At 36.0% G+C, this 69896-nt stretch overlaps 8 protein-coding genes across 14 annotated transcripts; 5 read left to right on the top strand and 3 right to left on the bottom strand.

Moving 5' to 3' along the window:
• The first annotated feature begins 10658 nt into the window (after window positions 1-10658).
• On the top strand, window positions 10659-13630 carry LOC110701339 (eukaryotic translation initiation factor 5-like). Of its 2 annotated transcripts, none has more exons than XM_021878985.1 (2): window positions 10659-10785; window positions 11680-13630. In XM_021878985.1, exon 2 carries the CDS (start codon window positions 11976-11978, stop codon window positions 13299-13301), a length of 1326 nt encoding a protein of 441 aa, XP_021734677.1. In that variant the 5' UTR covers window positions 10659-10785; window positions 11680-11975; the 3' UTR covers window positions 13302-13630. The 2 variants fall into 2 exon arrangements, with proteins under 2 accessions (XP_021734677.1, XP_021734678.1); XM_021878986.1 differs by having other exon boundaries at window positions 10664-10785; window positions 11665-13630.
• A 1456-nt stretch (window positions 13631-15086) lies between these two features.
• LOC110701337 (uncharacterized protein At5g08430-like) lies at window positions 15087-24011 on the bottom strand. 5 transcript variants are annotated; one of them, XM_021878984.1, is made up of 9 exons: window positions 23792-24011; window positions 22292-22962; window positions 22057-22169; window positions 21548-21607; window positions 21359-21409; window positions 18726-18796; window positions 18256-18488; window positions 15814-16206; window positions 15087-15735 (listed from the first exon to the last, which is right to left on the bottom strand). In XM_021878984.1, exons 2-9 carry the CDS (start codon window positions 22947-22949, stop codon window positions 15323-15325), a joined length of 1992 nt encoding a protein of 663 aa, XP_021734676.1. In that variant the 5' UTR covers window positions 22950-22962; window positions 23792-24011; the 3' UTR covers window positions 15087-15322. The 5 variants fall into 5 exon arrangements, with proteins under 5 accessions (XP_021734676.1, XP_021734673.1, XP_021734674.1 ...); XM_021878981.1 differs by adding an exon at window positions 23346-23474 and having other exon boundaries at window positions 15087-16206; window positions 23792-24009; XM_021878982.1 differs by having other exon boundaries at window positions 15087-16203; window positions 23792-24010.
• Window positions 24012-25359: 1348 nt separating this feature from the next.
• Window positions 25360-33147, top strand: LOC110701336 (calcium-binding protein 39-like). The gene is made up of 11 exons (XM_021878979.1): window positions 25360-25823; window positions 27492-27656; window positions 27757-27875; window positions 28751-28825; window positions 31030-31123; window positions 31202-31261; window positions 31683-31748; window positions 31831-31929; window positions 32306-32350; window positions 32495-32597; window positions 32691-33147. Exons 1-11 carry the CDS (start codon window positions 25707-25709, stop codon window positions 32780-32782), a joined length of 1035 nt encoding a protein of 344 aa, XP_021734671.1. The 5' UTR covers window positions 25360-25706; the 3' UTR covers window positions 32783-33147.
• Window positions 33148-33350: 203 nt separating this feature from the next.
• On the bottom strand, window positions 33351-36582 carry LOC110701335. Its single transcript, XM_021878978.1, has 2 exons — window positions 36399-36582; window positions 33351-35080 (listed from the first exon to the last, which is right to left on the bottom strand). The coding sequence occupies exon 2, from the start codon at window positions 34779-34781 to the stop codon at window positions 33561-33563; it is 1221 nt and encodes a 406-aa protein (XP_021734670.1). The 5' UTR covers window positions 34782-35080; window positions 36399-36582; the 3' UTR covers window positions 33351-33560.
• A 1595-nt stretch (window positions 36583-38177) lies between these two features.
• LOC110701334 (UDP-N-acetylglucosamine transferase subunit ALG13 homolog) lies at window positions 38178-42906 on the bottom strand. Of its 2 annotated transcripts, none has more exons than XM_021878977.1 (4): window positions 42012-42906; window positions 40580-40791; window positions 39976-40075; window positions 38178-38879 (listed from the first exon to the last, which is right to left on the bottom strand). In XM_021878977.1, the coding sequence occupies exons 2-4, from the start codon at window positions 40757-40759 to the stop codon at window positions 38623-38625; spliced, it is 537 nt and encodes a 178-aa protein (XP_021734669.1). In that variant the 5' UTR covers window positions 40760-40791; window positions 42012-42906; the 3' UTR covers window positions 38178-38622. The 2 variants fall into 2 exon arrangements, with proteins under 2 accessions (XP_021734669.1, XP_021734668.1); XM_021878976.1 differs by having other exon boundaries at window positions 41998-42903.
• A 5495-nt stretch (window positions 42907-48401) lies between these two features.
• On the top strand, window positions 48402-53218 carry LOC110701333 (uncharacterized protein At1g10890-like). The gene is made up of 4 exons (XM_021878975.1): window positions 48402-48876; window positions 50571-50786; window positions 51695-51914; window positions 52803-53218. Exons 1-4 carry the CDS (start codon window positions 48755-48757, stop codon window positions 53061-53063), a joined length of 819 nt encoding a protein of 272 aa, XP_021734667.1. The 5' UTR covers window positions 48402-48754; the 3' UTR covers window positions 53064-53218.
• Window positions 53219-54482: 1264 nt separating this feature from the next.
• Window positions 54483-56550, top strand: LOC110701332 (aspartic proteinase nepenthesin-1-like). The gene has a single exon (XM_021878973.1). The coding sequence runs from the start codon at window positions 54786-54788 to the stop codon at window positions 56151-56153; it is 1368 nt and encodes a 455-aa protein (XP_021734665.1). The 5' UTR covers window positions 54483-54785; the 3' UTR covers window positions 56154-56550.
• A 5391-nt stretch (window positions 56551-61941) lies between these two features.
• LOC110701331 (fructose-bisphosphate aldolase 3, chloroplastic-like) lies at window positions 61942-65812 on the top strand. Its single transcript, XM_021878972.1, has 6 exons — window positions 61942-62208; window positions 63202-63471; window positions 63583-63692; window positions 63790-63880; window positions 64865-65134; window positions 65285-65812. Exons 1-6 carry the CDS (start codon window positions 62041-62043, stop codon window positions 65561-65563), a joined length of 1188 nt encoding a protein of 395 aa, XP_021734664.1. The 5' UTR covers window positions 61942-62040; the 3' UTR covers window positions 65564-65812.
• The last annotated feature ends 4084 nt before the right edge of the window (window positions 65813-69896 follow it).

Below are 69896 nucleotides of genomic sequence, written 5' to 3'. Positions count from 1 at the left end.
GAGGAACTCAGCCGCCTGATAACAGAGAATGAAGCCGACTGCGAGGAGCGCATGAAGCTGGCTTGGGGCCTCATCCATCCGGACTCTGACTTTGACTATTTCCACCTCCGTTACTTGTATGCTTCTGAAGTTTATGAAGCTCGAGTACTCGGCACTCCTGCCCCTCCTCCTTTCGACGAGTGGGCTGAGAAGGAGTTAGGGTCAGAGCCGGATGGGGTGTCAATGGGAAACCAGCCGGAACAGCTGCAGGAGCAGACGGCTGAGACCCAGGTTGGGCAAGCTCAAGGGTTGGAGCAGCCTCAGCAACAAGAGGAACAGCAAGATTGATATTTTCTTCTTTTTTTACCGGCCTGCGTGCCGTGTATTTTCGATGTATCTTTCCCGGACAAGGGTCCGGCTAACATTTTAATTAATCTATTAACCGACACAGTCGGGTTTTCTATCTATTATTTACAATTTTTTTTATATATGCATTTTTTTATATACGCATTTTTACAAGTATTTCAGACGGATGAAGAAGAGATACCACAATATGCCCCTGAAATGGCTACCTGTTTACCCCAGCAGTATACAGGCAGTCATTTCATGGAAGCCGGATGGGGGGTCAGTGACTGACCTAACCTTGCCCCGTCTGGTACAATTATATATTGGATGGGATGTAAAACCGTTTAGGTGATTACAGTGGCCCATTAGGAATTTCATTTTTCCGGATGGACCTCTTTTGGGTCCTTGCCGGATGAATCCCAGATGCAAAGGATCATTTCTAACGGCTGCAAATCGTTTTAGACAAACGTCGTTTGAGTTGTGGGATCGCTAGAACAATGTTCCACCCAGAAGGGAGCTGTTCTCTTCAGTGATTCACCCGGATGGGTGTCACCGGATGACTGCTCTTTTTGGAGCAGTGGTTTTAACAAGTGTTCTTCCGTCTGTGTTCTTGCACTAGACAGGTGCAAATACAATTGTATGAATGGAAATTATATGCTTTCACATTTCAATCCTTAGAAGTAGTACTTTTTCAAGTTATCTACATTCCAGGTACGAGGCAGCCGCATTCCGTCTGGGGTTTCCAGACGGTATGTGCCGTTTCTAACTTCTTCAAAAATCCGGTAGGGTCCCTCCCAGTTTGGGGTCAGTTTCCCTTGTTCGTATGCCCTACCAGTTGCTTCAAGCTTTCGTAATACAAAATCTCCAACTTTGAGGGGGCGTTTAAGCACCTTTTTGTTGTAGGCCCTCGTCATTCGAAGGCGGTAGATTTCATGACGCAAGGCGGCGTTGCCCCTTCTTTCTGGAAGAGTATCCAGAGACAGGCGCATGGCTTCCCAATTTGCCTCTTCATCATACAACATGATTCGAAGTGTTGGCTCATATAATTCAATGGGAAGAACCGCCTCTGTGCCATATGCCATAAGGAATGGAGTTTCACCGGTTGACCCCTTCTCAGTGGTTCTGATGGACCAAAGAACGTGAGTTAACTCTTCTGCCCAAAGCCCGCCTGCCTTCTCGATCTTTTTCTTTATGCCGCTTGAGATGAGCTTGTTGAAAGCTTCAACTTGACCGTTTGCTTGCGGACGGCCAACGGATGCAAAGTAGTGGGAAATCCCTTGATCTTGCAACCAAGTCTTCAGGACAGGCGTTTCGAACTGGGGGCCATTGTCAAAGACCATTGACATTGGTACACCGAACCGGGTGATGACATTCCTCCAAATGAAGGAGATGACATCCTTTGTTTTGATGCCCTTTACTGCCTCGGCCTCAACCCACTTGGTGAAGTAATCAACAGCCACCAAAATGTATCTTCTGCCGCCTGGGGCAGGAGTGTATGGCCCCAAAATATCCATGCCCCATTTTGCAAAGGGAATTGGGCTGTGAATAGCTGTCATATCAGTTGCCGGCTGCCTTATCATCCGGCCGAACCTCTGGCACTTGTCGCATCTTTTCACCAGATCTAATGCATCCGCCTCAAGTGTAGGCCAAAAGTATCCTTGGCGCCGGGTTCTTTTGGCGAGGGTCCTCCCGCCAATGTGAGATCCACAGAAGCCGGCGTGAAGATCTTCCAGTATTTCCTTGCCCCGTTCTGGGGTAACACACTTGAATAGCGGCTGCAAGTAGCCCTTCCGAAACAGTTCACCGTTGTGCATTGCGAAGCTTAATGCTCGTCTTTTAAGAGCAGCTGCTTCGGATGAGGTTTCCGGTAGAGTGCCGTCTACCAAGTAATTCCGGATGGGGTCCATCCATGTGGAGCTTCGATCTAGAAGTCCAATGGGGTCATGTTCAATGCTTCTCTTTTCCATGACTTCCCAGAAGACTGATCTAGGCGTATCACATGTGGCGGAGGATGCAAGTTTGGATAGTGCATCCGCCTGATTATTCTCGGATCTGGGTACTTGACTCAGGTTGAATTCATCAAATGCCCCAGCCTCCTCTTTGACCGCCTGCAAATACATAATCATCACCGGATGGGTGGCCTCGTAGTCACCGTTGTACTGGCTAACGATGAGTTGGGAATCTGAGCAGGCATCAACTTTCCTTGCCCCGACCGCCTTACACATGCGGATACCGGCTAGCAGGGCCTCGTATTCAGCCTCATTATTCGAAGCTTGAAACTTGAATCGTAGAGCGTACTCGTATTTGTCCCCCTCCGGAGAGTGAATAATTACACCCGCTCCGCAGCCATTCAGCGTAGAGCTCCCGTCTACATAAACCCTCCAAACTTCATCGGTTTTATCCGGCTGTATTGGCCTTGTCATTTCAACAATGAAGTCGGCAAACGCCTGACCCTTAACTGCTCGCCTGGGTTCGAAAGTGATTTCTAAGCCTTGGATTTCCACGGCCCATTTAATCATTCTTCCGGATGACTCTAAAGTGGTCATAGGCCTTTTGAGCGGCTGATCAGTGTAAACGGTCACCGGATGTGCTAAAAAATACGGTTTCAGCCGCTTGACTGCTTTGAACAAAGCCAGACCGAATTTTTCGATCATGGGATAACGAAGTTCAGCATTCCGGAGGACATGGCTTATAAAGTATACCGGGAGCTGATTACCGTCTCTCTCAGCAAGGAGGACGGCGCTTAAGGAGTGATCCGAGACGGCCAAGTACATGTAGAGAGCCTCCTGGGGTAGGGGACTCACCAATCCTGGCAAAGAATGCAGGTGTTGCTTCAGCCGTTGAAATGCCGCCTCAGCCTCTTCACCCCATTCAAACCTTGACCTCTTTTTGATTGCTTGAAAGAAATACAGGCACTTGTCACCTGACCGGCTGAGGAATCTTCCCAGTGCCGCCAGGCAACCGGTAAGCTTTTGAGCCTCCCTGACGGTACGTGGCGACTGCATGTTGATCACCGCCTGTACTTTGTCCGGATTGGCTTCTATGCCTCTCTGATCAATCAAAAATCCAAGAAACTTCCCGGACTCAACTCCAAAGACGCATTTTTTAGGATTTAACATGACTTTATGCCGTCTGAGGGTGGTGAGAGTTTCTCGGAGGTCGGCTAGATGATTCGCCTGCAGCTTTGATTTGACAATCATGTCATCAATGTACGCCTCCACGTTCCTTCCAATCTGATCATAAAAGACTGAGTTCATCATTCGCTGGAAAGTAGCAGGCGCATTCTTCAACCCAAACGGCATCACCTTGTAGCAATATAGCCCTTGATCTGTGACGAAAGCCGTCTTCTCTTGGTCTTTCTTCCACAAGGGTATCTGATGGAAGCCGGAATAGGCGTCCATGAAACTCATCAGGGCATGGCCGGCTGTAGAGTCTACCAAATGATCTATCTATGGAAGCGGGTAGCTATCCTTTGGACAAGCCCTGTTGAGGTCCGTGTAATCTACACACATCCGCCAGGTTCCATTCGGCTTTTTCACAAGGACGACATTGGCTACCCAATCCGGGTAGTAACATTGCCGGATGAATCCAGCATCCAAGAGTTTCTTGACCTCGGTTGCTGCCGCCTGGGACCTTTCCTCGCCATGGTTCCGTTTCTTTTGCCTGACCGGCTTCTTCTTAGGATCCACAGCGAGTCTATGTACAGCAAGATCCGGACTTACACCCGGCATCTCTTCTACTTCAAAGGCAAACACATCTTTGAACTCTTTCAACAAAAGGAGCAAACCTGATCCCAAACTTTCAAACGCAGCCGTTCCAACCTTGACGGTTCTGTCTGGCCGACTGTCTTCAAGAACAACATCAATTATTTCTCCTGCCGGCTGAGGGCGAAGAACGTTTGTCTTCTCGGACAGTGATTGCTATTGTTTCTCCTTCACAGGCGCCAGTTGGTCCGCCTTCCTCTTTTTACCGGCTGGCTTTGTAGCCGGTAAGCTTTGATCACAGTCGTCAAGTTCAACAATTTCTTTCTCTTGACCGCCTGTGTCAAGCGTTGGTTTGATGTCCGAGAGGTAACACTCTCTCGCCATCTTTTGGTTCCCACTCAAGGAACCGACTGTGCCATCATCCCTTTCAAACTTTATCAACATTAGAGATGGGATGATGACTGCCTTTGAGAGGTTAAGGGTTGGACGGCCAATAATCAGATTGTAGGCAGTCAGCTCTTCTACAACAAGAAACTTGACAACCATATGCCGGCCCTTACCCTTCTCTCCGAACCGGATGGGTAGATCAATCATGCCCACCGGATGTACTACTCCTCCCCCAAAACCTACAAGAGGGTATGAGGCCGGAAGCATGCTGCTGGGCTTATACTTGAGTTTCTCCAAGCACCGGTAGCTGATGAGGTCGGATGAGCTCCCGGTATCAATCAAGATCCGGCCAACTCTTTGATTGGCGATTTTGCACTCGATGACTATGGGGTCATCATGAGGCCGCCTGACCTCACCCCTATCTCTCTCGGAGATGTTAACTTCCGGAAATGAATATTCAGACGACTGGCCCTCATCCACCGAGTTGACCAGTTTCCGAATGTTGTCTTTTGTACCCCGGATGGTAGGCCCACCTCCCGCAAAGCCACCGGCTATGGTCAGAATGGTTTCCTCATCCGTATCCGATTGAGTAGCCGGCTTCTTTGGGGGTGGTCCTCTTGCTTGTTTAGGTGTACCCCTTGACTTGGAAAGATAAGATTTGAGAGCCCCCTCATCAGCGAGCCGGTCGAAGAGCCGCCTGAGGCTAAAACAACCCTCAGTGTCGTGGCCAATTTCCTCGTGAAAAAGACAATATTTGCTCTTATCTCGGGCGCTTAGAGGACTCTTCATAGGAGACGGTTTTTCAAGATTCAACCGGTCCTTTACTTCGTTGAGAATGGAGGCACAGTCCTTGTTGAACTCGTACTTTGGCACATACGGATCCGACCTCCTCCTTTTCTGTAAAGGTTGTCCGGATGAGTCTGCCGCCCATACCCCCTTTCTCTTGTCTTCCTTTTTGGCCGACTGGGTAGGCCGATTCTCTTTTTTATCGGATCTTTTGTAATCCGTTGGAAGTTTAACAGCACACAATTCCACTGCCTGAATGTAGGCCTCCGCCTTCATGAGTGCTTCGTGAAGAGTGGAGACCCTCTTCCTAACCAAGTCAAACTTAAAAGTTGATCCATCTTTTAAGCCTTTGAAGAAATCAGTATAGGCAACGTCATCAGACAATCCATTGATTTGGATCCTCATCAGGTTAAACCGCCTGACATATGACCGGAGCCCCTCTTTGTCTCCCTGTTGTATTGCCCCTAGATCAAGGCTTGTTTTCTTGGCAGGGATGTTCATAGAAAAGTTGGACGTAAACCAGTAGGCCAAGGTCCTGAAATTATTGATGCATCCGGCTGGGAGGTTACCAAACCAACGTTGAGCAATCCCTTTCAACGTTGCCGGGAAGCACCGGCACCATGCGGCATCATCCAAACCCTGCAAATACATCAGGTTGGTGTATGCCATAAGGTGATCTTCCGGGTTGGTGGTACCGTCGTAGGCGCCTACCAACACGTTTTTGATTTTAGACGGCTGGGTCGTCTCGGTAATTTCTCTGGAGAACGCCGTTGGCTGTTCCCCAAGGTTGAGCAGCCGGAGCTGCCAGTCCATAGGCTGGACGGGCGACTGATGCTGCCCCCCGAAAATACCTGCCTGTGCATAGGGGGATCCAAAGGGCGTATACGGTGTTCCATGCACTGCCGGTTGGATCATATGAGGGCCGGATCGAGCGGAAACCTCGCTCGTCCGGCTGTCATTGTTTGTTCTCGAGTGCCTTTCTGAGGTGACATTGAAGCTGTCTCGAAAGGTCGATGTTGATGCCGACTCGGATCGCTGAGTCTTTTTATCTTGGATGAGCGTCCGGGCATCAGAATAGACTTTCTTGGTTCCATCCGGCTGAATGTGCCGGACGGGCTTTCTGACTCCATCTATAGGAGTGTGCATCTTTGAGAAATCAAAGAGCCTAGCTGGCATGTCTGACTTCGGATGTGGGGTAGATGCTCTACCCTTGACTGTCTTGGCCGTCTTTTTACCGTGACTCCTTTCTTCCGCCTGACCCTTACGGGGGCCGGCTGTGGAATCCAGAAGGCCTTTGATCTCTCCTTTGAAGCTCATCATCATATTCATGAGCTCATCTCTGGAGACTGGGGAGTCTCCAGCGGTAGAGGTTAACCCAAGCGGCCCCCTAGTTGGCTTGCTAGGAGCCGCCTGGTTCCCTTCCCGTTCTCTCTTATCCTTGGAACGGGTGTTCTTGGTCCTCAAAGAACCATCTGCAGCAGTGTAGGCTTCCAAGTCATAGTTATCGGCTGTATCTTGGTCCGAATGGACCTCAACCTCCCCAGTAGGCATATTGCTTTTACCAGGTAGTATAGGCTCAGATGTCATCTAGAAAGTACTCTCCCCACAGACGGCGCCAGATGTTTGGGGGTTTTCTGTGTCCTTCGGGAGAGTTACAATTTCCTAGCAGACTTCCTTCTTACGCCTGTACCTGCACCTAGCCGACTTCCTTCTTGCACCTGTACCTGCACAAGTAACGGAGACTCCGGATGGGGGGTGGGAGTTCCGCCTCCGAAGATTAAGTTAGTATCTTTTCGAAGTGGAATAAGAACTGTAAAAGCTTCTCGGTTCGAGAGCGTTTCAGTAGGTTTAGGCTTTGTTTGGTTTGTTGTGGTTGCAATTAATGTCCGTCCCTCATAAATGAGGTCTACCCTTACTATTTATAGTAAGGGAGAACTGTACCTCAATAAGGGTATAAGAGACACGTGTCTGCAAAGGAAATGGGCCTTTGCAGACTGCTGAAAGATTGACACGTGTCAAGCATTTATTGGGCCACGTGTCTTAGGTATTTTCACCCTAAACATCCCCTATTTTATTTTGCCTTTTTTTAATTCACAAATATTATTTTTTTTATTCAGGTATTGGACAGGGGGGTCCATACCGGGTAACGGGCTATAGTTTCTCTGTTAAGATTGATTTTCCTTTGTCACTTTGTACGCTTTTACTCATGTCAATGAGAGACATATGAATGAAACTTAATTTGTTGGTCTAGTCTTATTTCTTTGAATGCCCTTTAAAATCCTATTTGATAGATTTTTATTTTTTTTTAACAACAAAGGAATAAACTTACCGGTATATTACATCTATCTATATAACTGAAAGCACTTGGGAATCTAGGATAAATGGATACCTCATACATTCTCCAATAAGTGTATGCAACATGTAGATCAAAATTTCTTATCAAAAAAAAAAAACAAAAAAACCATGTAGAACAAAATTGATTAACATAGACACAAGTTTGTTACAAAAAAATATGCGGTTTTAAAAAATATGTTTTATCCTTATTAAAGTTGTTTTTTACTTGATAAGCCTTTAGAATAATATAAATAACTCTTATGTTTTATACTTCTATTCTTGAAATATTCTCCTTTATCTCTAGGTTTCCACAATAAACTAGTTAGTATCATATTGTGTACAACGACACAATATAGAATTTCCCTGTTTACCAATGACATGTCAATTGATTCTCACAGAGGTTTCCACAATAAATCTAAACTTCATCACCACCTAGAAACTCATATGTTATAATACTGGTTCAATAGTCAAGGCCTATTCTCTTCAGCTTATTTTTCAGTTCAGTTTATTTTATCTCAATTTAAATCGGTTCAATTCCTAATTTCATTCTCTCATAAAACATTCAGTTCAGCTCAATTCAATAAATCAGAACAGGCCCACACTACCATCTATAATCCACATAAAATTTTTTAAGGGATGAAAAATATATCAATCAAGTTACATGAAATCCAAATTCAATCGTATTAGTTGGTAAAGAGAGCTATATTATTTTGCAAAAAAAAACGTTGATTAGTTGGGAAAAGAAATGACGATCAAGTCGACCCAAGCCGAGTTTATTCGAGTGATAGTCAAGTTATGTCTTGATGTGTCTATTTTATACTGTATTTTACCCCCGTCCCTCGGTCATAATTAGTAGTGTTTTTGGCTCTTTAGAGCCACTTTTATTACTAATTGGTGTTTTCTAGTGTTTTCGTAGATTTGGTTTACTTTTGCAGGGATTTACACTTTTGAAGTATTTTCTCGAGATATTTTGGAGCAATCACGAGCATTGGAGAAGCACGACCAGATTTTATAGCCCAGGGCCGGTTATAGCCATCGAACCGGTGATTAAGGGCTTGGTATGTGTGATATCGGGGCATTTGGACCGAGTATTCAAGACCCAAAGAGGAAACCCAGATTGGCCCGAAGAATTGGAGCCCAATCGTAGTCCAAATAGTGGCCCAAGAGAGTCTCCCGGCCAAAAAGGTTGGCGCCCGGCCGGGCGGGAGAAGCAAAGGTCGGCGCCCGGCCAAAGAGGCTGGCGCCCGGAGGCGCGCCCGGCTGGGCGAGGGAAGCAAAGGCTGGCGCCCGAAGGCGCGCCCGATCGGGCGTGTGTATTTATTAGTGGACGCTTAACGTCGTTTTAATTTGTTTTAGTTTAGGATTTTTGTACGGAGTATAAATACTCCTCCGTAATACGATTTTAGAATCATCTTCTTCTCTTTACTCTTTCTTTACTCTCTTAATTGTTCTCTTAGATTTCCTTTCTCTAAAACCTTTGTTCTTAATCCACTCTTAATTCCAAATTATTTTGATTGGTAACGATTTCTCTTCCCTTAATCTTAGTTGTTTATTTTATTCCTTTCATCATGATTAATTTTATTGCTTTGATTAGTTTAGTTCTTAATATGTGCGAATAGTTTTGTTTCTAGGGTTATGGGGATCCATAAATAATATGAAGGGGTAATTTATTGTTGTTGATTATCAATGCTAGATTAATTTCCTATTGATTGATTTAATGCTCTGTGACTAGATTTACGCAGATCTTTTATGCATGAGTTTAACAATATTGATTCGAGATTCGACAGATGAGAATTGATGTTTAGGTCTAGTTTTAATAGGCAGATTAATTTATAAATGGTTAAGTCGAGATTCGAGAGATGAGATTTAATACCGGTAGATTAATTCTGTGATTGTAATACGTAGAGAAAGCCCTTTGCAATCTGGTTAATTGATGCATTGATGATTGACTATTATTGATTATTGGTATTGCATGATAATTTCTTATTAAATTGTTTTAATGTTTTACAATTGCGGCTTGTAAAAGTATAGCAATATTGAATTGATGAATCGAGCAGATATTAATTTGATATTAAAGGCTATTTTCAATAAGAATTTAGATCTAGTAAATTGCGAGAGCCTGTTAGATCTATGTTGATTAATAAATTGCGAGAGCCTGTTAATCGTGTTATTTATGCAATGTCAATGATTGATTACTATGTTTTACCCTGGAGTATTATTTATTGGTGACCCTATACCCTAGATCCTTTTATATATTATTTTCTCCCTATTCTCAATCTTAGTAGTTTAGTTTCATATTTAAATATAAATATTGGTTACTTCCTAATCTAGATTATAATAGTTAATTAGGAATAGAAAGACTTGTTTCCCTGTGGAGATCGACCCTACTTCCCTATCTGTTTTAGTTAGAAGACTTAGGTAATTACTTTTGATTAGGGGATACGACTTTACCCTGTCATGTCTATACAGGATGATCAAAAAAACAAATTAAGCTGTGTAGTGGATTGCAAGACACACTAGAAGGAAAAAAGCATCAGGCACTAATTTTAGGAATGTTTAGTTCAAGGTTCGCATGGATTCACTTTTGGACTAAGAGAAGTTGTTATATACATCCGAGTGTACCGTACATCCACGAGTATTTGTTCTCATTGTGATGATTGGTTTTCATTTTATCATCAAATGAAAAGCAAAAACTAATTTTAAGTTAGTTGGGTGTACAGTACACCCAGGTGTACATAACAAATTTTATTGGACTAAAAGCCCGCATTCTATAAGGTTTGATCTTAAGATTTTCAAAAAAAAGTTTAAGGCGGTTCCTTAGTTATGACATATTTGACTTAATTTTAGGGCAAATGTTCGAATTACAACCTACCCACTCAAAAGTCGAGCTATAATATAAGCCCACTATAAACCCATCACCAATTTTCTAATTATTTATAACAATTTTAAAAGAAGTGGATGGGATAAAACTTTACAAAACTCTACAAAGGTCTAAGATAAAGCCAACTAGGGTTAGAATTCTAAAAATCACAATATTTTTCCTTTGTCTACTTCCTAAAATTAACAATAATAATCAGAATATTAGTAGGATTAAAATTGTGTGATTTGTGGATATAAATATGACCAAACATGTTGCCCTTCTAATGTACCGCCGCTACGTTACTGCCGACTCAATCTCTCTCTTCATTTTCTCTCTCCTCTCTTGCCTGCTCCTTTCTCTCTCTCTCCTCACCTTTTCCTCGATTACCAGGTATTCTTCATCCTCTCTCTCAATCATACAGTAATTTCTTCAATTATTATTGCAATTTATCTGCTTATTCAATGAATTTTATCTTAGATCTGTTTATATGTTTGATTTTCGTCGATTTCTTGCTTTTTATTATTGGTTTTGTTGTTTGATTTTCGATTAATTGATTCCGATGAAATATTCTTTGACCTAAATTTGTTGACGCATTGATTTATGATGTTTTTGTTGGATTAATTGATGATTTTTTTGATGTATGTGTTCGTCGTGTTTGGATTTGTTGATAGGAGTATGAATTAGGGTTGACCTTTTTGTTATGTTTACGGAGGAATATTGTTTTTGTTATTGGTTGTGTTGATTAATTTATAACGTTAGATTTTTTGAGGTTTTCATGAAAATTGATGTTAAGTTATTTTTGGTGTTTTGAGCATCTATTGATTTTTTCTAAGATCTGCAATGAAATTTGGTTGCGGCTGAATGATTATTTCACCTTTTTAAGATTCTTTTTGCTAAGTTGATGTTGTTCCATAATAGGTGGTTGTCAATAGTTTTTTTAGCTTTACTTTTTGCCCTAATGTGTTCGATAACAATATAAAAATGGAAACAAACTATTTGTTTGCTATTTTGGATGTTCCTTGTTGAATGATTTGCTGGTTTCGTGTGAACGAGTTGCCGAACCTACTGCGTTTGATTAGGGTTTATGAACAACTTTTATTGTTTAAGGAATTAATTTGTTATTTTTCTATGGCCAACATTGATTCTGCTGTCAATGTGCCTTAACTCCTATCGTATCATATTTGAGCTGTAGGGTTTCGTGTTTACTTGTTTACATGTTGTTTTTGCTATGACTGAGTTCCTTTTTTGTTCATGACTTATTTATTTTAGTGTTCTTGGCTGTAGGATTGGCAATAGCCGTGCTGTAGCCGCAGTTCGTAAAAGTGGAGTTCGAAGCTTTTTTTATGTCTGAACGAGCCTCTCTCTTTTTGTCATCAATCGGCTTGCTTGGAGAATATTGCCCTACGTCTAGAAAAAAGGATAGTCATACCTCCGGAAAATTGAGTTGTATGCATATTGGGAATATTGACGGTTATTCTCTTAATCATCAGGGTTGCACTTATATGCAGCCTTCTTTCCTTCAGATATCAGCGCTTCCTCTCATTGCCTCCTAACAAACTCCAATTTCTTCATAAGGCAATATGGCACTTCAGAACATTGGTGCTGGAAACCGTGATGATGCCTTCTACAGGTATAAGATGCCTAGGATGGTCACAAAGATTGAAGGTCGTGGTAATGGCATCAAAACCAACATTGTCAACATGGTTGACATAGCGAAAGCCTTGGCTCGGCCTGCTGCCTACACGACGAAGTACTTTGGTTGTGAGCTTGGAGCTCAATCCAAATTTGACGAAAAGACAGGGGTTTCCCTTGTTAATGGAGCTCATGATACAGCAAAACTTGCTGGACTTCTGGAGAATTTTATCAAGAAATATGTTCAGTGCTATGGGTGTGGCAACCCTGAGACTGAGATTCTGATAACCAAGACTCAGATGTTGCAGCTTAAATGTGCTGCTTGTGGGTTTGTGTCTGATGTGGATATGAGAGACAAGCTCACTACCTTTATTCTTAAGAACCCTCCTGAAGTGAAGAAATCATCTAAGGACAAGAAGGCCTTGAGGAGGGCTGAGAAGGAACGCCTCAAGAATGGTGAAGCTGCCGATAAGGCAGCGAAGCAGAAGAAGTCCTCAAAAGAAGGTGCATCTAAGTCAACCAAGAAGAAGACCCAGGGTTCTGATGAAGACCATTCTCCTACTGGAAGCCAGGCTGGTGATAATGAACCTTTTGTTGATGTTGATGATGAAGATGATGACGATGGGGACGATGTTCAATGGCTAACCGACACATCTATGGAGGCTGCTAAGAAGAGGATAACAGAGCAGCTTAGTGCTGTGACAGCTGACATGGTGATGCTCTCAACTGAAGAGAAATCTCCTCCTCGGAAGAAGTCCCCACCTCGCAAACCAGAACCTGAGGTTAAAGAACAAAATGGCACTCTCTCTGCTGACCCACAAGAGACTCTTATCAGAGGCTTGAAGGAATATCTGAAGCAAGGTCCAACTGCAAATCAGTTGAAAACCCACTTAACCTCGTGCTCAGGTACCCCCCAAGAGGTTGTGGATGCTGTGTTTGAGGCTCTCTTTGACGGCTTGCAGAAGGGATTTGCAAAGGAGGTCAATAAGAAAAAGAACTACATTGTTGCTGCCCTAGCTTATGCTGAAGGTTCACAGCCAATCCTGTTGCATGCCATTGAGTCCTTCTGTGGAAAAGCTAGCCCCGATGCTGTCAAGGATGTAGCAGTGGCTCTGAAGTTTCTTTATGATGCCGATTTGCTGGAGGAAGAAACCATTGTCGAGTGGTACGAGAAGGGATCAACTGGCAACAACAAGAGTTCATCTATTTGGAAGTTTGTCAAACCTTTTGTGGAGTGGCTCCAGAGTGCTGAGTCCGAGTCGGAAGAAGAGTGATATCTAATATCCAGTTTAATTCAATATCATACTAAGTACTCGTATTAAGATGCAAGGTTTATTTCAGTTGCTAGTATTTTCTATATTCCGGAATAAGTGATTGGCTGGAAGCGAGTCAGCAACCAGCTGGATCATCGTGGTGGTTGGTTTTTCATTTTTGTTTTTCGTGTGTCAAACTGTGTCAATTGTAATGTCGTTATGGTATTCCTTATTTTTATGAACAATCTGTTGCATTATATTTCTAATTATATATTTAATGTCATATTGGTATTATTGTTATGAACACAATCTGTCACATAATCATTCTTATTACATCTTTTAAAGTTGAAGTAATCTGTTGTAATGTTGGCGGTATTCGTTGCTTGAGGCCGAATTAAGTTGGCCAATTATAATTCCAAGTACAATAATATGTTTTGTAGAATTTTCTTGTCAAATCTCCTTTTCGTGAGGGAAACCTCTTGTGATATTCCAACAGTATAGTTAAAGTCATAATGAAGATGTCATCCCTAAAATTCAAATGTTTTGAATTGAAGGGTCTTATTCAAAAGAGGTAATCAAGAATGATTAGTAGTAGCTTTTTATTTACGCGGCTAACAGGACTTCTATTGAATGATTTTTGATTCAAATTCTTGAATTTGAAAAGCAAAATGAGCATGGATTACAAGGGGAAGCTTTATCCAGTTAGCCCCTCCACAACATTCCGTTTCTATAGTACTCCATCCGTTTTTATGTTATGACGTTTTAATTTGATGATACTTCTTTTTTTTTTTTTTTTTTTTTTTCCTTAAATTTTTTTTTTTTCTTTCATTTTGTACAACTTAATACAAATGAGTATTTATTTGATACTCGTATTTTTTTGTTCTTCAAATTCAGTTTCTTTCATTTTCTCCGTAGTTAATACAATGAGAATATTTATTACTCCATATGAGCTTAGGATTACAAGCAGTGATGGAGTTGGGAACAAAGGGTATATGTCCCCCCAATTCCAAATAAAGCTGTAATAAAATTTAGTAATGCTTAGTATATGAATTAGAAAAATTTGCCAATTGCATCTATTTAAAATATATATTTTGGCAGTTACAACCATTTTTAAAAAATTGCAAATTACAGCCCTAAAGTAAATAACTTGTTTTTTTTTATTTTTTTTAACGCAAGTACTATTAACTTGTTAATTGCCACCGAATCTTTTTTTTTTCCTCGATTTGCATCCCAAAAAGTCCCGTTAAGATTTTAGGGGGGTTATTTTAGTCCCTAAAGTTTCAAATCGAACTCGAAATTAGCAAAAAAAAATAAATAAAATATATATATATATATATATATATATATATATATATATATATATATATATATATATATATATATATATATATATATTTGATAAGCTTTGATGTTTTAGAACAAAATGAAAGGTTAAAATTTGACGTTTTAGAACAAAATTATACAATACAACCAAATAGCAAGTATAAATAACCTTTGTTTTAGGTTTGTAAGCTGATATATCAGCCTTGGGCTGAAATTTCATTAAAAGGAATATGATATACACACATATAATACCCATTTGTTGCAATTAATAGTTAATGGAGGAAGTATAACATATGAGCATAAAATATCTGATAGTAGTACAAGGCATTGTTATTAAACTTTGTAACTATAAAACCTCAATTCACCAACTTATTTGGCTACAAAGTACCTCTTTCAAGTATCGCCCTATTTCGATTCACCAGTTCATTGGAGGATTCACAAATTATGTAACACTGGAACAAGGTAAGCTGTGAGCCTGTGACCTGTGAGAGAAAAAAGAACCAACCATTTATTTCATATCAAGAGTTGATAGTCTGGTACTATGAGATGTAACATGAACTGAATAAGACACATCAGCCCAAAAATTGTTCATCTCAAAAAACTATAACTGAGGTTCGTTCATACAGAAAGGCCTAGACCTAAAAACTTGTGCAATCTTTACATAAAGTTACAGTTGGAAAAAATTGCTCTGGACAGCATTGTATGTACACAATCCTTAATCAATTTGGGAAAATATGCCGAAGAACAAGGGTCAATGGAACTGCTTGCTGAGGGCCCTGTCCATTTGCCCAAACTTTAAAATCAGGTCGGAAATAGTTTGCATCACTCCACCGCTTTAAGGATATTAAGGAGAATGGTCCCTGGACTCTTCCTAGAGGATCCAAGTAATGCCACAATGACTGCTCCGCATGAGGTTTTGGAATTTCGGTCCCAACACCAGGGTTTTCTTGAGGTCTTGGAATTTGGGTACCGATACCAGGATTTTCTTGTGGCCTTAGAATTCGGGCACCAACACCAGGATTTTCTTGTGGTCTAGGAATTCGGGCACCAACACCAGGATTTTCTTGTGGTCTTGGAATTCGGGTACCACCACCAGGATTTTCTTGTGGTCTTGGAATTCGGGCACCAACACCAGGATTTTCTCGTTGTCTTGGAATTTGGGTACCACCACCAGGATTTTCTTGTGGTCTTGGAATTCGGGCACCAACACCAGGATTTTCTCGTTGTCTTGGAATTTGGGTCCCAACACTAGGATTTTCTTGCTCTTCGTCACTATCACTCAAATCAATTACCACTGGTTGAATCGTTTTCAATTCTTTTGAGTTCGGGAGCTGTATATGACCATTGCTTTCTTGCTTTGTCCCATTGGGGATGCCTAGGTGATTTAAGTTTGAGAACTCTATGTAACCATTGCCATTGCCATTGCCTTTGACATTAACTGCTTCTACTTTAGGAGCTTCTCTTTCCTTCGGTTCTAAGGATTGAGCAGATAAGTTTATTACTGATGCCAAAGAGCCAGTTCCAAGCTGGCATCTTTCTTCAGGGCTATAAGTATGTGCATCACCATTGCTTCTTGTGCTGACTTCAGCTGCCACAGCCGCTGCTGCAAAAAGTTGTGGAACTTCGTTAACAACCATAAAGAAATAACTGGTAATAAAGGAAACATGCTACCTGTACTGATGATTGCTTCAAAAGCAATTAAGTAAAGTAGTTTTAATGAACAAGGAGTAACTAGGAAAGATTTCATCACTGCATAACATGACATACAGGATTCAAATAATAAAGCAGGGACCCGGTATATTTAACAAATGCTTCAACATTGGAATTTACAAGCATAACTCATAATAGATGGAAAACAAAAAAATGATAGAAAGCAAAGTGTTAATTATATACACTTGGACCTATTTCAGAACAATCTAACTACGCAGTTAATGAGACGAGGGATACATAATAGTGTTGATTGGTGTACTGGATAATTTCATCAAGATCGTGTCTCAAGCTGAGTTGACTACCTCAAGGAAAATGTAGGTCTTGATATAGTTAAGTGTAATTGACAAATATGTTTTGAAATATTCAAAACAAATGAAAAAAATAAATTAAATTGGCAATTAATATATTGAATGAAACTTGGCCCTCCTAATAAAGGAGATTGACTAGAATAAAGGGTCAATTTTCCATGTATTGCTAGGGCATGCTAGCCAATGATGGCTGCACTGAATATTATACATTATATTGGTCATCATGGTGTGCGTGAAGTTCAGCCATTGAGCTTGAGGGAGAAAAACTATAATGAAGAGGAGTAGAAAACACGAGCTAACCTAGTCAATTTTTTAACTTCATCAAATTGAAAGAAATAATTTGAAGCTCAATGGGAAATACTGTCACAAATCAGTTTAGTTGTTACTAAAAAGGGAGGAGGAAATAGCATAGACAATAGCGAGATAGGTGTAGCACTGAAGTACTCTGTATCTATTAACAATTATAAAAACGAAATGGAATAGGGAACATGTTCCAGTATAGAGTTAACACCAAGTATTTGAACAGTTGAAATGGCAAGCTTCAAAACCAAGGAATCACAAAGAAATTGCCCTGCCTTTACAGACTAGCTTCAACAAGTAATCCAGGGACTAAACTATAGCATAGAGTCAATTGATTTATAATGGTCCCACATAAAAGCACACCCAATCCTTTTTTTTTTTCTTCTCTAATACCAGTGCTTATAAATATGATGCAAGACATCACCATATGAATTACCAAGTAATGAACATATTAATCACCTTAATAATTATTTTCCTCGATCATACACCAAAAATATACAGAGTACTCTGTATTTGACATGCTGATTAAATTTGCAAAATTTACCCACGACAAGAATTGAGTGTGCTAAATTAAGAACATAACACCCTCTAGGCTCTAGCCCACCTAGAGTAGGCAACAACTCAAATTACAGTACCAGGATGCTGCTTTATGTGTTATTTCGTGACTATTCCAATTTTCTCCTGTCAGTCTTTAGTCTTATAATCTTTGAGTACATTGAATCAACTTCAAAACCGTAAGGGTAGTCTGACAGAATTTGATGCAAGAAATATATATATAACAATAATTAAACTACAATAATCAATGGCCACTATTTACCAATATATACCGTGTATAGTAAGAAATGACCAAAACCCTCAAAGCACACTTGCCACTGCAATTAATGCACAGTAATAAACCCCAACAGTAAGAACAAAGATATACATGGAAAGATCATGTAAGAAGGTTTTAAAACTTCAATTTCTACACTTTAGATGATATCAAGCTATCAATTTTTCACCACTACCCAAAAAAAGTTAATACAAGATTCAACTAACAATTTAATTTCAGATATCCTTTTATTAACAGCCCCAAAAACCAGATTACGAATTCTTGGGGCTAGCAATAAGCAGGGTAGAAAATTTAAAACCCATGTAACCAAAATTCAAAATTGTATTGACTATTTATTACTAAAGCTTTAAAAGTTTCAGAATGATCATTGCAGAAGCCATACCAAGTTAATGAGTTATTAATGATCTCAAATGCACAGCAAGTGCAGGTAAGGGTGCTCCAAATGAGAGAACCCGAGACATACCCTATTCTGAACAGACACAAAAGTTAAAGTAAAAGTGCAGACCTGGACCATTCTGATTAATTAAGACTTCTGGCTTTGTCACATCTTTTTTAGTTGATGAGAAATTAAAAGGTTCCCAGTCCCAGTCAGCAGCTTTTGGCGAATCATCAGGAGCAGGTTCAGAAACTAATTCTGGTTTAACTTCTTCTGCCATCACCTTTGGAATCTCATTGAGCAGGCGTGATTGTTCATCAGGTGACTGAAGCAGCTTCCTTCTGTCCAAGTACTCTCTCACTGTAAAACTAGTAAAGGATAAGCAGGAGCATCATATAATTATTCAAATGTGAGCACATTAGACAACAGAGGAGCACATATTTGTTATGCCATGCACCGAATTTAATCCTGCTTGTGGAAAACCAATAGAAATGGTATCCCAAGACAAAGATTCAAAACCAATACATCAGGTCTAGCATCCTCGTTACTTTTAAATAATAACCAATAGTGAAAGTTAGCGAAATAGTAGTAAAGGATATCTGTGACGCCATCCCTTCTCATTTGCACGATCTATAAGATTCTTGAGAAGTACAAGTTCTTTTGCAAGCCACTGTGATCAAGAAAAGACTCAAATATATCATGTTAAATACTTTATTGCCAAATTTTTACATATCACAATAAGATTTAGAAAGAAATTAACCAACCACATTGTCCCTACTATTTAAATCTTAAAAAAAGGAAAGTAAAAAAAGAAACTTTATATTCCTAACAGGTTCACACTCGAGTACTCGACATGATAAGAAAAAGGCACCTCACAAACACTACAGAACCTTCTGAGACAATGATACAAAAACTTCAAGTTCTTACTCTCCATTTGACTACTATAGTATTCGTTCAGCATGTTAAGTATCAAACTCATGACAAGTCACCACATACTAACCTAAGGATATGGATGCTGAAACTGTGATTTTAGGGAGCAATTTAAAGTTATAAACAATACGTAGAATAGCTAGATAGGAATTTACAGTGCTTGACTTATCAAATATGAAGAAATCAACAAACAAAGCTTTGCAATATCATGGCAGATCCAAATTTTCCCAGAGCTCAAATTATAATGAGTTAGAAAAAAAAACTTCAGATCAAGGTGTGTGTGATTCAATCAAGTTAACAGCATAATAACTAGGAAAAGCACTTCAAGAGAGTAGATAGCAGCAACTAAGTAATGACTATGTTACATGAAGGAGCAAAAATTAATATAACTACATTTACCAAATTCTCTTATCTCTTTACATCAAATAGAATGTCATCACTTTTAAGTCGCAAGAATGTCATAAATTTGACTAGTAAGAATACACGTATCTAGAAAATAATGTCCCTATCTCCTACTTGGAGAATGTCATAAATCTAAAAAGTTGGAGTCTGAGAATACACTTAAAATTTCTCTCACGCCCTAAACTCATTTCCAATCCATTCAAATTATAATTATCATTCAAAAAAAGAGGAAAAAAAAAAAGGCATTTTCGGTGAATCTTCTTAAAATCCAAAGACAAATTGTTTGAAGTAACAAAACATAAAGGATTCTCAAATAAGAACATTGGCAAGAAAGATTATTGGTAAACTGGGTTCTCTTCAGGGCATAAAGCCTTACACATTCTTCTATAATATCCTGCTGAAACTATGCATTTTGGGCTCTCACAAAATAATTTAGAGGAACATATATATGAAATTTGTAACTATCCTGATGGTAGTACACATTTTGATAAATATTAATATAAGAGAGTTTGGATGGGAGGAAACATTATCCAGGAAAGTTATTTTACCATTTTTCCTTAACTTGGTCTGTAATGGAATAGAAAAAAAAAATTCCCAAAGAGTGAAGAAAAAACTACCAAGTGCAGAAAACAATTACCTATGTTGAGGAAGGGAAGCTTGACTTCCCTCTCTATTCCTTACCCCCCTTTTTATCTCCACCCATCTCTCCTCTCCCTTCCATTTCCATTTTTCTCTAAATTTTCTTGTAAGGAACAAATCAAAAAAGAGCCAATTTTACAATTGTATATTGCTCTGAAAAAATGATTTCCGTAAAAACCTTTCCTATTGAAAATGTTTTCTGTCAAACCAAACAGAGTCTGCATCATTTAGTTTTAACTAGACCTCTCAAATGTGTCAGCAAGTTATGAAACTATCAAGCAGCTGTGTCATCAAACGATTGACTTAAATACGTGCAAGCTTTGAATGGAATAATATCAGATTAGGACTAACAGGTTAAAACAAGTTAAATAATAATATATAAAAAAAAGAACGAAATAAAAAGAAAAAGGAATATTGAGAGCAGATAAGGGGGGCTAAAAGAGAGAGAGAGAGAGAGAGAGGAGTAACTTAGTAATACCTTATATCTACTCTGAATATTACTGTATAATTAATAATCGGGAAAAAGACAAGATTCTAAAAATTCAGTACATACCAAAATTGGTGTTTGGAATTAGGTCTCATTATCATATCCCACACCAGTTTCTTTACATATATATTACTGTATAATTAATAATTCTCGTTCATATTAGTCGTGAATAACTAACAAATAATTATCGCTCTAAGCACGTCTGGTGTTTTTTGGAAAACAGGAAGGTCGCCAATCATTCATATTAGTCATGAATATCTGCAGTTTTAACATGTTAAAACAAATTTTATCAAAAGGTTAAAGCTGAAAGTCTTAACAAGTACGAGCTAAAAAAAACTCCAGTAAACTTTAACCAGCGACAGGCAGTCTGTGCCTTTGATGCATTTCTCTCTCCTCTGTTTCTGGGACATGTCTATCTTAATCAAGGAAAGTTTTCAAATTCAAAAGCACCACCAGATAAGTGATAGACTCCTTGCATGATTATGTCCCATCTTGGGATGAGATCAAAAGAAGTTAGAAGATATGAAAAATTAAAAATGGCATCAGACAAGTAAAATAACTAAGATTGAGAAGACATAAAGTAGCTTGCGAATATATGCACAATTACTTCTTGGAAAAAAAAAATGCAAACGGACCAACAGACAGCTTGCCAACAAAATTTTAAATTACATGAGTACAAGCCTACATAGTCAACATAGACAATACATCCCAGCTAACAGTCAAGCAGCTAAGTTATAGATAATATCAAATGCAATGAGAGAACAGTATACATACATGTTTAGTTATGTCCTCGTGCAGAACAACTACTTTTTGTTCAAGTTCACCCTGTTCATGTTCAAAAAATCATGAAAGTAAAGATGAATGAAAATCCTACTACAGCAAAGCCATGAAAAGTTGGAAACTTATAAGAAGACAATGGGAAATGAAATACAATCAAGAACAAACAAAATCTCAACAACTTACAATGGTAGGCTGCTTCAGTAAACCGTCTTTAACTCTACTACGCAATTCCTCAATTTCTTCCTACAGTACAGAAAGTATCAGCTGAGTAGACAATACAGGGGTTTTATATCAGCTTTGTTCCAGGTAGCGAACATCTAAAGCTGCCTGTATAAGAATTAATCTAAGACACGAGATCGTTACACAAAAGGAAACATGCAAGCAGTAACAAGATAGGTTAAGACAATTTCCAACATTACACTCAATAATTTAGAGAATTCTTTCGCAGTGACAATCAATGATACTTAGAGTTTCTTGTCACCTGATACTCACCTCACGTGTGCAGAATCAATTAAAATGCATTAATCCTTAACACCAGACTAGTGATTTGCACAGGGCAGGACAAGTAAAAGTGGAAAAAGTATTTCAAGTGCATAAACTTACAATATACAGCGTAAATTACCAACTGGCAAAAAATATATATATAAATGGATAAAGTCCTAATCAGTTTATATACTGAAGAACAAATTTACCTCTGAAAAAATGTCATCTGAAAGTTCAGATATGCTTATGACATCTGTCATGCCTAAAATTTGCAGAAGCATAGAGGGCTTTGTTTCACCAGCTGGAGTATCTTCCTTGACACCTTAAAATTAATAAGTGAATCTTTCTAATATAGTAAAATTAGGCAGGAGTTATAACAATCAGCAAAACAGAGGTGCAAATTGTATGAATCTTAATACTAAATGCATGTTCAAAGACCGATACCTGTGACAAGTTGAAGCTGATGAGAGTTTTTTTGGAAAATATCATGTGGGTCAGATTTTACCCGAACAAAACTCCCAACTACTTTAGTTTCAAATGTTTCTGGGTTGTTGAGCAGCTCTTGAACCAAACTCTTTCTCAGATACAAGAGCTTGATATTATCAGAATTGATAGCTGCTAAGCAGCTTTTCGAGACTTCTGGAGCCTTTTTCTTAGACTGAGTTGTCAAAATTTTCAGCTTTTTAGGGACAGAATAACCATTTTCATCAATTTCATCAGAGCTGCCAAGATTATCGTCATCTGAATCTTCTTGATTCTCGGCGAAGTGTGACTCCAATAAATCATGTATCTTATTCCGGAAGATGGTCTTCTTTTCAAAGAGAGGAAACAGCTTTTCATCACACACAACTCTCCTTTTATTTTCTGGGTGAACAAGCTTTTTATCATTAATATAAAGATTAATTATATTGGTGACATCATATTGGGAAAGCGCTTTGGCGCAATCCTTGCCCATTGATTCAAGAAATGCAATCAACTCCCTTGAACCCCAACCCACGTATTCCTTCTTCCTTTTTACCTTCTTTCTTGGTCTTGGAGTAGAAGCTTGCCCCTTACTTTCTTCAACCCAGAAAAATGACGTTGGTTCACAGTAGGCGTCCATTTCTCCCTAGCGTCTTTACAATTTAACAAATTGGTCCGTCAGAAAGCTTACTTATACGACAAACCATTACTTTGAATACAATTACAGGGACTTTAATGTTTCATACAGCTAACCAAACACCCCAAAAATTCTCCCACTGATATTCCTACTACATATAATCATAAACGAAATTAACAGTTAAATATATCCTTTCAATGTGCCAAAAATTGAATACAAACAGTAAAATAACATTTAGTATAAATAAATCAAAATTTAACAACTACATAACACCAATAACACTAGTAAGAAAAACAGCCAAGTGTGAGAGGATGCGGAGAAGTACATGCTTAACACTCCGGCCTAGCAAGAACGAGCAACAAAGAAATTAAAATTAAAATTAAGACTTTCCAACCCGACCATTTAAGGAATTAGATAGACAGAACTCATTGAAGCTCTTGCATGGGTTCAGTCAGGCCCGACCCTGAGCCAATGGCGACAAGGTCCAAGTTTATAGTTCCATGACTTCCATCCTAACATTAAAAGGTTCTGCAACACATTATCAACCAAATTCGATTCAATAATCAAATTTGGCTCAAAAAATCACATAATTTCATGGAAAAATGCTCCAATTTCACAGTTCAACCTAACATTAAACGCAAATTTGATTCAATTATCAAATTAGACACAAAAAATCACATGATATTCATCTCTAGCAGCCAAATGATCTTCCATAACATTAGTAATTATAACCAAAAATTCAATAATCGAGTTTAGAATAACCACTATACTGAGAATTATGTCAACGGTAAACCCTAGATTGTGAAATTGATATTCGATAATTACGAAGAGAAACAACAAATTACCTCGAAAAATGCTTCAATGGAGGAAAGAAATGCCAGGAGTCGCTTCAATGGAGAACGTGGAGTGCGCGCTTCAATGGTAGACTGAGAGAGTGGGAGAGAGAAAGAGAGAGAGGGAAGATGCTTTCTGATTATTCCGTATAATTATGTTGTATTTTTCCGTTTCTAAATAATTGCAATACTTGTCCTATTCATCGATTTTTTATTCTTTGAATTATTCCTTGGCATACATAATGCACGTATCTATTTACTTTTTATTAATGAATTGATTTATTTCAAAAAAAAAATAAAAAAAAAATTAATTGATACGGTCAAATTTGAAACATTTGTTAATGTTTTGATTTGATTCCTAATATAAAATTATACTACCTTCGATTACCTTTATACGCAACATTAGAGCATTATTTATGAGATATAAAATATTCCAAAGTTGCATATGAATGTAATTGGAGGTAGGATGTTAATAAAAGTTACTCAATATGAAATTAATTGATTTATAAAAAAATTTATTTTATTACCTATCTAACAATATTTTACTCATTTTTGTCAAAGAAACAAAAAAATATTTTACTTGATACAGAATAACATTTACTTTTCGGTATATGAGCAATAGAAAATCAAAATGTCTATAAAAAAGAGTGTGTCATTTATCATAGAACGGAGGAAGGAGTTTGCAACTTTGAATTTGTCGTAATTCGTACCAACATATTATTGTTACATGCGTTCATTCGTTGAGGGTTTGATTAATTTCTTATTCCATTTGTTCTTTTAAGTTCGACTTTTATAGCCAAATTTTAATCTTTAAATGATCATCCAATTTGTATTAAAATACTCTATAATATTTGTGCAAAATTATATTCTCCATATAAATTTTCCTTTCCTATGTAATTCTCTTTCTACTTTTTTTTTTGCAAACAAATGTGATTTTCGCTTTTCAATATATTTTTACTATTTCTTCTTTCACTTTCTTTAATCACCGTGAAAATTGCTCAAAATGGTCGAATTTAAAGGGGCGGATGGTGTATAATAGAATGAATAAATATCAAAAGACACATTAGCTATAACATGTGTTAACAACTACGTAGTATTATTCAATAATGGCTGAGCAAAACTACCTGAAAATCGAAAACCCGCTCCGAAAATTAGGGTACTCATCCAATAACCATAACGGTACTCGCTCCGGCAATTTGTTATCGGGTATGGTTATTGAGTATAATTTTAAAATCAACGGTTATCCGATCCGATAAACAATTTTTTGCTTTTTCTCCTACTTAAATCTATTTTTCCAAAATCTAAAATCTTACTTTACATAATAATTACTTTATAATATCAATGATTAGTAATATTGTTAATAATTTGGTCAAGATCATTTGACATTATTATTAATTAGTGTTAAATGATATCATAATAACTATATTATACCTCCGTTACAAGTTATGTGCAACGATTTGACATAAAGCTGAGGGGAAAATGTTTAATCGTTGCACATAACCTGTAAGTCTGTAACGAAGGTAGTATTAAGTTTAATCATTATTACTAGTATTTGATATCTTATTGGGTACTCGATAACCGATCTGAAATTTCGAGTACCCAAAGTCCGGTACGAGTACCCGACTCATGCTTACCCCTAATTAGTATAACATATAAAAGCTTATTACAAATTCCGATTTCCTAATGATTATTTTTCTTACTTTATTTAAACAAAAAAATTATAAATAAAAAAAAACAAAAAAAAAACATGTAATCATTACTTAGCAAATCACTAAGAAACGCAACAAAAGATAAATTTGATTTGTCACGTCTCTCCTAGTCCCACATTTGACAATTCCCCTGAATAAAAATAACTGTTGAACTCTCACCGCCGGCGATTCACACAGAGGAGAGAGAAAACTGTCACATTTTAACAACAACAAAAAAAATGTCGTTTTTCTTCAAACCTCGCTCTAAAACACCGCAAGAGGTTCTCAGGTCTACCAAAGACAGCCTCTTGGCCCTTGACACTCCCACCGTTGTCGAAGTTAAAGCTCTTGAAAAGGTTATTTTTTTACTATTTTGATCCTTTATCTCTTATGGGTTAATCTTAATTTTTCAAAATATATGATTTTGTTGCTCCAATTTTGGTTTTTATTTAGTTTGATGTTTGTTTTGGATGTTTATTGTGATTTATTTACATGTGGGTATGTTGATTTTGATGCATTGTTGGAATATTTCTTGTTGGATTTTGAGATTTAATTGATTTCATGGTGTTTTAATTTTGTGGGTTGAATTAATTTCAATTTGTTATTAGTGTATGGAATGTAATGTGGGTAAGATAGTTGATGTTGGGAATTTATCTTAATTCATGATTATTTGCAAGGTGGGAGTCTTAATTTTTAGATCTCTGGTTGAATGCTCAATGTAGTGGCTTCTGTTTTAAGTCAATTTTTAGTTGCAGCTGAGATTGTTTACGGGTTTGATAATATACTTCGTATTCGTTTACCTAGAGCTGTCAATAAGTGACCCGACCTGAGAGCACACGAGTCTCATGACATGAAAAATTAGCTAATTCACTCAACATGACTCAAAATCACTCAAACCCATCCCATATTGAACACCTGATTTGACAACTTTATGTAGCTTAATGCAAGTGGGGAAAGCAACTTTCTGCTTGCCTATGACGATTATATCATGATTTGTGTAAATATTGTAGGCAATTGTATCTGGGGTTAGGGATGGTTTTATTGCCCGCTTGTAGCTTGACTGGACTTTGGTTGTTATTTCATCTTAATACAAGACAATGTGGGACTTATTTGTTTGCTCCTCTTGCCTGGATTTTTCCACATCAACGCTGTCGTGTTGGGACTGTAGTTGAGCATTCTGTGCAACCTTTCATTCATTTGAAGAAGACTTTGGAATGTGAGGAAATTCTAGATGTGTGATTAAGAGATTCTAGAAGACATAGAAAAGAACTAAGAAATCCAAGTAGAGTTCTTTAATTGTTGGTTGACAATTGCCATAATCTTTTAGGAGCATGTTTAATGTATTAGGAGTTTAGGACACATGATACTTTTTTTTTGTTCTTCTTTTTTTTTTTTTTTTTTTTTTTTTGTGTTTTGTTTTGTGGGGGGGGGGGGAGGAGGTGGGTTGTGGAACCCTAGCTGTCTGATCGTTCAAAATATTCTTTGGCCCTCCATTCGTTTTGCTTTTCAATATTGTGTACAATCTCACATTTTTGGGTTCAGCAATGTTTAAAAGTGAATCAGGCCCTTTAAGCGGAGGGAATATTGTAGAGAGGGTTGAAGCCCATGCTTGGAGTACATTTTAAATATAATCTCAGAATAGCATTGACATGTGAGCCTTCATCATCAATGTTAAGTCTGGTGTGCACTATATATATGAGATCATTATAGGATGGTGCAACTAGACTAGTAAGTGTCACACTTGTTTAGTTTTTACTCTATCACTTTGTGATTCACATGCCTTGATCTTACTTACGATTTCCTTTGCTCATGCTTACTTTTCTCAAGTACATACTTGTGTTCTCTACAATCGTCATATGGAATTTTGAGAAAGATATTTTTTTTTTTGGTGACAATGCATACCCCTCCACTTCTTCTCTCTCTCTCTCTCTCTCTCTCTCTCTCTCTCTCTCTCTCTCTCTCTCTCTCTCTCTTCTTGCTTTCTTTCACCACTCTTACCAAAGTTTATATTTATTATAATACAGGCTTTAGAAGAAGTAGGAAGAAACTTGTCAACGATGAGGCTGATGCTTTGTGGAGATAGCGAATCTGAGCCAAACACAGATCAGATTCTGCAGCTTACTGTTGAAATATGTAACGAAGATGTTATCCCTCTTCTAGTTCACAAGTTACATGTGTTTGGTTGGCAAGTAAGTCATAGATAACTTTTTATTTTTTTTTTATTTTTTATTTTTTTTATCAACGTACATCCTCACTTGGTTTCTCATTTACCATTTTAATTGCGGGCAGGCGAGAAAAGATTTAGTCTCATGTTGGTCTGTACTGTTAAAGCAACAAGTGGACGACACATATTGCTGTATCGAATACATTGAAAATCATTTAGAGTTGCTTGACTTCCTTGTTGTCTGGTAAGCTTAGTTGGGGCTTCATTTATTTTACTTATATCCCCTTATGTGCTAAATTGAGTTTTTCTGCTTCCATTTTTCTCTTACTTTAAAAAAAGTTTCTTGTTTATATCCCCCATTGTATATGCTTGATTAGTTAGGCGCCTAGGCTTCTTTTTTGACTTATTGCTCACATTTGCACTCTTTACCTTAGTCATTTATGAGGAAAAACAGAATCATTCTTCAGTAGTTCTAATAGATTTATCCATAGATTGTTATGATATTCTGAACACTTAAAAGCTAGAAAGCTGCCCGTGACAAACTTGGCTGTAATCCTCTTTGTTCTGTTTTTCTGTATGATCATAGTTTTTACGGGGTACGATTTAAAGTCCAGTCCTTTAAGATAAGATTTTTTGTATGTGCTTGCTTTTACCTTTTGTGGCCGAAAAGAGGATCAATTATTTTTTTTGAGTTTATATACGAAGTATATTTTTTTAAAGTGCATCGATAGTGTGCATTTTTTTTTGTTTGCTTCTTTCCATTTTTTTTGGTTTAATTTTTTTTATTATTCCTTATTGTTTTTATTTGAGACTGCTGGGATGTCTTGCTACTATCCTCTCCCCGTCTCTGGTTGATGAATAATTAGGTTTGATACAAGTGGAAATCTTGCATATGTTTTGGCTTACTTGAAAGTGAAAGATCAATTTGGCAAACCAATGCATTAACAATCTATGTGTTTTTTGACTAGTGCTTATCTGCCATGGGTTTGATGTGGATTGCATGTGGTACATTCAATATTTTAACACCTTTGTGGTTATTTCTAAAGTGTTTTATTTTTATTATTTATTTTAACATTCTTTGTCTTATATAGATGAATTTGTGCATCCTTTCTTGAGCAGCTATGATAACAAAGATGCTGCCTTGACTTGTGGGACTATGTTGAGGGAATGCATCAAATTTCAAACACTTGCAAAGTAAGACGTTCATGTTGTTTGGCTTTTAAATAGCTCATTGATTAGTTTGCATATCTTACTTAAAGCTTTTCCAGAGTTTTTGTTGAGTGCACCATTTTATTTTATTTTTGGTCTTTTACATGTAATCTTCTGAATTGATGGAGCTAATTTTGGTCAAAGCAACCTCTCTACTATTTCCCTCTCAAGATCTCAGTAGCTAGTGCTTATAAGGCTTAGAAGGATTTGGGATTGGTGTGTTGTTGGAATGCAGAGGTAGGAAATATGAATTGGGATTCAAGAGGTTATGGTGCTTTCCTGATGAATCTTAGTCTCTGGCTTCATTTTGTTGAGAACAAATATGGGTTATGTGAAGAGGTGGTTAGCATTTTGTGTTCATTTCCCATGATGATTCCGAATCTATGAGACAGTATCATGCAATTTCAATTCTCAAGAAATGTTTCTCTCTATTAGGTTAGGGGATGTTCATTCTTCATTGATTTTGGAGGCAATCAAGTTAAAAGGCCCTTGTGAAGAAAGAATAGCAGTATGCAGTAGAATTCCAGAGACTCACGGAACTATACATAAACTCTAGTTGAATTAAGTTAAGGTTTTAAGGTTAGTAATTGATTTTATGAGACTATATCATGTTGGCTGCTGTACATATGTGGACTAACATTAATAAGAATTCCATTTGGCCTTAAGTAAAATAAAATTGAGAAGGGCATGACTCAAGAGAGGCTTGCATTTAGTATCTATAGAGTAGCAAAGCGGGCGACATTTAGGAGGAAGGACTGTCAGCTTTTGCTGATGCCTTAAACAATAGTGGCCAGTGGTCATGAGTGACTGCCGGAATAGGCAACAGTGTGTATTTGTGTAATTCTTTATTCCCAAGAAAGTAAAGCCTTGAAAAAAATAGGGATTACAGACTTATTAGCATCACTGTTGCAGGGATAGGCAACATGTGTATGTCTCTCGATTCCCAAGAAAGGCTCTTTCTACTTGTTAAGGGTTGTTCTTTCTTCAATGTTATTGGAGGCCTAGAGAACGTTTGTGGAACATCACATATTCATGAGTAATGTGGTTGATGACAATAGAATAAGGGGATTAGAACAATGTTTTGAATTTTGACTTCAGAAAGTGTATGATGGATTGTGGAATTAAAAGGCCTAATCTAGGTGAACGAAGTGGATTAAGGGTTGCATATCATTGGTTGATTAATCAATGTATTGTCTTGGAGGTGGTTTGGGATTTTTGGAGGTGTTTGAGATATGGAGATACCCTTTCTCCTTTACTTTTTAATCCATTTCTTGGTCCTTTGAGACATAAGCAATTTCTTTCTCGAGGAAGGCTTAGGACCTTGGATTGTGTTGAGTCACTAAGAGTTGTTTGGGGAATTCATATGGTTAATTTTTTCATGCTCATATGTATTTTGAAGCGTTGAGCATTTGACATAACATTGGGGTATCATAAAAGTGATGTAACAATGTTTTTGGGAGATAATGTTGTGACATTATCTATATATATTTCTGTGCGTTTCTCTTTATCATTTCTCTGTCTCTTTTGAATTTCCATGGTGCTGCTTTGTGCTTCGGAAGACTTGTGTGTAATATCCTTGTTGGGTGGGGTAAGAAAAGAGGGCCTATTACTAGGGTGGGAGGTTGGGAGTTAGCCTGCAGACCTAACAAAAAGGATTGTTTGGCTCTTAGGTGATTATGGTCTTTAGCAAAATGAATGACCGGATGAGATGTGTTTTTTAGGACTTGCGCTTCTTGTTTGGACCATGAATGTTTGTATTCTAATTTTCTTCTTTATCCTTCCCCATGGTCAGATAATAATGTCAAGATGAGTAAGAGTCAAACCTTGGAAAGATTCTTCTGCTATAAATTATTCTTTTCTATCCCTTCTTCTCATCTACATCATATGTCCGTGAATCATATTGCTCTTATTCAGGTGCTTTAATCAAGTGAGGATACCATTAGTTCTTGGAAATGGAGTTAAATTTTGGCGAACCCTCCAAATTACTGATCATAGTAGAGAACCTTGATAGATAGGTGACTGCAAATGTGAATATGTGATGTGAGTTTCTGAGAGGATGATGTGCAATTTTTTTCTCATGCTACTACTCTTGTTATTCTAGTTTTTTCGCATTTCGAAATTTATTACATGCACTGTATGTTTCAAAGGTTTTTTTTTTCTAAAATATCTTTTTTATAGTATTCTTTCAGATACATATTGGAGTCTACCAGCTTTGAGTTGTTCTTCAAGTATATAGAACTCCCCAACTTTGATGTTGCTTCAGATGCATTTGCCACATTCAAGGTCAGTGTTTCAATGGCATCTGTTTGCATATGTTGTTAGAATGTATATGTTTTTGTAACCCTGCAATTTTTTTTACAGGATCTGCTTACGAAACACAGTAAAGAAGTTGCTGAATATCTGACATCTCATTATAATGAGGTACAATCATGTTCTTATTACTCCCAGGCCTAGATGACATACTTTGACATTTTATTACAAGTGCTAGAATCCAATTCCTTAGTAAGAGTTTGTCTAGCAAAATGCAAAAGCTTGCATGTTTCAAACAAGTTTTGTTGCATTTTTATGTAAAAGATTAGTAAACTATCTTATTACCCTTTTTGGTTTACCATGTGTGTTGTGTCAGGCATTTTTGTTTCTCAAAATTAATTTGGGGCATATTGGATTTGTTAAAGCTTTAGTTTGTAATCTTTTCTCAACGTGTTCAACTCCGTATAAACTTTTTTTTATACAATAGTAGAGCTTTTAAAACAAAACAACCTTTCATCGACCCCTCGCACATACGTGTACAAAGGATTGTTGCCTGGATTATTTTGGTTCTAATCAATGTCTATTGTTTCAGTTCTTTGAAATGTATGAAAAGCTTTTGACATCCACAAACTATGTGACTAGAAGACAATCACTAAAGGTTTGTTGACGTAATTTACTAAACATGTTCATTTTATGCTTTTGATTTACACCACTAATAGTTTGCTGTTGATGGGTAGTAGCTCCTTTCAGATTTTCTTTTAGAGCCGCCAAATTCGCACATAATGAAGCAGTATATTCTAGAAATACGTTACCTGAAAGTTATCATGACTTTATTGAAGGTATCAATTTACTTACGGTGCCTTGTTTGATTTCATCCGTTTTTGCTGGTTTTGAATTTCTCCCTCGGGGATTGTCTTTTATTTCCATCTACTACAGCATTAGTTTAAGGTTCCTTTTTTTTTTCCTTAACATACTTGGACTACTTTTAATGAATCTTGCGATAATAATGATAAAAATATAAATACTGTCTAGAACTATCTTTGAATAATAGAACCTACCTTTGTCAGAAATCTATTTTTTTTTTTGGTAAATTAATGCTTGTAGTGGAGCTGTAGAATGTATACAACTTCTCAAAGTATACTTTATTAAGTTGCTGAATAAAGCTCAAAATCTCTTTTCTGATTCTGCTTTCCTTTTTATGTTGGTTTTGGACAGGATTCGAGCAAAAATATCCAGCTTTCTGCTTTTCACATTTTCAAGGTAACTTTCTTTGAAAATTCTATTTGCTTTCTGTCTTGAGAATTTAGAGCTCTGTTTTTGAGCATTTAGGGAGTTATAATTCACAGATCTAACTGTCTATATGTGAAGATTTAGCCCTTGGTAAACTCATTTATCTATCTGCAGGTATTTGTCGCAAACCCTAACAAGACGCACGATATCAAAATCATCTTGGCGAAAAATTGTGAGAAGTTGTTGGATCTTTTACGCAGTCTTTCTGTTGGAAAAGGTTAGAAGTATTACTGTGTTATAGGCCAAAAACTTTATTGACATGATTTATGGGCTCTTTTTTAAGTACCAACTTTTAATGTCTTTTGTTTAGGTTCAGAGGACGAACAATTTGAAGAGGAAAAGGAGATGATCATGAAGGAAATTGAGAGAGTATCACGTTTCATTAATCGTGAGCGTTGTTAGTTGGTTATGAACTTTGATTGTGTCTTCCCCAAATTCCCATACCTACTCGCCTGAAAGGCTAGTACTTGTTCAGCGTCAATCCAATCCAATCCAATGTGCTGTGCTATGAGAATGCCGAGTGATTAGCTAAAAGAAAATAAGTGATTAATGAAAAGAAAATCTTCATAAGTAGAGGGTATTTAATTTGAAAAGCTGTTCATAGCTGTTGTATTAGAAAAAAAAATTACAGTACATGTAATTTTTGGTGATCTCTAAGTTTTGAGTTATTTACTCTTTATCTGTCAGAAATAAACAAATTTGTACTGGTTAACTGCGTGAAGCAAAGGATTTATGATTATAAATGCTTCTGATTATCTTACTTACATTTTATTTCGTATTATTATTAATTATTAAATTGCGTATTATTAACAATTAAATTGCAATAATGATTGATGATAACTAAACTGCCATGAACGTCCAACCTGTACACTTAAATTAAATTTTGGGGTAAAAAGACTCTTCACACTGATTAACTATTACTGTAAGAAAATAAAATCATCACTTGCTTATCGATGACAAAATTAAAGAATGCTGAAAACAATGCCAAAACTTTACTCAGGACTTTCACGCTGAAGTGGGTAGCATTTCCTTGGTTCTATGAACAGATACAGTCTTATTAATTGTCAGAAATTGCCCTTACAGATGCACCCTCTTTTAAACATCATCATCAAGACAAGAGAACTAAGAAAAAAAAGCTTCTCTTCTGCCTGTCGTTTCCCCCGATGAAGTTTGCCTCAAACTATGTAGATGGAAGTTTCATCTGTAGGGAAGCTGGGGAACCAGGAGATGAAGTTAACGGACGAAAACATGGGGAAAATGAGCTCATTTCTTCCTCATATGCGCCACTTGTAGAAGAAGCTTCATCTTTGATCATAGTCCGGAATGAAATGGAACCCCGTTTAGTTGAGACATCGGAGTTTCTTCCCAGGCTTGTAGCCGTACTCGTTTCAATTTGGCTCTGGTTGGCAGCAACAAGAGAGAGAGAATCAGCATAGTCCTCGGAGGTGTAGCACCGTCCTCCCTCTGTGCCAGGAAACCCCACACCCCTATTAAGGGCTAAAGAATCCGCAACAGGTAAGTACACAAGCATAAAAATACCCACTACAACAAAAGAAAAAAGCACAAGAAAACTAGAAAAGGCAAGAGCTTCAAAGAGAAAATGCTCACGCCTCGCCAAAACTGAAAAACCAAGCAAAATAACCCTCAAAGGGAGGAAACTTGAAACAAGAAATATAAGTATGTAAACTCTCTTCTGCAACCCTTTGTTGATGACCGACACAACCATCCGCCTCCCAAGCAATAACAGGTAAGTGGTTAGGACGGTGGCAAACAGCCCATGGAGTATTGTACACAACAAGGGGTAAGTGCAAGCAATGGCAGGGTTGCCTGATACAGTCAGCTTCCAATATACCGTAATGAATTGTTCTGGCAATTTACTCAGCACTTTAATCTTTCCATGTCGGAATTTGGGGGCAACCATGACAACAAAGAGATCCAAGACGAATACTGGAAGGCAATAAAGCAAAACATAACCAATGATCTTGAAGTTCCATTTCCGGTCTAGTATACCAGACCCCCTCCAATCTAGGGATGCCCTTAGGAGAAAACTCATAGTGAGGAAGAGGCACGGTTCTGTGAACCCTAGATTTGATAGGATGTATAGTTTGCATATGTCTTCCTGCCATCTTAGGCTTAGCGAATGAAAGACTTTACCCTCCTGCCTAAAGAAACTTAATCGGACGACTTCACCAATCCCCCAGCATATTCCAAACAAAATAAAAACGATACGAACTATCCAAGGTCCGTTAAAGTAATCGAGTCGACGTAGCTCTGATCTCTGAATACGAGCACGGAAGTACAATGTGTAGATTATGCACAACACGCCAAAAAGTACCAAAAGAACCACTAGAGAAATTGTCACCACACCGAGTGCATCGACGGCTCGACTGGTCAGGGGCATTACCCGAAGCACAAATTCCACGCATGCTCTCCGCCAGCATGGAGACAGTAAGTGGGCCTATTATAAAGCCAAAGCTCCCTTCTCAATATGAGATTGAGCAACCCTAGCAGCATCAAGTGACATAAACCCTTCAGCACCAGTAACCACAAAAAAATTTGATCAATATCCCTTTAGCAGCTGGGCTTTAAGTGTGTGATGCACTATGAGGTCAAAATAGCCTTATGACAAAAAGTTGCACCCAATCTCTATTATTTTGTTGATATATCAATCAGGCCCTACGACTAATCAAATCAATACACCTGAAAACAAAAGGCAGATTGAGATTTATGAATCCTTTCCTGACACTTGAATGAATAAAAGAGTAAAGTTCACACAAATGTTAGGTAGGAGAGCACCAATAGTGGCAAGTGCATATACACATATATGATATATCATGGTGCATCCTAATAACCCAAACAAGTTTCACTAACAAAGGAAAACAACAATGCAGTTAACATACTTCTAGCTCACATCTTATTTAGAGTCGCACAAATCGACATGTATCCAACTAAGCATGCAGGGCATAAATATGCCACTTCCATCACTTACAATGAAGTCTCAGTCATAGCCATTACTACCTACAATGATTACGAAATACCTCCTTGAACATTACCCAAGTAATACTTCGTACTTCACACGCTGTGACACACGAACATGTTCATGATAAACACACACTGTTAATTGAGAATTGATAACTATCACAACAGATGATTTACTAGTCTTCAGTCACAACATATTCCTATGATATACTACTATCAACCTCGAACAATTTACTTAGTCTTCAGTCACAACAGATTCCTATGATATACTATCAACCTCGAACAATTTACTTAGTCTTCAGTCACAACAGATTCCTATGATATACTATCAACCTCGAACAATTTACTCTGTCTTCAGTCCCCGAAAAACCTCCTCTCTTCTTAGTAACCTAAAAGTCATACACTACAATGCTAAATCCAACATCTTCCGCTGTTTGTATTCCATATAATTATTCAGTCGAAATCGTTCTTCATTCTCGAAACAAATAAGCAAACTAATCATCAAATAAACTTTCATTCCTTTTTAGTTCAAGTTTTATTCTCAACTTCCTTCAATCCTACTTGAATTCCTTCACAACTCAACCACAAATTACTCTCACAATAACCAATACCGCCCTATTATCTTCTTCGCATATACTGTAATTCTTCACCAGTAAACTCAAACGCAACACTCAAGAATTCGCTCACTTATACAACCAAATTCTTCATCAATGTATAAAATAACTGCTCAAAACTCTCACAAATTCACTCACCAATCCACTAAAAACACTTCAAATTTCACAAGATTCGCCTAATTTCAACTTAATCTCGTCTTTTAATTCCAACTATTATTCACTCACACAATCAAATTAAAATTATACATCAATTCCACAAAACACAAACAAACATAAACAACAACACACAAATTACAACAACACAGATCAGAAATTAAACATTACAGAAACCCTAACATCAGACATTGCACAAAAAGAAAACCTAATTTTCCAGAAATTAAAAAAACAAAAACAAAAACATAATCAGATCGAACATCCAAAAATACCTGAGTTTCTTCTCCTCAAACTCGGATCCACCAAACCACGCTCTGTCCTCCTCCTTCCGCCTCCTTTAGAGAGAGAAACACACACAGTAGAGAGAGAAAGTATAGAGAGAGAAAACAGAGAAGTTGGTTGAAGAGAGAGAAAGAGAGTGAGAAAACCCAAAACTGGAGGACGAGAAAAAAGGGGTAGAAGGGAGCAGGGACTTGTTGCTGACAGCCTGTAACTAGCTGTAATCGAATAGGATCCGAACCTATTTGGTTCGGGTTTTATTGGGTCCGATCTTGCTGATTCGGTTTGGTGAGGGTATTTTTGTCATTTTGAAGGGGTTTCTGGGTGCTGAAGCTAATTGTTTTGGTTTGGTGAGGGGTGGTTTCGTAATTTTGAGTGGTTTTAACAGCTTGTGTTACGGTGTCTCGTGACCAATTATGAGTTGACATGTCATTTTGTTGGGCCTTCCCTGTTTCCCTTGCTTCCTTCACAAATCCTCTTATTGGTTGGCTATATTTTTATTTGTTGGATTTTTTTAAATAAAAAAATTTCCTTCTTTTGTTGACATTTACTTCAACAAAAATATTTATGCATTTTTAGGTCTCTTTAAAAAAAGGTTATGTTAAATAATTATAATCAAAATATTACAATATATATATAAAAAATGAACTGGTTGATCAGGTATTAAAATGCGTGAAATACTGAAATGTATTAAAACAATAAAAACATGTGAGTGAAAATATTTAAATATGTAATAGTTATAATATGCAATTGATATTTTAGAAAGTTTACTTTAGATTTTATATAAAATAAAAATTATAATCTAAACGTAATGTTATTTTAATATAATAATGATTTTTTTCAAAAGTAATTTTAGCGGGAATTTTTTCAATAATACATTGTCAAGTGTCCTTTTAGATTCACTTTTCGAAATCGTAACCTCTTACCTAGGTTCTAGTTCTAAAACATGCTTTCATAATAGTTTCTAGTTTCGCCTTACCACACTCTAATATTTTTTCACCCCTAGTTAAATGTGTTAAAATTACTATTATGAAAACACTAACTAACGATTTATTACCAATTTAATAGTAAAAGAAATGGAGGATCATACAGGTTAAGAGAAAAAAAGGGTAAAAATAAAAGGGTAAAAATTACTGACTGGGATTTTTTGTTGATTTATTTATGAAAATGTCATTAGATTTGTTTATCATCGAGATAAACTTGTATTTTCTCAGGAAACACGGAGTACAATTATTCCTATGTTTTAGTTCGTATTTGCTTATCATGTTGATTATCTTGGAAAACTAGCTTGGAAATACACTTCTCGTTGCTTAAATCATTCAAAGTTCATCATGGATTGAGGTTTTAACAAGGCATGACTTTGACCATAAATGAATACATAATTATTTATGTTCCCTTGATTGGATGGTAGCGTGGCGTGTGCTATGGGAATTCAGCATAGGTAAAATTTACTAGCTGATTCAATATACGATAGAAGTAATTTTATTCTCATTGAAAAGGTTTACTTCATACATGGTGACGAGGGTTTTCTGGACTTGGTGAGTACTTACGATTTATTGAAGAGGATCACCCAAACAATAAAGTAAGTTTGAGAGAGGGGATGAAGTTCAAAGAATTGGGGCTAGAGGATGAAGAACACTTTGAAGCACACGTAATAATGTGGTCAGCTCAGGATTGTTGACAAGCTCAATATTTGGCCAGCATATGGTGGAAGACGCCACGAAAAAAAAAAAAAAAAAAAAAAAAAAAAAAAAAAAAAAAAAAAAAACCTCTGAAGGGAAATCATCCCAAAGTTTAATTCTAATACATTTATGGGGCAAGCTTGAAACCTTGAACATATTGAGTACATCCTTAGGGGTAGGGCTGCTTTCTTAACCTTTCCTCTAAGGAAAACGTCTATAGTTGAATTCCATATGGTGCTGACTCTTGTTGCTTCATCTAGTTCTGTTTGAAGTTCTGCATTAGTGTTTCAGAGATGAAGTCAATCAACTTCATGCTGCATTTTTCCATTCACAAAGATATATTCTTCACTTCACTTTTGACAGTCACGACTAAACGGTAATCATCAACCATCTTTGATTGGATTACTCGACAAAAATCAATATCAGAAGTATGAGAAGCAAGCAATACATGTGCTATTAAAAGAATCAAGAGATTTCAGTCTGATTAAGCACTGACACATTTTAAATTGTTGGAGGATCAAGTAATGTGTTTTTGTTAATCTTCTGGGAAACCTAAAAACTTGTTTATAAGCTTTGCAACCGGTTTAGCGTCACCAGCAGGATATGGAAGAAGAGAATCTAAATCCATACTTGTAATAGTCTGATAAAGGGTTTGAGGGTGTGCACAGAACAAGTGTTTCCTCTCTGCTAATTCTTCTGCCAGTTCTTCTTGATGATTATCCATCAAGTCCTCATTCACCACGACAATTAAAGGCTTATGCTGCCGCAATGACTCAAAAATGCTGCCTGATCCTGTAAGACAACCAGTAATATTTGCATTAGCTTGGACAAATTGTGTCCTAGTAGAACATACTATGGTAAACAAAGCATACACCAACTCTCAGTGGCTTTTGTTGATTTGACAGTGATAATAGCTAAGGTGTCTTTCACCTACGGAATTAATCTCATTAAATTTCACTACTTTGTTCCAGCACATATTTTCTCAAAGAAATTCAACAATCAATCTCTTTACAAGTTTAGACCAGCTTGGAGCAATGTGGCATACATCTAAGTTCCCACATCATGCTGAGGCCTAAGACAGAAATATAGTGTGGGTGTTTATCGATAGATACAGTTACTCTAGTAACAAGAGCATCAGCAGACCAAGCAACTAATATTCAAGTGAAGATACCGCGGCCACAGAAAGGTTCAAAGTGAGCAGGGTGAATAATGCAGTAAACATGATTGAGGAGGCACCTTAAGCATAATTCAGTCATCATAAGATGAATAGAAATCAAAGCCAAACCTTAACTTTCTCTCCCCAACACAATTTATCAAATAGTCATTAGGAGAAGTACACACTCAATCATCTAAACTCTGATTCAATCACGTAATTGGCCCATCATAAGGCAGGGATTAGTAAAGAACATTGATCAGATATTGTATAATAGCAAGATTCACAAAATTATGACCAACACCAGATACCTAAAGGCCATCAAAAGGGATACAATAATTGCTGGGAGAACCATGAGACCTTTATTGTCTTTGAAGGCTTAAAGCTATACTTGTCAAAAATGAGATGACCCAAAAACACAATCCTAAATATAGGCTTTTGACAACATTTGTTTCACCAGAAACCCGAAAGGATCTGCTAAAGACTTAAACGAAATGGTGAGCTGAGATTCACTCAACTGGAACCTGAAATTTCCCAAGCTGAAACTAATAACTCATCGGACAAGTCACTGAGAGTCTCCTAAAATATACTTGCAGAAAACCAAAAACCTTTCAAGTTTTGATAGTAATAATGCTCAGGAATTTTATACTCTATTTCTGGCCTAGAATTTAATGACTATCAAAGAAAACAATTTAGCACCCAATTTTCAAAAAAAAAAAAAAAATTTACAGATACCTGCATGACTTATGACAAGAGAAGCTGATGAAAGGCTCTCTGCAATGCTAGACGAAAACGTGAAGTATTCAACGGCTAGGGACCCATTGTCACCAGTTGACTACATGTGAATCAGAGAAAGAAAAAAAAAAGTCAGACCCTACATCAAGTAAAGAGTTCAAGCAGTAGTATGACTGATGCCATTGTAACTTTTATAATTAATTTAGTTACAATTTTGAAATGCACCACTGCAAACCGGACCTAGACCCAAAATAAGATTCTATCCTTATTTTAGTCAACATGAATTCTCAGGTATCTTAAGGTTACATTTACTAGTGTATCCTTATCTACAATAAAAAGCCTAGCATGCAATGACAAAACCCCAGTATGGAATCAAATATGATGTGCAACAGGCAATTACTTCATTTTAACGCCTCACTTGCTATTAATGGAAATCATGTTTGATGATCAACAGGCAGTTTATTAATGCAAGATCAAATGAGAAACCAGCTAAAGCATTATTTTCTCTTTCATTATCACCAATTTTAACGCCATAAAGAATAATGCCATGCTCTAGAACATCACACACAAGTTCAGGAAGCAACAAGGCCAACATTCAAAATACCCTGGCAGGGATGTAAGACCCACGACCGATTTGAATCAGGAGGTGTGTATACCCTTTTGCATATAATTCTTGCTTGACTTCAGGAGTGTCCACTGCTTTGACAAGAGCATCAAATAGGGTAGTTCCAACGGTGACAAAAACTGTTCTCTTAGAAATCTTACTACCATCTGCACTTTCCATTTCCACAGCGTATACACGTCCAAACTTCACAGCTGTTCACATACAGGTTCACTTATCAAACTTAAGAAGAAAAAAACATGAATATGAGGCTATATAGCTGAAGAACGACCAATGAATCCACCAGTCCACATTTATGGCTACAATGCACATCCTTTCACAACACTTAAAACAGATAATTAAGTAAAGTTCACATAGATATTTGGTAGAAGAGCACCAACAATGGCAATTCCATATACAAATATATCACTGTGCATCTTGATAACCCAAACTAATTTCACACTTTCACTAACAAAAGAAACATCAATACAGTTAACAAACTTCTAACTCACATTTTATCCAGAGTCACAAAAATCGGCATGTAACCAACTATGCTTGCAGGCCATAAATATGCCACTTACAATGAAGTCCCAATCTAAGCCATTATTACCTACAATGAGTCAATAATTACAATACACGAAGTACCTTTTTTAACATTACCTAAATAATACTTTGTACTTCACACGTGGCGTCACACAAACATGTTCATGATATAAGTAAATTCAACCCAAACACATTGTTAATTGAGAATTGATAACATCACCCTCATACTAAAATCACAACAGACTCTTATAATATACTGTAGACCTCAGATAATTTACTCTATCTTCAATCCTCAAGAATCCTCTTCTCTTCCTGGTAACCTTAAACTCATACACTAAATGACTACATTGCTAAATCCAACATCTTCCACTGCTTGTATAATTTCCTCAATTTTAAATGTTCTTCATTCTCGAAACAAGTAAACAAACTAATCATCAAATTTTCGTTCCTTTTAAATCAAAAGTTTCATTCTCGACTTCTATCCTACTTAAAATTCCTTCACAACTCAACACCTGCAATTCATCACCATTACACTAAAACGCAACACTCAAAGAAGCCTCACTTGGAAAACAAAATTCTTCATCAATGTGTAATATATCAACTCAAAACTCTCATCAATTCACTCACCAATCCACTAAAAACACTTCAAATTTCACAAAAATTCGCCTAATTTCAAACTGATCTCATTTTTCAATTCACTAAATCAATCAAATTAAAATTCCATCAATTCCACAAAACACAAACAAACATCACCAACAACACACAAATTACAACACCAGAAATTAATCATTACATAAATCCTAACATCAGACATTGACAGAAAATATTTCCAGAAATTAAAAAAAAAAAAAAAAAAAAAATCGAACATCCAAAAATACCTGAGTTTCTTCACCTGATAATTGGATCCACCAAACCTCGGTCCGTCTTCCTCCTTCCGCCTATTCTAGAGAGAGAAACACACACAGTAGAGAGAGAAAGAGCCAAAGCGGTTGAGGAGACGCAGGGTAGGGACTTGTTGCTGACAGCCTGTAAATCTGTAATCAACTGTTTTAATTTCGGATCCGAACATATTTGGTTCGGGTTATATTGGGTCCGAATCTTGCTGATTCGGTTTGGTGAGGGTATTTTCGTCATTTGAGGAGGGGTTTCTGGGTGCTGAAGCTAGTTGTTTTGATTTGGTGAGGGGTGGTTTCGTAATTTTAAGTGATTTAACAGCTTGTGCTATGGTGTCTTGCGTCCAATTATGAGTTGACACGTCATTTTTGTTGGGCCTTCCTGTTTCCCTTGCTTCCTTCACAAATCCTCTCATTGACTGGCAATATTTATTGATTTTCCTTCCTTTTGTTGACATTTACATCAACAAAAATACAGGTTCTTAGAGCACTAGCAATGGTGAGTGTTTTTTTGCTCATGAGAATTTTTTGTGAGTAAAAAAAATGATCATGAGCTACAATGGTGAGCAAATGTAAAAATGGGAAAAAAAGCTCATGAGCATTTCCAAAAAAGCTCAAAACTTGAGCATTTTTTATTGATGAATAGTAATTGGAGTGGGGCCCACAGCTGGCTGGCAAACACAAATAAAACGGTACAATAATGAAGATGGAGATTACACGTGCAGTGAAGAATCAGAAAAAAAAAAAAAAAAAAAAGTTGGGTGGCTGACGCGTGCAGTGAGGCAGCTAGTGAAGACGCGACACGTGGCGGGTGTAGGCAGCCAGCCAATCAGAAAATACTAGCCGTTTGCAACGGTTATTTATTTATAATGCATTTTCAGGAAAATATATTTTGTAAAAAAAAAAAAAAAATTACCAACGGTCATAAAATTAAATTCTCTATAAATAGACATGCATTTTGATATATTTTGATATAAATTCGTAAATACTTTTTTTTGCTCACCATTGGGAGAGAAAATGTGAAAAAAATTTGCCCATGAGCAAAAGTGATTTGTTGAGAGAGAAAGTGGGTAGAGAGAGTAGGGGAGCATTTTTTTTGCTCACCATTGAGAGTGGTCTTATCCCCTCTCAAGAAAAAAAAAATTGTCAAAAACTACGGCACGTGTTTTTTAAAACAACTACCTAAAGGCTTGTTTGACATCAGTTTTGGTTTTCAGTTTTTTTGAAAACCAAAAACAAGAAACAAGAAAAAGGTGTTTCCACTTTTCAGTTGTCAGTTTTTAAAATTATCATGATTTTAATAAGTTTAAATAATTTTTGATTCATTATGGGGCTTATATCATATACTTTTAAAAAACAAAAAACCAAAAAACAGAAAACCACGGTAATGCTAAACGAACCCTAAAGTATTAATTTTTTAAAAAAAGAACTACTATTATTTCATACTCCTTTGGTATGATGAAGGGATTTTGGAGAATTCATTGTCTATAAAAAAGTTTTGTTGTAGAATAGCAATTGTAATTGGAAATGGAATAGACACTCTTATGAGGCCCCTTATTAAGTTATTAGCATAGTGTCCGTGTGATGTACGAATCGTAAACTTAATTACTAATCCGTAGAGAGAAAGTATATATATATATATATATATATATATATATATATATATATATATATATATATATATATAATTCAATTAGTTTTAGCGGGAATTTACTAATAATAAAGGAACGTGATTTGAATAGTATGTTAAGTTACTATATTAGACCTGTGTGATGCACATATTTATTGAAATTAAATAGCTTATTCCTATTATTATTTTCTACATATATATACTTCTAAAGTTGATCATAAAAGCATATCTATCATCATAAGTTACATGAACTGTAACAAAATATAAAAATGAATGTCAATCTGATCTAATCAAACCATATGCATATGAATTTATATACTCATCGAAGAATTTGAAATACAAAATAAAAATACTTGTAATATAACGATCCTTGTTGAAGGACAAACTAAACCAAAAGATTAAGCTTGTTGTTGAGGCATGGGATTCTATTTTTATACTCTATCAATCTTAATTTAAATAAATAGAGGTACCTTTGAAATACAAATTAAACAATGATAACACTAACCGACAATATTAGTTCATTTTTGTATAACAAACATCCATATATATTAGTACATGACTTCATAGCTAGGTACCTAGGTTGCTTGCACAATCCTTAGTAAAAAGGAAAATTTAGAAAATAACACCTAAAAATTGTAACAATTTTGATAATAACACCACAAAAAAAAAAAGTTTTTATTATAACACCACAAAAAAAACCAAAAATTTGCTTTCACCACCACTTAACTTTGCCATCCAAAAAAAACCGTTAAGTGGCCCCACACAATACACGTGTCAATCAACTATTGGATAAAAAATTCAAAAAAAAATTAAAAAAAAAAAAGAAAAACCCTATAATCATAACCCAGCCACCACCACCACCGGCGCCCATGGCCGGCACCCCAACCCAGCCCCTAACTTAACCCTACCATGGTCGGCACCCCAACCCAGCCCCTATCACTGTCTCTCAGACGTCGCCGAACCACCCAGACCCCAAACCAGCCATCCCTCGTCATCGTCTCACCGCCGTCGCCTAACCACCCAGATCCCAACCCAAACCAGCCCAGGCCCCATCATTGTCTCTGATCCCCGCCGTCGCCGAACCACCCAGACCCCAACCCAAACCAGCCCAGGCCCCAGCCGAACCACCCAGACCCCAACCCAAACCAGCCCAGCCCCCATTTTCGTCTCCCCGACCCGAATCCATCGCCAAACCACCCAAATCCAACCCTAACCAGCCCAGCCACCGTACTCCTCTACCAAACCCAACCAAAAGTCGTCGCCAAACTGCCGAAACCCCGACCCACCCATACCCAAACCCACTAACCGCCCTACTCCTCTCACCCTCACCTTGAAATCGGGGTTCGGGTTCTTTCGTGGGTACGTTTGGGCTGATTTCGGCAGTCAAGGGGTGGTCGGCTGGCTGGTTTTGTGGGTCGAGGGTGGTCGGTTGGGATTGGGTGACGGTGGTGGAGGCTGAGTTGGAGAACGGCGGTAGGAATGGCGGCGCCAATGGAGGCTGGGTATTTTAAGGGTTTTCCTTTTTTTTTAATTTCCTTTTTTTTTTGTTTTTTATTTATTTTAATCCAATGCACAATTGACACGTGTACAATGTGGGACCCACTAACGGTTTTTTGGATGAAAAAGTTAAGTGGTGTTGAAATCAGAATTTTTGGTTTTTTTGGTGGTGTTATAATCTAAGTTTTTTTTTTTTTTTTTTTTTTTTTTTTGTGGTGTTATTATCAAAATCGTGACAATTTTTGGGTGTTATTTTCTAATTTTTCCTAGTAAAAAATACACACACACAAATAACATTAAAACCTTTTTTTAAAAAAAAAAGAAAAAAAATGTAGTTACCGGTTCATCAGAGGTAACTAGAGCAGCCATGACACTCAAATAGCTATCAGATGAGTCCCTTCATCATTTGGATGGGATTCAATTTGATGCAAGCTGTGGGGGTGGGGGGTGGGACTCAATGCATCATAAAAAGGGGACTCATGAACAAAATCATCCTACTAGTCAACCAACACACAATCACAACTCCACAAGTCCACCAACAGACCAGTTCATAATCCATAAACAATTACAGAAGCACACAACCAACATCTCAAACCCAAACATAATAGCCAAACATAACAGGGGACTCATCAATTTATATCCAAATCAACAATTCATATCCAAACAACCAACAACTCATACCCTAACATCATATCCTAACATAACAAGGGACTCAACAATTCATTTAAAAAACAACAATTCATACCCAAACAACCAACAACTCATACACAAACAACATATCCAAACATAAAAGGAAACACATCAAATCATACCCAATCAACCAACAATATCAGACTAGGCATAACAAAGAACATGGGACTCATTAATAGAATAATTAACCATAAATTGGAATAGAAGAAGAAGATCAGGGTTTTAGAAATTACGCTGCCCAATTAGTATGGGGGAAGGGACTACTGGGGGTAGTAGATCTGGAGGTAAGCCTCAAGTACGTCATCTGGATCCTGCCCCCCTAGAGGTAAGCCTCTCAAGCGCTTAGTACCAGCGCCAGTTCCAGAAGTACTCCCACCCGTCATAGGATGAGAAGCGAGTGGTTGAAGGACTTCTCCGGCAGTCAGCTCCTGGAACAAAGAAGACCCAATTTCAAAATTGGCGTCTGGTGGTGGTGAAGCAGTTGGAACAGCCATCACAGCAGCAGATCCACCTTATTTGGTGGAAACAACCTTCGGATCTGGGCTATGAGGTGGCGGAACCGACCTTTTGGACCCAGAAACCTTTGTCGGCTTCTCATCCTCGTCGCTTGAGATATATTCAGCAAGCTTCACCCCAACAATCTTCCTTCTTGCAATTACAGAAGCACGACGGAGCGGCTTCATCACCCCAAAACCACGACGAGGTATGTACGTGGTTGCCTCAGGTTTAGGTGGGGATCGAGTGGATCCAGAAGAAAGGGACTCATGGCTTACAAGATCAATTATTTTTTGTTGAGAAAAAGAAATTTCAAGAGTGAAAATGGGGTGAATCGGTGTGAAAAACCCAGAAGATGAAAAGAGAGAAAGGGGAAAGATCCCAGTTTTTTTGAGGAGAAAGAGGAGGCGAAGAGGAGAGAGAATAAGAAAGGACGAGAGAGAGAGATTTAAAGAGGTAGGGTTTGAGATGGGGGTTTGTATTCTAGAAAAAAATTCCAGAATTGAATTCTCCCAACCATTTTCCAGAATTGAATGCAGATTCAATGAAGGTGGTTGGGAGATGAAGGAATTTAAAGGGGAAGGGGGTAAATTTGGTGGGAGTAGTTAATTTAATTAATTAAATCATCAAACTAAGCAAATAAAATTAGGAGTGTTAATAAAATAGATTAGGAAAAAAGTAAGGGCATATATGTAATTTTACAGGCCAAAAGTTACCAAATAAGGAAAAAAAATTTGTTGCAAGTAATATGAACCACCCCAAAATGAAAATTGTTGCAACTAAAATGAACCAGAGATAATATATATATATATATATATTCAAAAGACTGAAATAAAAAAGAATTTTAAAAAAAACAATTCCTAAAAAAAAAAAACCCAAACAATACATGACATCATAAGTGCATCTGCGCGGGAATTTTTTTTTTTTTTATGAAAGAGCGACACATATACATTTTGGGGAGAGGATGAAGTCGGCAATTTTTGTTTTACTCATAGTTAATATATTAGTCCTTGAGATTTTACCAACAAAAGTAATTACACTATATTTGCTATGTTTTATTCACCTGATTTTTAGGTTATCTGAACTAATCAGAATTTATTTTAACACAAGTCCTATTCTCATCAGATTATTTTCAGTTTAATTCAGTTTAGCTCCTAATTTCATTATCTCATAAAATATTTAGTTCAGTTCAGATCAGATCATAACTTCATTTAGCTCATTTATGTTCAGCTCATTTAAGTTAATGAGAACATACTCTTATTAAATTTCATCAGAAATTAGTGATAAATTGACTTTGGATGACCCGTAACCTGTTAGTTGAATTGGCTATCCTTGTCTTAAATTATTGAAAATAAGCTGAGTTAAAACAATACCTTATATGCATATTAAAAAAATTTAAATGGGCCATATTGGTCTATCGTTATTGCTTACAAAAAATAGAATCTAATAGTCATAATTATGCTTCGCATTCAAACAAACATTTTCATTAATTTTTTTAAGCATAATCTTAACTTTGAGAAGATCTTCTGAAAACACTCATTAAGGAGTAATGATTTATCACCAATTCAATAGGTAAAAGATAAAAAGAAGGTGGATCATAAAGGTTAAAAAGGGGGAATAAAAAGGGTAAAATAATAATACTAATAAAAAAAATACAAGTTATTATTTTATATTTGTTTATCATGTTTATTACTCCGTATCTTGTAAAACTAGCTTAAAAATACGCTTTCCATTGCTTAAATCATTCAAAGTTGATATTGGCTTGTAGTTTAGAGATTCTACAAATAAAGATTTAGCATAATTGATTTTTTTTTTTTTTTTTTTTTTTTTTATGTTTAAAACGTTACTATAAATAACAAACGAACAATTTTTTTTTTTTTTTAATTTTTTTTAAGGACAAACAAACTACTCCATATTTCCTATCAATTTATTTAATTTTTTTTCCTATCAATTTGGCGTGATAAGTCAATTAAATACAAATTTTTGTTTCCGTTTATATATCAGATTATTTTTTTCCTAAGATTGTCTGTTTAATCTTATCTAATTTATTGTCACCAGCTCACCACTTCGAATATATTCCCATTACAAGTCCACAAATTAAAACAATCAACATTTCCCAAAAAATTCAACAAATCCATTGTACTTGTACTTGAATTGGTCGTCTTATGCTTTTCCCACTGGGCCGGTTTCTTAGACCCGAGATATGACCCGGGTTTCCGAGATGTGACCCGGGTTTGATAAAAATACCCGATTAGACAAAATCAATCTATTCGGGCCTAAAAACAAAACCCCTAAATTCACCCCTTCATCTTTTTTTCTCTTTGCATTCCAATTTAGGTTTTTTTTTCAGCTAATTTAGTGTCAAATTGATCGATTATAACTTCAATTTGTGTACCCAGAAGTTTAATTCTAGGGTTTATGAATTGAATTATGGCTCGAAGCGTTTCGCGGTCGCCGTCGTCGTCGCATAGGCGGCGTTATTCTCCGTCACCTGTTAGCCACCGTCATAGCCGCCGTAGCAGGAGGGATCGCAGCCGTTCGCCTGTTAATCGGTGATTTTATTATGGCCCTTTAATTATTTATTTATTTTTATTGTTTTATCACCTGTTAATTGTGTATATAATTCTGTTGATTTTGATGGTATCAAGTTTTAGTGATTTTTGTTTTTATTGGTGTGAATTATTACAAATTAGAAATTTTTGGTGCAATTTTGAGTCAATTATTGTGGGTAATTGCTTTATGCAACAATGTGGGAAAAAAGTTTGTTTATTTATATGATCCAAAATTTGGGAAACTACATTACAATTTTCAGGATTATACTGAATTACTTTGGGTCCAATTTGTTGGGTTGAAAGCTTGAACCCTCCATTTTTTTGGCGTCCGAGTGGCTAGCTCTTTGATAAGGGTACTTAGGTACTTGGGTATGATAACTAGCATTACAGGACTTGGCTTTAGCTCATACAAACTGATTAAGTGTGATGTTATGATTTTGTTCTATTGATGCTTACGAGTTCTTGTCATCGTGGATTTTTGACGAGTGAAGTGCATGCTGGTAGGGATGAGTGAATTGGTGTGTATTCTATGCTTAATGGAGATCATGGATAGACTCTAAGGACAAGCTCTGGAGATTCTAGTTGATAATTTATACAAAGTGTTTCAGAGGGTGTTGATGGTTTTAGATTGAGGGATATTGTGATTACTTATTCCAATATTTGAAACTGGAAGTGGATATTGTCCCGATGCAATATGCACTTGGGTTATTGGTAGAGAAGGGGGGTGGGGTGGGGGGAGATCAAAAGTCACCTTTTTTACTGGAGTTTTAGGAGCATTAGTTTTAGTTTATATTTGTACTTGTATGGATGCATAATTATTATGCTCCTTTGATGTTGATTGGATGGTGGCCTGGTGTGTGCTATGGAGATTCGTCATTGATAAAATTTGCTATCTGCTTCAATATATGGTAGTTTCATTTTTTTTTTTAACAGCATTATCTCTAATAGTGGTACTTCAGTTATTTGCTTAAAGGTTGTGTTATAAGATTCATAGTGTTTACACTGTAATAGGCTGTCGAAGTCCATGATGAGTTCTTTCATGGCATTTCCATGTAATAAATTGTGTTATGATGCTAGAAATTTGTCTTATATCTTAGGCTATAAGATATAAGCTAAAAGTAATTTAATTATCATTGAAAAGGTATATGGAGATGAGAGTTTTCTGAACTTGGTGTGTTCATAAGATTTATTGAAGAAGATCCCACCCAAACTACAAAGTTTGAGAGAGGGGAAGAAAATCAAAAGAATTGGGGCTAAAGGATGAAGAGCAATACCAGAATTGAATCACATAAAAACTGTGGTCAGCTTTGGATTGTTGACATATTTGGCCGCAACCTGTGGTCTGGTGGAAGATGCTATATTACCACCAAGCCCAAAAAAAAAAAGATGCTTTCAAGCATTTTTGTAAGGTGCTTCTTTAACCATAAAGTTACATCAGAACGGTGCAAATGACAATTTTTCTTTTTTAAAATGACCTTTTACATTTCCCAGAACAAATGATGGACCAGGCAAAAATTTTGTGGCAAAGACAAGATATGGGCCATGAAAACCTGTACTGATGGGAAATCAATCTCTTTTATTTTCATCCCAAAGTTTAATTTCTTATACATTGGGGCAAGCTTGAAACCTTGCATGTATTGAGTTCATCCTTAAAAGCTCGGGTTGTATATTGAGCTGACTGTTATCTTGTGCAGGCGAAGAAGCCGGTCAAGCTCCCCACGTCGTCGCAGAAGCCGTTCTCCTGTAAGGCGTCGCAAGAGCCGTTCTCCAACGGCACGACATTATAGGAGGAGAAGAAGTAGGAGTTCATCTGCGTCTCCTCCACGCAAGTCCCGTAGTCCAAGTGTGGCATCAGCTGATCGCAAGGAGGCCATAAAGAAACAAAAGAAAGAAGAAGAAGAAAAGAAAAGGTTGTTTCATTGATGTGCCATCTTAAGCTCTGACTAACCTCTCATGATGTCTATTTGCTTTTCTATGTTTAAATCTGGACTAAGCTCAACTAGCTAGGGTAGAGCTGCTTCCTTCTTACTTACCTTTCCTCTAATTAAAACGTTAATAGTGGGACTCCAATATTCCATGTGGTGTTGACTCTTGTTGCTTCATCTAGTTCTGTTTGATGTTCTGCATTAGTGTTTCATAGATGAAGTCAATCAACTTTGTGCTGCATTTTTTGTAATAATTCTCTAAAATTCCATCCATTTGATTGGACATCCCTGCATGTTAGCTTTTCTCCTTCATTAGTTGTGAAGTATCAACCTTGTTTCTCTTTTGCCTTGTGCCTTTGTCTGCTTTTTTGGCCGACCTGGACCTTTCCTTGCAGCTACCTCTGATACGTAGTCTCTTTCATATCTTTTAAAGCTGATTCTGACGCGTGCTTCTGTTGGATTTATAATTAGATCTAAATATGCTACAGGTTGCCTGAACTTCTTTACCGGGTTTTCTGAAGGAAGCTACTGCTATATTTCAACTTATTATTTTGATGATCTAGTGCTGCGTCGTTTATCTACTGTTCCCAGTGTTAATTATCTCATGTGTTATGGACCAGCCACCTGTTAGAGAGGTATGGCATTGCATAAGCTAGGGTACAACCTGCTAAAGTGTGGAGCATTACGTAAGCCATTTATCTTACTGAAGGCTAAGCTCTCTGCTGACTAGTGAAGATAATCTTAATGAAAGGAAGAATATGCTGTGAGATAATCTTAATGAAAGGAAGAATATGCTGTGAGATCGTTGTTGTTAATCTCACGTATGGTTTGTCAGAATTTTTTTTTGCACCCAGTCTTCAGTTGTACTTGACTTGTGTTATTTTTGCAACCAGGATCCAGCAGGAAATACAACTCAAATTATTAGAAGAAGAGACTGCTAAGAGAATTGAAGAAGCTATACGCAAGAATGTTGAGGAGACGTTGAATTCTGAAGAAGTGAAATTAGATATCGAAAGGCGTGTAGAGGAAGGCCAGAAAAAGATGTTTGATGATGTGGCTGCTCAGCTTAAGAAAGAGAAGGAAACAGCTCTCATGGAGGCAAGGCAGAAAGAAGTAAGTATACTTTTTTTTCCGTGACGTTGGATTTGGTTTCTTTGTCGTGTGAATGTTGGTTGTGTCCGGTTGGACCATCATTTGCCTATTGGTAATTGAATATTTTGTGTGTTTGATACAGCAAGTCTTTGTTTCCCAAAACTCATTTTTGCTGATCTGTTGCTTGGTTTAGTTTAGTTTAGTAGGATGGTGTTCAGAAAATTGGAGCCTTAGGTCAAGCTTTTAAAAAGTCTTTATATTATTTTTGCTGAAAAAGTTTTTTTTTTGACAGCTATATTACTTACTTTTGTTGAGCTAAACTTATATTATCTTAACTTAGCTCAGATAATATAAGTTTAGACAATGAAGTTCAGCAAATTTCTGACAAACAAAGTTCAGCTAAATCAAGTTAAATTGAACAGAGCCCTAAACTTGTTTTTGCTGAAAAAGTTTTTTTTTTTTTTTTTACAAGAAATTAAGCCTTTATAATTTTCTAAACATGGTATTCCTTAGGACAACTATGTTTTCTAAAGAAATGTGATCTCACTCTCCTCAGAACCATGATACTGATTGTTTCATATGTTCTTACTATCAATTGTTTCATTTGCGGTGCTAGTATCCATTATATATAATTGTCACCGATAGTGAATAAAAAATCTTCACCTTAAGTTGGACTGTCATGCATCCATTAGCAAGCAAATCAAGTGAGAAAATATCTAAGATCATAGTTGTGGTCTTGTGGAAGTATCCTGATGATATTGTTAGAGGATCATATTTAGCCTTTATTTGTGATTGCTTCCATTATGATTAATTTGATAAATCTTGAGAAACCCAACCCATTAGAGTTCTTTGTCATTAAGGTGTCTTGAAATTGCTGCCATCTGAACCTATGTATAAAATTCTATTCAGGAACAAGCACGGAGAGAGCGAGAGGAGCTAGATAAGATGCTTGAAGAGAACCGGAGGAGAGTGGAAGAGGCTCAGAGAAAAGAAGCTCTAGAGCTGCAGCGGAAATTGGAGGAACGCCAGCGGGAACTGGAGTTGATTCAGCGACAAAAGGAAGAAGCTGCTAGAAGAAAGAAACTAGAAGAGGAAGAGGAGCGAGCCAATCAGATACTGTTGGCTAAAAATAGATCCCGGTCTAAAGCATCATCTGCTGTTGGCTTATAATAGTCTCTGTCAGTCTGTCCTCTTAATTGTTATTATATGTTTAGTAATATATGTAGTGCTAGCTTCTAAGGCCAAGAAGAGATTTTGGTTGTACTATTAACCATATTGTTGAAAGCTTGATAATGCCAATTCGGGTCTTTCCTGCTGTTTGTTTACGTTTGTTTCAGTTTAACATCCATTTGGCCGTTACATCAGAATTGGTAACCATACTCGATAGCATAGCTAATTGCTTCAATCAAATCAACATAAAATAACATGTTAGAGATGTGTCAAAATTGTTTCAGATGTTAGGGCATTTTCTTGTCAGCAAACACTCTGAATTGTTTTGGAGGTAGACATGTCAAACAATTTGGTCAGGTTTCATTTTTTTCGGTTAATCTTATTATACAGGGTAACTTACAATAGAAGATGAAATGATTTGTCTTATCATATACACTTATCTTGCATATTGTTACTTGATTTGCAAACAGCATCCGCTTCGCAACTTGCAGGCAAGGCAATCTGCAGCCGCGCAGCCACGTTGGCAAGACAACGGATGTAGTATACTAGTATGTACCAGCTAGTTTGTGGTTGAGAAGATTAGCATATTTGAAGCAACTGCTGTCAAATGATCAAAAGGAAGAAGGCGAAGATGATGATTTCATGCATAATGCTTCAAATCTAACCTAACAAAAGTTCATTGACATAAACAAGACAATGCTTGGAAACCAATTAAATAGACCAAAGTTGCATGAGTATACCTTGTAACTTTTAGAGGAAGTAGTTAGTTTACCAACCTTATGCCTCATTCTTATCCAATCATATTTTTATTAATGATAATAATATCAATTAATGGCTGAAAATTTAGCAAATATCAAAGAGAATTTGAATCTTAATGGTGAAGGCTGTTGCCTTGCTGCAAAGCAACCATGATTGATTGCATCTATTTACCTTGTAATAATATTGATGGATGTAGGTCCATGTTCGAGTCTGCTTTACTACAGAATTCTTAATGCTCAACCCTAGTAACATTCTACATCAAGTTCATATACTCGGGCGGTGTATGTCATGTACTTGTCACCTTACTTTTAGGTGTACTCGGGTGTACCATATAATTTACATTAGTGATTGGTGAGACATTCACTTTCATAGTATAATAATATGGAGAATTAATTAATCAAATTTCAACGAATCATATATATGTACATTGAAACTAATTAAGAATTGTCGAGTAAAAGCTAAGATGCCACAATTCAAAATTTTAATTGATGTTTAACAGAATCATTATAATTACAATTTACAAAAGAATAGTGTGAATTACAAGATTAAAAAAGGAAAATTAGAAAAGTTGTTCTAGATGTAGAAGCCATAATTACAAATGGCACTCAAGTAGAAACTTGAGATGATTTAGTGCATATATAGTTGCACAATCTTAGTCTTTATTCTCATTTTTCCTAACCACCAAACCAGCAATACATCCATCAAGTTGTAAAAATCCCACCTTCTACTATTCAACTTAATTAATTAGGCGAATAAAGATTTAATTGTTTGCCTAATTTTCCTTTCTCATTCTTAAGTAGGTTTTGGTACTTCCTTAAATTCTTTCTCCTACATTTTATAAAACACTAGACCATTTCCTAGCTCTCCACTTTATTTAAACACCTCCTGTCTTTTCAAGTAAACCATAGTAATTTGTACATTATATTTGTCCTAGATAGTAGTGAATTCTCTATACACAACAATATGAACCTATATTCCATGCATTCTTTGCTAAATTTTACACTATTTTCATTAGCCTTGTTATACTTTTGTGCTAAACCGGTACATTCTACCTCTAGAAGGGCCCTTGATCAAGTGAAACCGACCCAATTGGGCTTTCGGGTTACCCTAAAACACGTCGATCATGGGTCAAATTATACCAAATTCGAGCGGATCCAACGAGGCATCAACCGGACTAAGTTTAGGGTACAAAGGATGAATGCAATGGTCTTGGCTTCAAATACGGGTACTTATGATGTTGAGTCCAAAGTCCATCCGGGTAATGGTGAATTTTTAATGAATGTTGCAATAGGAACCCCACCTAACCAATTCTATGCTATAATGGATACGGGTAGTGATTTGGTTTGGACTCAATGTAAGCCTTGTGAAGAGTGTTTTGATCAATCCACACCCATTTTTGACCCATCTCAATCATCCACTTTTTCTAAAATGTCTTGTTCTAATGACCTTTGTCAAGCCCTCCCCTCATCAACTTGCCAAGATGGGTGCCAATATATGTACACATATGGGGACTACTCCTCAACCCAAGGGGTCCTAGCCACCGAGACGTTTACATTCGGAGGGTCCGACAAAGTGTCGGTCCCAAACATTGGGTTCGGGTGTGGGGCCGACAATGAGGGAAACGGGTTCAATCAAGGTGCCGGCTTAATTGGGCTAGGTCGAGGCCCATTATCCTTAGTGTCACAACTAGGTGAGCCCAAATTTTCTTATTGTTTAACCTCAATTGATGGGTCCAAAACTAGTACACTATTAATGGGATCCTTAGCTAATGCCAACTCTACATTATCAGCTAGTAACTCTAAATCAAACAATGTTATAACAACCCCACTACTACACAACCCATCACACCCATCATTTTATTACCTTAACCTTGAAGGAATTAGTGTAGGGTCAACTCACTTGCCAATCAAAAAAGACCTTTTTACCCTTGGTGAAGATGGGAGTGGTGGGATGATCATTGACTCAGGAACCACAATCACCTACTTAGAGGAAAGTGCATTTGATCAAGTGAAGAAGGCTTTCACCTCACAAATGAACCTCCCATTGGATGATTCGGGCTCGGCCGGGCTTGACCTATGCTTCAAAATGCCTAAGGATACAAAGAGTATGGACGTCCCAAAATTCGTTTTTCACTTTAAGGAGGCGGATCTAGATTTACCTAGCGAGAATTACATGATTGGAGATTCGGACATGGGAATTTTATGCTTAGCAATGGGAAAATCAAGTGGAATGTCTATACTTGGTAATGTTCAACAACAAAACATGATGGTGGTCCATGATCTTGCAAAGGATACACTTTCTTTTGTTCCTACTCAATGTGATGCATTATGAATTATGTTCATCATGAATGAATGCATGCATGATTATTATAACTTCTTGTAATTATGGGTTAGCTTATAATTTTACATATTATATTGTTGTTTTTAATTTTTTTAGGGGGGCATTTTATGTAGTATTCATCAAATGAATTTGCTTCATAAAATTGTATTCTTGTTTAGTTGTTCTAGAGTTATATTGGCCTCTTCATACTAATTTAATCATACATGTCAATAATTTTCCTCCAATTTCTTGGTGACTTTCTTTCTTTAAATTCGTCATTTTCGTCAGCTTATTTGGTTAGACTTTTGTTAAAAAAAAAAAAAAACACTCACTCACTTAATTATGTTGGTGTATGGTCAAAAAAACAAAGGTAACTTGTGATGAGACTTGATTCCGGCCAGGATCTTCTGTAATCGAGAAAGAAATTCTAACCACTTGAGCTATCCGTCATGATAAACAAAAAAATTGTTTATCTAGTGACATTTTTATTTATAAATCATCAACTTTTATTAAATGCGGGTTCCATAAATGTTGATTTATTTACGAAAATATCATGCTGATTGGGATATTTTGTTGATTATTTACAGAAATGCCACTAGATATACGGATTTTTGTCTTGAAGATTAATTGGGGCTCCGTTCAAGTGGGTACTCCATTGTTTGCCAAAATATAAGGAAGGTTCACATTGTCCCTAGTTTTTTTTTTTTTGGGGTGTTCTATCCGATTCACCCTTTAGGCTAATCCGGATTCGGGGATCAGTTCTGGGTGGTTAGGTTCCAATCCCCTCCCGATTGTCCCTAGTTAATATACAATTAATTTTTGAGACCGATAGTAGGTTTGATAAGTTAAATTAATCATGGGTGCACGTCTCATGTCTCATAAATATGGATAATTGAATCTAACATACTTGCAAAAATTAAGCAAGATAGTCAATGTTAGGAACTTACCACGTTATAGGGATGAAGTAATACGCGAAGCAAAGAAAGGAAATCCAACATGTTTGTTCAAAATTGTTGTACTGTTTGATGGCCTAATTAACATATTATCGTCAATGTAATTAAAATCTTGACCAATTGTAACATCGTATCATACGGTATATCAATATACAGTATATTTGTGAAAGTTTTGTTATCATATCAAACATAACGGTATATTTTGTCAAATTGCTAAAAAGATATTTATTTATGTACCTTTCCATTGTTTAATTAATTATTGTACTAGGGACTTGTTAATATTTAGAAATGAGAGTGAGGGATAGCTCAAGTGATTAGAGTTTCCCTCCCAATTATATATCTTCTTGAAATCAATTCTCTTCACTCGCTTTTATGGCTCTCTTAACACCAAAAAATATATGTAGTAACTAGAAATGCAATGTTTACTTAGCTTGCTCTTAATGGACATGATTTTGAAATGGATTTGGGCCTAGTAATAGTAAATTAGTGACAAAAAAAGCCTTGTTAAATAGTCCGTACGTAAAGCTGTATCCAATGATGTGAAGATGTCATGCTTATTGGCTTGTTATTGCTAAGCTCTGCTCAACAAGTATATTGGTTGTCAATTGTCAAAGTCAAACCACCCGTCTACCAACTAGTATCGTCACTTTTGTTGTTTACGGAGTAGTAGACAAATCTTTATATGAAATATACGAATTGTTCTACTATTAGTTGATGGTATGGTATATTCAAATAGATTAAAGAGTCTGTTCTCTTCAAATTATTTTCAGTTAAATTCTTTATTTCTTCACACATAAAATATTTAATTTAGGTTCAGCTCAGTTCAGTCAATCAGATGAGACCCTTTTGCCATATACAAAAATAGCATTAATAAGGTTATTGCGAATGATAAAGATTAGTACTCGTACTAGAGTTACTAAAATAAATGAGGAGAGGTTAATGTCTTTGCATTAATAGGTATAGTAGTTTTAGTCTTATAGAGGGATAACTTATGAGTAAACGTAAATTAATGGGGTCATTAATAATAATGTCATCATGAAAACAAGCTAATCCCTCTATAAATGTTTGTTTGGTTAAATTAAACATACAAAGTTATGTTATAATGTAGAGATAATAGGGTAGCTAGAAATCTAGAATCAACTATCAAGGCATGTATGGACGATGACACACATTTAAGCAATTACCAAACTTAATACTATGTAGGTCTTTTTCATATTTATATTTCTACTTCATCAAAAATATTAGACAGATGTTAAAGCATTAACAGCTTCATATAACTAATTATAACTTTAAAACAAGCATTACTACTATTCTACTAACAAACAATAACCAGTTAAAAAATCCTCCTCTCTCTCTCTTCCTTTCTCTTTCCAAAACTCTAGCCTCCATTGTTTAATTTTGAAGGGGCTTCCATCGATTTTAATCGGTGGAAAGCCCCAATCCTTGTTTCTTTATTGTTTTTTTAGGTTTATAATAATATTTCCTCCTTCTGGGAGGAACTTTTCTCCCTCGAAAAAAAGGGTTTCCGATCTCCTTCGAAAAACAAGGTTTTTTCGACCTCCTTCGAAAGACAAGGTTTATCTCCTCTTTTCGAGGGAGAAATTTTTTAGTTTTGAATCCATGGTAGCAGATCTAATGGATTGTCGTGAAATTATTTCATTGGTGAAAAAGTTATCAAGTTTTCGAATACGAACAGATGAATCAGAAGGAAATCATCCTCACGGCTACAAAGGATCGTTAGATTGTCTCTCCAACAAGGCGGTAATTTTCAGCGATATAAGCGGGAGATGCTCCGCAGTGCAAGATCTACTCGACGATCGTAGTTTTTATGAAGGAAAATTCTATTTGATTCAATATCTTATGTATTTGTTAACGTCGAATCTCTATTGTAGATGTCATATGACTTTTAATTAATGAAATGAAATATTTTTTCTATTCAAAAAAAAAAAAAAAAAAACCAATTAAGGCATTAACAACTTTATATAACTAATTATAACTTTTAAACCAGTATTATTATCAACAAACAATAACAATAATCAAATTTTGTTATATCTCTATCTTTATTGTATAAGTCAACTCTTAAGGAGTATGATATCAATATGTAGTATATCTAAATATAACTAAATATAACTTTAATTTTTGTACGAGTATTAATGTAATGTTTCTACATTACTCGCACAATTTTATGTTATGACTATAGTATATGTTTAAGAAATTTAAAGCACATGCTTATAAATGTACAATAACTACTTTTTTTTTTTTTTTTTTTTTTTTTTTTTTTTTTTTTTTACTTACAACAATTTGACATTTACACTATTCACATATGTCACTTTAACAATTTATGTTCATAATATACATTTTTTTATGTTATAAATTTTACTAATTGAACTTAAAGAAATTTGTAACTGGAATAATATACTGATAAGTGTGAAATGAAAATTGACTTTCAAGAAAAAAAAAAAAAAGGCCTTGTTCACTCTACGATAAAATAAATTCAGTTCGATAAAAATAATTTCGGTTCACTAAAAATAATTTCAGTACACTAAAAATAATAATTTCATTTTAGTAAAAAACACAATAATAATTCAGTAAGTTCAGCTGTGACGGGGCCTTAGTATTTGACAAATTTGGGTGAAAGAAATAATAGAATGGCGTGATTTATTCATCAATAGTAAAATACTAGATGAAGCCCGTGCGATGCACGGTTTGTTTGAATTTTTTAAAATAATTTATATATATATATATATATATTTATGTGCTAAAATTTGTTATATATATAGATAAAATTCCTGATATCAAAAGATAATAATTTATATTTAATTAATTTAATCTTTAGAATCTCATTCGTCAATTTTGCTTACATATCAGTTAAATTATTTAATTCTAAAAGAAATTAATAATCTCGTATTTAATTGGCTACCACTAAAATTTATTATCCTACGTGGCGCATTGAAAAAAATAAATCTTACGTGGCTCTCTAAAAACTCGGGGAAAAACTCTCCTTTATATATATATATATATTAGATTTATACAAAACCAAATATCATAAAATAGAAAACAATCTTCCTAAAAGATATACCACCATAACTATAAATCCTAAAGATATATTAGTAAATAATATTTTAAAATTAATAAACTTATATATATTATTCTCATCAATACGGAAAATATATCACGATATTTTCTGATATCTCATATTAGAATTTAAAAAAAAAAAACAAATTCTTTGGAAAAAAAAAAAAGCAACACTAAGGGCTAATCTGTTCAGCTTAATTTCAATTCAACTCTAATCAGTTCGGTTCCTAGTTTATTTCTCTCATAAACAATTCATTTTAGTTCTTTTTTTTTTTTTTTTTTTTTGAAGTAATTCATTTTAGTTCTATTAACTTGAGTTAAGTTCATTTATTTTCAGTAAATCGGAACAAGACGTTAAGGAAAGGAGGATATAGCCGAAATAATTGATCAGAGGGAAAGTCAATCACCAAAATATGCAACAAGTAAAAATACTTGAAAATTTTCTAATTTTGGCTAAACATGAAATAATTTCTGTTTTCTCTCAAAAAAAAGGAAAAAAAAAAAAAATCTGTTTTATCAAAAAAAAAAAAAAAAAACAAAAAAAAAACCTCTGTTAAAAATTCTCAAGATGTACCTTATACGAGTACTTTTATAGTTTTATACTCCGTAGTACATCAAACAGGACCTTTTCTGGGTTGGTGAAGGTCAATTTTCATTTATGTGATTTTAACACCCAAACTAATTTAGAGAATTTTTTTTTCCCATTATTTTATCGAAAAAATATACTACTTCGTAAAAAAAAAATTTGGAGCTCTCTTCTTCTGTAATTCGCCTCCGTTTACTGTAAGCCAATTTCTGCTCATTTTCTTTCCTTTAATTTAATTCTGAATTTATTGATTAATTCAGTTATTATTAGACATTAATTTTCATACTTTTAATTGTATAATAAATACTCATTATTTTCGGATTGACAAACTTTTAAATAAGTTATAAAGTGACAATAAAATGTGCAAAAGTTACACTAAAACACACAAAAGTTACCCTGACATATATAAAAGTTATTTATGCTTTATTGATAAATTTGACAAAAGTGACACTAAATTTAACAAAAGTAACACTAAATCTGACAAAAGTGTACCCGATATTCAATAAATTACTGAAAACCGAGTGTATATAAAAATTTTCTTTCGGATTTCTGTTTTATAATAATTGTGTTGGTATTATTGGAGAATAAAGATTGATTCTGCTGTAGACAAAAAAATTAAACTTTATTAAATGGAGATGCCTTTTTCACTGTTGTTGGTCTTAGTGGGTGCTTGTGTAATGGTATGCTTGTCCTTTTTGGTCTCTTTTTATTAGGTGGGTGTTACGACTTAGGTGGTTCTAAACTTTTAATACTAATACAATGGTATTCTCATAGATCCTGGATCGATTCTCACCCCCGCCCTTGTGGCTCTCTAAACACAAAAAAAAACAATGGTATTCTCATATTTAAAATTTATATTCGTGATAGTTCATTTCGTACCTAAAAGGGTACATAATTTTAATTCATTTCGTGATAATTCATTTCGTACCTAAGAGGGTACACATGATAATTCATGTGATAAAGACGGGTTTTGAATAAGATGGTTCTACCCGAAAGACTTTACCAACTTAGTTGTCGAATTTTAGTGGGTTGAGTTTTTACATTAATCCTCTAATTTTGGCACCTTATGGTACCAACCAGTGTAGATTTGTATTGGACCTTATGGTTGTTGAGTTGATGAATTATGATTAACTACTTTTCTTGTTGTCACACATGCTTCATGATTGATATATATATATATATCATAGTCAAAATTTGGCACCTAAATTCTAACTTTGTTCTCAAAGACTTTTTTGGCATTATTTCTAGCAAAAGTTGACTAAGAGAGGTGGTAGAGGGATCAACCATGGCATCTACAGGTCTAGTAAAGCTTAATGGAGCATCATCACAATGGCTGGGACAACAGTCCTTCAATTCCCATGTCGGATCATCGACACTCTTTACAACTCGCCGAGTTTCCATGCCAATCCGTGCCACTTCAAGCTCTTATACTGATGAGCTTGTAAAGACTGCTGTATGTTTTTCATCTCATTTGTAGTTTTTTGTATTTTTTTGCCTAGCATGATCTTCATTTTAATTATTACATGTACTGAATACTGATGTACTGAATACTGATCACTTGATATTGGATTGCTTAAGTTAAAACATATGTATAGTTGCTGCGAAAATTTTGTGAATTTGGTTCTGAAAATGGGTCCATAATTCTTACTGTTGATGATATCTAGGGGTCTTCTGTAGATCTGTCCCCCTAAATTCAGGGTTTGTTGCTGTGGCAGCAGCTTGCTGCCTCGCTCTGTCAGTTATGTATCATATTATTCCGATTTTCAATTTTCGTGGAAGGACAATCTGATCATAGACATAAGCTCATAACTGTTTGACAGATTAAGTTTCAGGAAATTCTAAATTGTATAATGATTAAGGACTATTAATTCGGAATAAAGGGTTTATGGAACAATGAACATATGGACTGAAATTATAATGTATGGATAGTCCATGGGTGAGTCTTTGTTATTTTCTGAACAATTTGTGATTTTTTGGCCTAATTGCAAGTGTTCAGATGTATGTCCTGTGTCTGCTGGACTGATAGTTAAGTATCCAACAGCAGAAAGTCGAATACTCGAATTGAATTGGAATTGCATAATTTCATCCCCACTCCTTTTCTTTGCAATCTTTTGCCTTTTGTGGTGATACATTGACAGTTTAATTACCTGATGAACCTGATTGTTTACATATTTCGATTGATGCACGTTGTTGGTATGATTGCTCCCTTGATCTTACATCTTGAGGACACCTTTTGTTTGGGGTTATCCTGTGGGATGCTTGTAATCTTAACATATGTTTACTCTTTCTATAGAAATATATTTCGTGGTAATTGTTTTCACCTGAATCAACAATTTGATGTATATGCGAGTCTCATGCTGCTTTTCTTGGCCTAACGAGTAATGACACTAGTAGATAGCTCTGGTTTTTATTCAAACTGCTATTGATTTCTAAGTTGACTGTGCAGAAAATTATTGCCTCTCCTGGACGTGGCATCCTTGCCATCGATGAATCAAATGCAACTTGTGGGAAGAGATTGGCATCAATTGGCTTAGATAACACAGAAGAGAATCGTCAGATTTATAGGCAGCTTCTACTGACAACCCCTGGCCTTGGTGAATATATTTCTGGTGCTATTATGTTCGAGGAAACACTTTACCAGTCTACAACAGATGGGAAGAAATTTGTCGATTGCTTACGTGATGAAAATATTGTTCCTGGCATCAAAGTCGACAAGGTATGTCATTGTTATACATCTTCCACATTTTGACAGTTAATAGGTGTTGGTGAATAATGCTCAATGAAAGATAACCTTCTAAAATCGTGTTTGTCACTCTTTCATTTCCAGGGTTTGTCTCCTCTGCCAGGTTCGTACAATGAATCTTGGTGCCAAGGTTTAGATGGGTTGGCGTCAAGATCTGCTGAGTACTATAAACAGGGTGCTCGTTTTGCAAAATGGTAAGCCAATTTTAGATGCATTTGACCAGTGAGATTTTCTTTCCTTTGTTTTCCTCCGTTAGATTACTAAGGCATGAAACTCCTATCACAAATGTAGGCGTACAGTTGTTAGTATTCCATGTGGACCTTCTGCTTTGGCGGTCAAGGAAGCTGCTTGGGGACTTGCTCGTTATGCTGCTATCTCTCAGGTACAAATTTAAGCTTCAAATAAAGTAGGTGGTGCTGGTGTTTGTTTCTGTTCAAGCCTTCAAGGCCTTTGATGTTTATAGGATCAAGACTTAACAATATGCACACCCTAATTTTTCATAATGTTTGATGAATTATAGGATCAGTTGGATTCATTCTGCGACATATGAGTTCTATAAGCACTGACATCTTAAGTCATATAAGCATATGATGATGCCTCTAATTCTGTTAGTTCTTAGGCACAAGCTTGCTCAATGTGTTGAAATGAAATGAACACTTTTTAGACTTTTAGTACACCGGAAAGTAGGTATGAAAAGTTTGCTAGTTGGTTCCTTGCTGCATTGCACTGAACTTGAATTTCCAATGTGCTGCATCTTAAGTGAATGCTGAATCAATGAACCAATTTGATTTTCTTTGTCCTGACTTAGGAAAATAGGATTACTATGACAGTCTCCCTATTTTTATTTTGAAGAATACAAACACAGATCATTACAGTAGTATAGCGTGACAGCTTTTTTTCAGACATTTTGAAGTAGTATGTGTGGCCGTAACTATAGGAAATAGTTATGGACCAGTGTTCTGTATACCATGAGGATAAACACTTTCCATTTTGGTGTCCTTTCCATATTCCACGCTATCCTTATGGTTGTCGGTAGTCAGTATCCTAATCTGAACTATCCTGCACTTTAGTGAAGGGATGTACAATGCTATCTAGTTGAGTAGTTGTGGACTGTCTTCAAATATGCCGTAGGTAAATTATGAGTTCTATAAACGCGAGCTCTGAGTGAACCATAAGCCAAGTGACCTAAGTGTCTGAAAATTGTCTTTGATGATTATAACTGCTTCCCAAGTAACTTTGAAGCTAGATTTCGTCTATCTGTAAACACACAATGATACACTAGAAAATCAGTGTTTAGTTCTTAACCTGACATTCTTATAATGTGTACATGTCTTCCTGATGCTCGTGTATGTTATAATTCTCTCAGGACAGTGGTCTTGTCCCCATAGTGGAACCGGAGATCCTTCTTGATGGTGATCATCCAATTGAGAGGACACTTGATGTGGCAGAACGAGTATGGTCTGAAGTCTTTTACTACTTGGCTCAAAACAATGTTATGTTTGAAGGAATACTTCTCAAGCCTAGCATGGTAACGCCTGGAGCTGAATACAAAGAGAAGGCTTCTCCTGAGACCATTGCTAAATTTACCCTTCAAATGCTTAGGAGAAGAGTGCCTCCTGCTGTTGCTGGAATCATGGTATGTTTGAGTATACTCTTATCGTGTTTTAAAACATAACTTAGGTTACTCAAATGATTAATTTTGATGTTCAACGCTGTTTGTTAAAATCCGGGTTCAAGAAAATAGTATGTTCTAAGAGTAACAAAATCCTGTTCTGTCTGTTCTTAGTTTTTGTCAGGAGGACAGTCTGAAGTGGAAGCCACCCTAAACCTCAACGCGATGAATCAGAGCCCAAACCCATGGCATGTCTCTTTCTCTTATGCTCGTGCTTTACAAAACAGCGTGCTTAAGACATGGAAAGGACGTCCTTGGAATGTAGAAGCAGCTCAGAAAGCTCTTTTGGCTCGCGCCAAGGCTAACTCCCTTGCCCAACTTGGGAGATACTCTGACGAGGGTGAGAGTGATGAAGCACAGACGGGAATGTTCGTCAAGGGCTACACCTACTAAATCGAAGTTTAAAGCTAAATGTATACATCTTTGATACTATCACACAAATTAATTATTAGATTGTTCTCTCATTTGTTAGGCTAGCTATGATGTTTGAATCTCGGCCTTCTGGTACGGACTTATGATTGTTTGTTTAAGGAAGAATGTGATAAATTTCACTAAATTATGTCTTTTTTGATGAGAAATATATCTCATTTATATATTATGCTGTTTGGAAATATGGGAAATGTTTTGTGTAACTGTGTTAAACACTTGCAAAGCTAAGGGGAAAGTGCTCTTGTTTGTGGCAGTCTCATTTCATGATGTAGTCTTAGATCAGATAGACTAATATGGCTCGATTAGTTCGAGGTCGAGCTTTCTCTTTTTGGACTCATGGCCTGACTAGATGCATCAGGGCTCAGGCGGAGATGATGGGCTCGAGCTGCATTTGCAATGTATGAGCCTGTGAAAACAAGGCAAAATATTGAAGGCAAGGTGCCCATATTTATCTAATGATTTTATATAAAGATGATTAGGCCTAGATCCATTAAAAAACCTGAGATAATTACTTTGCGTCCGATTAATTTAGCCTAGTAATATAATATTATACTCCCTTTTAAAGTTTAGGGAGAACTAAGACTGATAATATAAAATCAAGGTGTCCATGCTACACCCGAGTGTAAAATTATATCTTCTCACATTTTTAATCTCAATGTGCACTACTCGTTAGAGGATGAACAATTCAATGTATGGAAAAAAAATACTTCGTATATAATAGCGTGTTAAACTACACACGGTTGACACGGGTTAAGGATGGAAAATGCGTATTCACGTAAAGCAAAGATGTAGCTATCCAAGCTTGCATCATGCTAGACTGCTAGTGTTTGGCCTTAACACAGGTGTTTAGGAAAGGCTAGTAGGTGAATTGGCTCTTTTCGTTATGTTTGAGTAGTCAAAAACAACTGCCAACTTTGGAGGCGAATGTATTCCTACTATCCCTATCTATCTGATAGGCACAACACTCAATTAACCCATCTGAGAAATATGTGGATTTAAAATTGAACAATTCGAAGCTTCTGTTTTAAATTGGACCACCTTTTTTAATTTCCCCCCTTAAATTCCTCAATTAGCACATTTTTCAAATAAACTGACAAAAAATAATATCAAAATCTTACCTATGTACTCTTTCGTCAAAATTTAGTTGTCGCATTATTCCAATAATCCCTTTATACTCTGTAATGAATATAGTTTTTCTAGTTTTTTCACTCACGGATTATTTTTTACTATTTTATAAAATGTGACAATTTTTTTACAGGCACCGTAAAACGTCGTTCAGATTAGTCGTTTAGATAAACATGGGATGTTTGTTACCAATATAAGGCAAAGTTTATCCAAAAAGTTTGCAGAGGAGTGAATGAGCTAGTAGTAAGTGATCTCATGCACATAAATGTGAATTCTTAGAAGCTTTTATTCTACCACTTATAAATTGAGGCTTATCCAAAAATGGATTTGATCATGATCCAAGAACTGATCCACCAAATGCAGGTAACTGGATCAGATATATTGACCTCTATTATGGTTTATTTTAATCTAAAATGTAACAATGCAACCGCATTAACATAAATATTTTTTTTATTTTTTTGAAAAATAACCGCATTAACATTATTATTTCTGTACATTTACTACAATAAATACAAGCATGCAGCATCTAAATTGAATTGCTAATAATATAAGGTGGTCATGCATATATTATCTAAGGGATATATGTGATCCATATATTATATATCTTGTAGTCCGACTTTGAATTTAATTTTTATGGTATGTTTGTAAGTTGTAACAAATATTTCTTGATAATGGTAACCACATAGGATTCAAGCCTTATCGATTAGAAAGGTTACATGGATAGCTTATTCTTTTAGACATGCAGGAAGATAGTAATGTTAGGCGGTTCAAATAAATGTATTTCTTCCAATCTTTCTTTGGGCGGATGAGATTCGAACCCGTGATCTTTGTATCACGCTGGCTCTGATACCATGTTAGAGGACTAACTCAACCAAAAGTTTAAACTGATGGTTGAGGCCCATGAATATGTTTTATACTCTATCAATAACATAACATTAGAGGAATTGTGGTGTCAATTTATGTATGATGTTGTACATATAATGAGATTATACCATTTCATATCATACTATATTTTATTGAGTATCAATCTAAACCTAAGATTCTAGTTGAGTTATTCACTATCTTTCTTACACGAAGTAGAAAAATAAGTAAAAAAAAAAAAGTGAATTACGGAGTATTATTTTCATAAGAATATGGCATATTAAAAAATTTTGAGATTTAAAGGCTATTATTTGCCTATTAATTTATTCAACGGGACCACCAAAGACCAATTACACATAATATTTATGTATACCATATACGATATCCGAAATACAAAAAAAAAAAAAAATACTAAGTAGAAATAATAAACCCGTACACGAGTAATATTAAGCACACATCATAAGTAGCTAGTGCAACCCTTACTTAACATCATGCTTATTAACATAATAAGGGCTTGTACTGTTCTAATAGACTGAAATCAGCTGAAATGAACTGAACTAAACTAAACTAAACTAAACTGAAATGAAATGAATATTTTATAAGAGAAGGAAATTAGGAGCTGAACTAAACTAAACTAAACTGAAATGAATATTTTATAAGAGAAGGAAATTAGGAGCTGAACTGAACTAAACTGGACTGAAATAAATATTTTATAAGAGAAAGAAATTAGGAGCTGAACTGAACTAAACTGAAAATAAACGTATGAGAACATGCCAGCGTCCATTTCTCATACATAAATGGTAAACATAAAAAGTATGTGCAAACTAAACAAAAATGGCCGTCAAAACATATCCTAGTTTTTGCTCACATGATAGTTGTTGCTAATCAAGGCGGTTAAAGCTAATTCCACAAATCAAGCTAAACGAGAAGCTCTCCTTTACGTTTGCACCAAATCTTATTACAAGTAATATAAAATATTTTCACATGTATAATTGTTAAACTTATAAGCAATATCATTTATCGTGAAATATAACTAACAAGGTATAAATAACTGTCGGTCTTAATGCTTTAAGCTATATTCTAAATTAAAGTAAGTTAAGTTTTTTTTATGGATAACCATTTGGTTGTTGATGTAGCGGTGATTGGAACTACACTTGGTAGGGAGGATCCTTGTTTAATCCCCCACAACAACAATTGAATGGGGACTGGAACCTAACCACCCATAACTGATCTCCGAATTCGGAATAGCTCATAGGGTGAACCAGATTGAACACAAAAAAAAAAGGTTTTTTCTATGAATCGGAATTCTTAACTTAGTTAGTTGGTTGCTTATTATACAAATGGAAATTAGAAATTTAGAACGAAAAGTTGACGTTCTACATCAAGTAGAGAAGAATGATGTTACAACAATCAATTAAGTACAGATTAAGGGTCTGTTCTCTTATGTTGAAATTCAGTTTAGTTCAATTCAGTTCAGTTCAGTTGAGTTCATCTCAGTTCAGTTCAGTTCAGTTCAGTTCAGCTCAGTTCAATTCAGTTCAGTTCAGTTCAGTTCAGTTCAGTTCAGTTCAGCTCCTAATTTCCTTCTCTTATAAAATATTCAGTTCAGTTCAGCTGAGTTCAGTCAATGAGAACAGGCCCTAACTAACTTCCATAAAAATTGAAATTTTGAGCGTTATATTGAGATATATGTTATGTTATATATAGATTTATACATTCAAAATTCAGTCCAAATAGAAAAATTAGACTAATTTTTTTTTCGATCAAGTCTTATAGATGTTTTAAACCCCTTATCATTAAAATAAAGAATATTTTTTTATTTTTTTTAAATAAAACTTCATACCTACTAATGAGATCTTGACCTAATTGCAAACACGTACTAAATGCCTACAGCTACATATGAAGTATGTAAGGCCATGCCACACGTTTGAATTGAATTTTCCTTCCTCATTTGTATGTAAATGCCCTTGTGAATTTGTGATTCATAACATTCAGATTAGGCCAAAAAAATCTCATACCTTAGTTAGAATATATCGAAATGATTAATAAATATTTCAAGCCAACTAAGAAAATTAAACAAGGTTCATGATATTAGCTAGGTACGTACACCTCATTAAGCCATTTTTCCTTTTTAAGGAAAGGAGAGACACCTCAAAAATAACTTAAAAGTGTGTTAGTTCCTAATAGGTTGCAAATATAATCAAACATAAACTTGTCACTAATAATTCAAAATTATCATCATGAAATTCTTGAAAATTAATGTATACTAAAAACTTGATTAGGTATCATGCAAAGTATTATTACTTTATCC

This window comes from Chenopodium quinoa, unplaced genomic scaffold (assembly GCF_001683475.1).
Source record: "Chenopodium quinoa cultivar QQ74 unplaced genomic scaffold, ASM168347v1, whole genome shotgun sequence".
NCBI classification, from domain to species: Eukaryota; Viridiplantae; Streptophyta; class Magnoliopsida; order Caryophyllales; family Amaranthaceae; genus Chenopodium; species Chenopodium quinoa.
Note: the sequence above shows the minus strand (reverse complement) of the source record. Positions and strands in the feature narration are given on the sequence as shown.

Coding starts and splice junctions, on each gene's coding strand:
- LOC110701333 (XM_021878975.1), top strand. CDS start 48,755: ATGGCTCGAAGCGTTTCGCGGTCGCCGTCGTCGTCGCATAGGCGGCGT. Junction 48,877..50,570: donor AGCCGTTCGCCTGTTAATCG/GTGATTTTATTA, acceptor TATCTTGTGCAG/GCGAAGAAGCCGGTCAAGCT. Junction 51,915..52,802: donor TGGAGGCAAGGCAGAAAGAA/GTAAGTATACTT, acceptor AATTCTATTCAG/GAACAAGCACGGAGAGAGCG.
- LOC110701331 (XM_021878972.1), top strand. CDS start 62,041: ATGGCATCTACAGGTCTAGTAAAGCTTAATGGAGCATCATCACAATGG. Junction 63,472..63,582: donor CTGGCATCAAAGTCGACAAG/GTATGTCATTGT, acceptor TTTCATTTCCAG/GGTTTGTCTCCTCTGCCAGG. Junction 63,881..64,864: donor GTTATGCTGCTATCTCTCAG/GTACAAATTTAA, acceptor TAATTCTCTCAG/GACAGTGGTCTTGTCCCCAT.
- LOC110701332 (XM_021878973.1), top strand. CDS start 54,786: ATGAACCTATATTCCATGCATTCTTTGCTAAATTTTACACTATTTTCA.
- LOC110701339 (XM_021878985.1), top strand. CDS start 11,976: ATGGCACTTCAGAACATTGGTGCTGGAAACCGTGATGATGCCTTCTAC.
- LOC110701336 (XM_021878979.1), top strand. CDS start 25,707: ATGTCGTTTTTCTTCAAACCTCGCTCTAAAACACCGCAAGAGGTTCTC. Junction 27,657..27,756: donor TACATGTGTTTGGTTGGCAA/GTAAGTCATAGA, acceptor AATTGCGGGCAG/GCGAGAAAAGATTTAGTCTC. Junction 32,351..32,494: donor CTGCTTTTCACATTTTCAAG/GTAACTTTCTTT, acceptor ATCTATCTGCAG/GTATTTGTCGCAAACCCTAA.
- LOC110701334 (XM_021878977.1), bottom strand. CDS start 40,759: ATGGAAAGTGCAGATGGTAGTAAGATTTCTAAGAGAACAGTTTTTGTC. Junction 40,076..40,579: donor GGTCTTACATCCCTGCCAGG/GTATTTTGAATG, acceptor ATTCACATGTAG/TCAACTGGTGACAATGGGTC. Junction 38,880..39,975: donor TCTTGTCATAAGTCATGCAG/GTATCTGTAAAT, acceptor GTTGTCTTACAG/GATCAGGCAGCATTTTTGAG.
- LOC110701335 (XM_021878978.1), bottom strand. CDS start 34,781: ATGCCCCTGACCAGTCGAGCCGTCGATGCACTCGGTGTGGTGACAATT.
- LOC110701337 (XM_021878981.1), bottom strand. CDS start 22,949: ATGGACGCCTACTGTGAACCAACGTCATTTTTCTGGGTTGAAGAAAGT. Junction 22,170..22,291: donor TCAGCTTCAACTTGTCACAG/GTATCGGTCTTT, acceptor ATTAATTTTAAG/GTGTCAAGGAAGATACTCCA. Junction 18,489..18,725: donor GAGAAGGGATGGCGTCACAG/ATATCCTTTACT, acceptor TACTAGTTTTAC/AGTGAGAGAGTACTTGGACA.